The sequence below is a fragment of the Gavia stellata genome, chromosome 1 (assembly GCF_030936135.1).
Source record: "Gavia stellata isolate bGavSte3 chromosome 1, bGavSte3.hap2, whole genome shotgun sequence".
Classification (NCBI taxonomy): Eukaryota; Metazoa; Chordata; class Aves; order Gaviiformes; family Gaviidae; genus Gavia; species Gavia stellata.
In genome coordinates, this window is record NC_082594.1 from 96,559,209 (window position 1) to 96,631,297 (window position 72,089).

The window sequence follows — 72,089 nt, forward strand, 5'->3', positions numbered from 1 at the left end:
GCAGGGAGACACTCTTGGAATGGGCTGGCTAATGAACCGGAGCTGTTAGAATAGCAGCCTGGTTTCCAAGACTGAAGTGAAACACATTTAAAATATGGGTATGAAAAGATTCCTTCTGAACTAGGTACCTGGTAAAGGAAAAATCTTTAAAAAAAAAAAGCCCTGAAAGAATAAAACATGACAGATGTTTGATCCAGTGGCAGACTACTAACTTTGTCAAACCACGTATTTCTTTCTAGATACCAATTGTTTGGTCCCGTTTGGTTTCTGTCCATCAGAATGGAATCTCCGGTTAATTATTTTTCAGTGGGAGTACTGTAATCTATATTTTTCATTAGCTGTATCATTCCAGCTGTCTGGATGCAAGGAGAGGTCAGGTAGTTTGTGAGAAAGACGTGAAGACTGCTTTGACTAACCTTGGGAGTAGTCTTGACCAATACCCAGTGCTAGGACTAAGGGAATTCAAATATGAATTTTAACAGTACAGGTGCACTCTAGGCAGTGACATTTTGTTTTTTCCTTGTATCAAAAGGCACAATGTTCTTGTTATCATGCAACTGACATTTGCAGGTGACAATAGTGGGGACACTTTTTCCACATGCATTAACAATTTTTGATATTCAGGCATTGATTCCTGTTCAGGTGGGATCAGAGCTGATACAGACTGGGTGCTGTTTCATCTGGTGCAACCATAAACAGGTTCTTAAAAACTGGCCTGATCTAGAAGTGTATTAATTGGAAGGAAAAATGAATCAAGACATGAAATGTATTGATTTTCTTTGTATTTTTCATCTCTCTCTTAAAACCCTGGCTTCTCTTCTCTTCTGGTTATAAATCTGGTATTTTCATATTTTGGTAACTAGATGTGTGACCTAGGCCACCTCCCTTCTCTTTAGCCATTTTCTCCCACCAGCCTCTTCCTTGCATTTTATAAGCAAGAACAATCGAATGAAGGAGACTCCTCCAAAGCCCCCAGGTCTAAACAGCCTGTTACAATCTGGAAAACCTTTTCTACATATAAGCATTGGTGTCTGGGGTCCAACAGCATCAAGCAGTAGAGCATATACATAAATTATATTTGTTTCAGCTTGTGGAGGACTCAGGTACATGATTCAGTGCTTTATTACATGGGGGTTTACATGTCTGGATCCAGATTTTCTAGGATAGGCACCAAAATCCCTGTTAATGAAGCAGGGTAAGTAAGTGAATGAATTCCCTAAACGTGACTTAATTTTGGATCAGGTTCAGTCATGAACTCAAAGAAAACCTGAATAGCTCATGCTCCATGAGCTGTGGTCAATCCCAGCCTGTACAAACTCTGTAACACAGGCTGTAATGCTTTGGCTCCACATTAAATTGTGTATGTTACCAGGCACCTTTGAAGGCTTGTGACATGTGCTCCAGCACATTGCCAGATTAGGAGAGAAATAAAAAAGAAAAAGGTATGTTAAAATCTGAGTTTCAATGGGTTTATAGCCAAAATGGAGACCATACAAGGCTTCACAGGAGAAATACTCTAGAAAACTCCTAGAAAGCAATTAGCAAGGAGGTGCCATTTCTTCTCATCAAATTGCTTTGTTCCATTGCCAGTTTATTACTTCTGCCTTTAATCTCCACGGGGGGGCAATCGTGCATGTCAGCCTCCATTATATCACGCACTTCTTTTTCCTTCCCCTACTGCTTTTCCAACTCCCGTCTCTGCTTTCCCACTTGCCATTTTCCCTGTGAAACAGCCACATGACACAGCAGCCTTTATGCTAGCTGGGATGCCGTGGGGACTGGCACCGGTTGCAGAGCAGAGCCTTGTGGAGCCCCTTGCAGGCAGGATACCTCTGTGAGAGGCATGGCCAGGCAGCTCCAGGACTCCGTGCACTCCTCCATCCTGGTTACCTGTATGCAGGAGATCACAAACCTGTAGCAGAAAGGTGTCCTGTCAACGTGGGGACATAACCAGCTGCTCTTTCCCACTCTTCCTTAACTCTCCTGTACATTAGTTATTTTCTTGTGATTTTTTAGCATCCTTAAAGTAAATTGATGACTGCTTTGAAGAGCCATGTTAGAAAATGGAGTACACACACATAAACACACACACATGCATGCACAGATTCATGAAGGTATGGGGGCTGCTCTTCCTTGCATTTCCAGTGACTTTGTATCTGAGTTCTGGAATGAAACGAATTTGGAAGTGGAAAATCAAGAAAGGGTTAATTTAAAAAAAAGCAAACTTTGCCTTGTTTGCACTGATCTTACATCAGTTTCCATGGAAATGGAAGTAGAACAAGCCAAGAGCAGTGGTGTAGCCAACTTCAGCTGCCGGCTTCTAGTTCTTGCCTCTGTTTCCATGGAAATAGATGCCAAATCAGCAAAAAATAAGGTAACTTGTTTTAAAATACTAGCATTTTAAAGGCTTGTCCTTATTTAACCTCAGTCGGGAAGATAGCTGGTGAGAGGAGGCAGCCAGAAATGAAGTGAAAACTTTCAGAGGTTCTTTCAACTGCTGACTGCTTGTTGAACTCTGTAGAGAGTGAATTCATGGGGCAGCTACCAATCTTTAGAAACATTTTGTAAATTTCCTCCATGTTGTAAATAAAATACATTTTTTCTCTTGGCTTGGATAGTCACAGTAGTCGGTAGGAGGCCAAACTAACAGCTTCTTACAAGGCAACCATTCAGCTGCCTCCTTAGACTGTCTTTGCCTCCAAGAGTTTAGAAAGAGCTGTGCTTTTCTCAGTTACAATTTGCAAACTAACCCCATTCCAAAAGCAATACTTTGTGTCTCAAAGTTTCGAGAGAGAAGCAAGGGAGGATTATCTGGGGGAATTCCTGACAGTGTTTTACAACAAACATCCCACTTTCTTTTTTTCCTAATCCGGGAAGGCAAAACTTCACCGAGATAAAAGAAATTGACCATAACCTATTGCTTATAGCAAAATGTGGATGGGGAAGCAGGGAAATATGAACAGAATCCAACCAAAAAAATTCTGCTGTAATTTCAAGAACTGAAATTTCTTCCAAAGCTCATTTTATTAAAACCAACTTTAATAGAAAGTTATTTCAAGGGTGGAGGTTGGCTTTTGATCCTTAGCTGTTGCTGTGGTGGAACTGACTGTAGGGGAGAGTATTTCTTAGTGGGAAGTTGCATGAGGACAGAGATGAGAGTCCCATCCTCAGCCCCATTGTTCTTTGAGTTGCTCGTAAACTGGGATTGTTACCAGATATCCTCCACCACTCTCTTCTCCCACAACCGCTTGGCTTACATGGTGCTCAGGCATCTCATTAATAGGCTGCAAATACACCCTAAGACAACGGATCGTATCACAGGTCACTTGTGGGCCCTTTTTTAGTAGTAGCGTGTATCTGGAAGCCAGAAGTGTAGGTATATGTTTAAAAAAAAAAGATCTTGGCTGGCATTTGTGGGGAAGTAAATGCAATTCAATGAGACATTTCTTCCATTGCAGTATTACATTTTTCCTTTTAATGACATAAAATCTGCTCTTGCAAGGGCACGTGCTTCTCTTCACACACAAAGTATATTCCCTTGGGCTGCTGAGGGAGTAAATAAATGAAAAGTGCAGGCCAACCTCATTTTAAAGAAGTGGATCAGGCCTGGACTGGGGCCTTACAGTTGTTCATTTTAGGTATTACAAGGAATCCACTCATTTTCTGACTGGTTTCTGTTGATCTTCTTTGAAGAAAACCCAAGAAACATCAAGATCTTCAAGAAACTGCCAAAAAAGGTAGAATTTTTTGCATAAGGAACCTTTTAAAACATGGGAGATCTTTTTTTTTTTTTTTTTCTTTTTTTTTTCCCTACTGCACACATTGTCTTAAAATTCAAGGAACTTGCTCTGGTTGCTTTATCAGGCATTTATTGCTGCTGTTGCTGCTGTCATGTGATTGCTTCGAAGCTGGTTTTGAGCTGTTGGGGTCCTGCTTGAAGGGGGAAACCCAGTGGCATGTTACCTATAATCCTCCATGGCATTTCACTAATATTTCCTCTTGAAAAGCTTTAGTCTCTGCCAGAATGGAAAAAAATATCAGGGAAGCAATGGAAAGCCAATTCATACATTTTAAGGGGCGGGCAGGGGGGAGCTGAGAGCACCACTGCTCCCCATGTGTTTGTAATTAAACTTTCAATGTACCTTTTTGACTCTCCATTACACAATAGTTCATCATCCTTCAGGTTTGCACCAGTGCTTCCAGGCCTCCAGGTCACTAACCCGCATAAATGTCATGCCCCTCGGCTTGCAATGGTTAAATCACACAGGGAGTGAAATAGGAGCTATTTGCCAACTCTTCTGCAAACAGCTCATAGCACCATAGCATGACTCAAGGGATCATGAGAACAAACTACAAGAGCAGCAAGTTGTGGAGCCAAGACCAAGGAAAAAAGATTAAAAAAGAAGCAAGGTCTGACATGAGGTCCTTGCGGCAAAAATTACATGCCTGCACTTTTCTGTGAGTTTCATAATGTTGGCAGATCAACCTTGCTGCACCAGGCCCTCTGGAGCGTGCCGGCAGCCCTGTCCTGGGCGTCCTGCTCTGCCAGCCTGCCTGGCCGTGCTACTGCCCGCGCCCCGGTGCCATCCCCAGGATGCTGCGGCATGTAGGCACAGAGCCCGGTGTGGCAGGAGGGATGGAAATGTCCAAAGCAAATGCAGGCTATCCTCTGCTTTTCCTGTAAAGTGACTGTTCCCGGAGCAGAGATCGCTCCCATCAGGAGGGAGTATCTCATCAGTAAAGTGGAACAGCAGCAGCCGCAGCAGGTGCTTGTTGTGGGCACAGGGTGACACCACACTGGGAATCTCCCTCCCCAGGGCTCTGGCCAAGTAACTGTATGTGAAAACCTCTTCCCAGAGGCACCTGACGATGCTGGATGGTGATTGAATTATGTGTAAAAACACGACCACACGCATCCCTGCTGGTACCCCATGCCGGGCAGGGAGAAGCGAACAGGCAGAATGTGGGGCCACTGCTACCTGCTGGAGCTGGCACCCGAGGGTGCTCCTGGCCTGGTCCTTGCGGTTGGGAAGCCAGCCCTTCTTCCTGGCTCCGGTCCCAGGTTGTCACCCATCTCAGGTCAAGTTCACTCCCCTCCAGGATCCTCCTTGCTCTTCTGCTTCTCAGTGCAAGATTTTTTGGGGCCAGTCAGAGTGGACGTGCATGACACCTTGCCCCGTGACAGCCCCCTCTGCAACTGAGGCACGTATTAACAAAGAACAAATGTGACCAGAGAAGCAGCATGATTGCTTTGCTCCAGAGCTCAGCCTTGACTAGGATGTGACCTTCGTCCAGACATCTTGCCAATGGACTCTAACTGCTTGCAATTTTTTTCAGTGTCTGCAAAGTCTTTAGGTTAATTGAAAGTCCAATTTGTTCATGAGCTGAGATCATAGGGACAGTCACAAAACAAAAGGCATGTCACCCCTTTTTTCCCTCCTTCACTCATGACTGGATAAGGCTGCCTTGTGTACAGTTTGCATCATGCACCTGTGCAGCTTTTTAATCTTTTTATTGTTTGTACTAATGGTTTTAATTCTGGAGGCTTTTGCATTGGAAATGGAAGGCCTGTAGCTTTCATGGCACAGATGGGAGATAAAAGCACCGTAATCACAGAGCAGGGTCAATGAGACTTTTTCCAGGAAGATGCTAAAGGCATTATTTAGCATTAACAAAGAAAGTGATAATTAGAAAATATGCAAAGAAGGCTTTATTCCTGTAATTAATTTCAAAGTTGGAAGTTCCCTAGTGCTCTTCTGTTCAAAAGTGACAACGTAGGAGCCATCGCAGAGGAGATGTATCTTAATCATAAATCAGAAACTGGGGAGAAATTGAGAATTGTGTTTCCACTGACTTTAAGAAGAAAAAGCTATAGTCAGGAGTTAATGTGTATTCTGACTCTATGTGAAGAAAATACAATTGTAAATAAGTATTGACACATTACATGAAAGGCAAGAGGAGGATGTAGCCAAACTTGGTTTCCTGGGAGACTGGGCATTCCTCTTCAGAGAAAAATAATGCTCAGAAGTCACTTTGACAGCTTGAGGCTGTGCCTATGTTTGCACCTGCTTTTTTTTGCACTAATTTCCTACAATTACTATCAGCCCCACTGATGGTAGCAATGATGGAAGAAGAGTTCAGCAAACCTCCTTTACCTCCCATCATTTTAACACTGTCAAAACTGTTTCTGAACAAGTCTAAATGGTTCTGCTTTACAAATAGCTGCAGCCACAGATGTCTTGGTTACAGCCTTGCTCCCATCTGGGTCTTCAACTTTTTAACAGGTAACCTTAATATCTTGCCATGCAGTAAGATCAAAAGTAAACAAAGGAAAATCTCATGCACAGCTCTGTATATACAGTTTTATGCCTTCTGCCCCCTAGTCCATGGCCATCACCCCCATCACCATGTCAGCAGTTGCAGTATTATTTGGTGCAAAGCACCCTGCTTGTGAAGGCATTGGCCTTGCTACAAGACATGTGGTTGGATATCTTTAGCCCTGTTGTTTTTACTTAGAAACCCCGGATCCCCTCAAGGCAGCTGGTGTTGCACATAGAGCCACACATTTAATAAAAAATTGTGTAGGGTTTTTTTGTTTGTTTGTTTATATTGGCAGCTTTACAATTAGGCTTTTTAGTTTAATCTGGGTTGAACTGTTATTGTTGGCTTTGTATCGTGGGTAGTGCTGGCTTGGCTGATGACTGGTGTAGGTGAATTTATTGTGTCTCCTCACACCATGAGGAATTCACATCCTGCACACACTTGCAAGTTCACATTTGTGTATGTACTTTTAGGATTGACTCTAGAACAATCATCCCTTCAGCTGCAGTGTAGCATGAACATATTCATATGTACCACCGTTCACATGGCAAAATTTTGCACATGCACACACACTCACATGATCTCTTTGTAATAACTTCCGTACTCAGTTGCTCGTGAGGTTGGCTAGGTCTCCTCTCTTACATTCAACTCCAGCTTTCTCTAGCTCTAGACCTTCAGCTTGTTGGCAGGAGAACTTGGCATCTTGGATCAAAAAATGCATAAATGTAAGATTACATAGAGGTTCTATATGTCTTTATTTTTTCCAGTTAATTCAAAGACAATCCTTCTTTTACGTTTACTAGCTTGTTGTAGGTCCTACTCTAAGGTTTCTTTGCTTAATGCAAAGAAATATGTACATGAGCTTATCACTGAGTTATACACAGCAATTCAGAATATGCAGTTAGCATTTGCTGATGGCAGCACTGATAGTGTATTGAGTGTGTATTTGTCAATGCATGGATAGAATGTTTTTAAACAGCAGTTTCCTTTTCTATTACTTGCTAATTTCTAAACATGAGCTTCAACACTTTGCTCTTAAGCAAGTGATGCTATTTAAATTCTCCTGGAAATATTTTTTACACATGCAGGAATTAAAAAATTATTTGTGTGTCTCTTGCAGAAATATCTTGTGGAAGTGCTAATGGTTTTCTTACCTCACAGCTGTATCCATGGAACGCTCCTGTATTTGCCATTCCAAATCACTACAGTGATGACTTAACTCAAGACAGATGAGCCACTCTCCCTCTTTCCAATAAAATTATTTTCTCATTCTTGAATCTAAGCTGGGAAAGCCACCCCGCTCACTGTCATAAGTTAGTCTTTGGCCAGCAGTTGGTCCCTGCATACATTGCTTTTGGTACAGAGCAGATGCCATGAAGGACCCAAGTGCTGAGATGCTGCCTCTGTCCTGCAGCTGAGGAGAGCGCTCGCCCCAGCTGGGGAGCATCAAGCTGGAGAAGACCCTTCAGTGAGGAAGGGAACACCCCACAAGGCGCATGGGCAAGCAGGACACAAGGGCTTGTCAGCAAGAGAAGGACTCTTCTCTTAGGACTTACAGAGCTGCTTTCCCCTACCGCGGCGTTAAATCGCTAATTTTTTTCAAGTTCTGATCAGCAGCCTTGCTGTCTCGTTTTGGATTTCTCTCCAGTACACAGCTGCTGAAGCTCCCCTCTGAACTCCTCCCAGCGCCTTTTTTTGCTTTGCTTTTTGTCTGTGCCAGTTATTTTGTATTTTGTGAAGGAACTTATTCCTCAGTTTTCGTTATTTTGAAGACAGTTGTAATGCAAATATTTTTTCTCTTTTATTCATTTATCTTTTCACAAAATAAAGTTTATTAACTTTGGCAGAAAAGAAGTTTTAAGTTTTAAATGTATGATTTATTTTATAAGGTAGCAACAATTTTTTTTGAGTTATAATAATAAATCAAGTTCGCAGAAAGGCATAAATATGAATGTCAATTACATGGGGCATCTTATAAAAATACAGAATAAGACAAAGAAAGAAGAGGCCTGGTAGGAGAAACATCAATAGCAATTTTAAGATGCCAGAAATTAAAATTTTCCAGAATATTTAGATTTTATACTAACGTAGGCAAAAATCTTTGTTTAAAATACAATATAAAGACAGGACAGGACACAATGTCATTCTTTTACAGTCCATGTAAGATATGTTATGATACACTGCAGTAACTCTAAAACAAAAAACTTCAAAGACAACTTAGTAGTACAATGATCAATGTAAATTTTATGAAACATTCAAAAGAATATTAACAAATTAGGTCAAAGTATAGACTGTAATTTTTTTCAAAGATGTACACAAATTTTGTCCCTCTTTGGCAATTGTAAACGTAACATTTGGCTAAATAGTTTTTGAAACTTCCTCATTCAAAACCTTTCAGTAGTTGATCAGATTGTGGAATTAATTTTTGCACAAATCTTCTTGAACGGTTTGATCGGCTTCCCACTTGTCACTGGGAATTGATCATAAAAATTACAGTAGCAAGCTTAAAATTATTTGAACATCCCTAGAGCTAAGAGGCAACTAAATTTTAATTTCTTTTTAGTTATTGCACTGCTCCTGCTCTTTGCCTTTCCAGAAGACAGGGCAACATTTTGGCCTATCCTAGAAAGGAGTCTGGCTTAACTGCAGGCAATACCTGCCTATGGAGAGACCCAAAATAGACACCTGGCTCATACCCAAGCAATAGTTTCCAAGTGAACCAGCTGACCGCTCAGTATCAGTGATCTCCTACTCACACAGAGGTGGACTCTGCCACCTCGTTCATGCTCAGTAGCACATTACTCCTCAAGAAATAACACAGGCTACTTCCAGAATGAAGCATTATTCTCTGTGAATAGGCTCAACACAATCTAGATCTTCGAAACAGCCTTTCTTTGTGGAGACAGACCTCATTTGCTCCAAGCCCCGTGGCTGTGGCTGCCCTGTTCAGCCTCTGTTAGACCACTGCAAACATCTTCCTTTCAGCCCAAGTCATCCTGGCGCTGCCATGGTCCACAGGCAGGAGGCAGGTCTGTGCGGGAAGCGCAGTCCGTAGGCTGTGGTGGCCTGCTCCCATCCATTTCAGAAGATCTGACATACTCTTGCCATTTATTGGCAAGGTATTTTGGACTCCAAAGCAAGAAAAATAATTCAAATTCATGGCTTGCTTTGCTGTGAAAGGGAAATTAGTTTCTTACCCACTCCTCCTTCCAGACCAGGATATGACTCAGTCCCTGATAGTTTAAAGATGATCAGAGCCAGTATGATGATCAGAAATCCAGTATCGATTTCTTTTGTGAGATGTGTCATTGCTGTACTAAATGCTTTGGATAAAGCATATATCCTTCTGTTGCAGTCCGCTGCTGCGCTGGAAAACAAACAGGACTTCTTCCTTTAGATTGACTGCTAAGTAGCTGGAGGTTGATTGCTTTTCATCTAGCCTTCAGTCAAATTTATAGTTTTAGGACTTCCCATCTAATACAATCTAAAATTCTTGTAAAAAGAAGGAAACATACTTGTGCAATTTGGGTAGTGGTGATAACTGGGGAACATACATCATGGGCAATGGTTTCAGAAAGGTTTAGTTTTTTGCTCGGCTTCAAAATGAAAAGTATCACAAGGAAACACGGGTTATTTGTGGTGCTAACAATGCATATTTTTGAGGGTCTCCGGTTTCCTGTGGCGCCTCATCCTTAATGCACTTTATTGTGAACATGTTGGCACACATCCTTTTCCCAAGCCAAAAGCCACCTGGCAGTTGCAGCAGGAAGAATGAAAAGCAACATCCCCCTTTCAATGGTAAATTCTCAACCTATGCATGATTTGTTGTAACAATCTACTCATTCGCTCTCCTGCAGTGATAAATTACTAGTGCCTGGACAATGCTGTAGAAGTAAAATTACTTTATAATACCTCCTAAACTTATACCCCAAAGCAGGAAAGTATCTCCTGTATTTTAAAACATGGGAATATCTAAAGCAATACACTCCCTATGCAGATTCTAAATATTTTTGAAAACCATAGTTCTATTTTACCTCTGACATTACTTTGAACTGAAATTAAGAATACAAGCAAACAGGCATCTTATAGACACACACAAAAAAAAAAAAAAAAAATCAAAAATCATAATTAGTCATTTTGGGTGCCTGGCTTAAAATACTTCAAAAGTTCATTGATTTTCAGATGGCTGGAACTGAGCACAGCCTGAACACCAGCTATCTCCTAAGGCATTTCGAGTAGAATATCCCAAAGCAGAGCACTTGCTATTATTATTTGCTTTTGAAAATCTTGACTGGGAGTGACATTTCTGTTAGCTAGATCCCTTAACTCCAAGTAATACACAGCAGAGACGAACCGCCCCTCTGTACATATGTTCATGCCTTTTTAAAATGATACTTTAAATGCTAGGTGCTTGAGCTCACTAATAATTCCCTGAATACTAGTAGTTCAATCAACATGCTAGTCCTTATACGTAGGAAACCTCAAGATGGCACTCTTGAACTACAGAGGTTTTCAGGGAAGCTGATTATGAATTTCTTGCAAGGGAAAAAAATAAATAAAGGAATTTAATGGTGAGTGTGTACCTGTGCAGGAATAACCAAAGCAAATAACAAGTAGAACAGCAATATCAAACCAGGACATCAAAGCCTGCTGGAGTTCACATGGCAAAATTTACCTGAAAGCATTAATTGCAATAAAAATGATTGATGGTAAAACCCCCAAATTTTGTGAACAAATCCATGGTTTTTTGAAGCTTCTTCCTGTTTTTTCCTTGCTCACTGTCCCTTCTTCACCACTTGCTTTTCTCACACAGAGGATGTTTTCGTATTTCCTCATGAGTATCCTGAGGTTTACTTAGGTGTTGCTTTGGTTTGGTTCAGGCATGAGGTAGAACGCATTTGGGTTCAATACTTAAGCCAGTGGCAACAGTCTATAAAGGCTGTGCCTCTCAGTTCCTCCTTCCACAGGTGACTCATCATCTCCCTGCGTGCAATGGAGGTGCTGTGCTGGTGCCTGTAACAAAAGTCCCTGACGGCTTTGCCCTGGCTTTTCCTGCTTTCTCCTCACGCAGCATGAGGACAGAGGGATGAAGCCCTGACATCCCCAAGCACAGAGGGGGACGAAGGACACCTACCTGCCCCTCATTTGGGTGCTGTAGAGCTAACCTGCTCCTCGCCAGCCCCATGTGGGGCCTTGCTTTTTTCTTTTTACTTTTCACATGTTGTAGCACCATTCCCTGCATCTCCACCAGGCTCCTGGGTGGAAATCCTGCACGTGGCTGGAGAGAGGCTCTCTCAACACTGCCTGGAGGTTGGACACGGTTGCTGTGCTGTGGCTCCTGTGCAGCTATGGAGCAGCTGGCTCCAACCCAGGCACTGTGGTGGGTGGGGAAATGGTGGCACCAGCAGGCAGTCACCCCTGTTTCACGGGGTAAGGGGGGGCCCCTCCTCAATCCAGGCTTATGTGAAAGTGGAGCTGGGAAGGGGGGCAGCAGCTCCCAGATCTCCCAGAGCCGTTCTCCCTCTCTTCCTCCTCCTCAAGAGGAAGTTTTGTGGAAGTCAGAGAGATGTAATAAGGAGCAGTCATGGGAGGGAGGAGGGAGACCATGGGGGACCTACCCTGGCTTGCAAAGACTTTTTGGGGTCTTTCTCCCAAGGCTTTTGCTCCTTTCACAAGATCCTTCCCTCCCTCAGCAGTTTTCCTCAGCAGTTTCTCCTCTCCATGTTGACTTTGGAAGCTCACAGTCTTGGCTGCATCTTATGTGAGGTTAGGGTCAAGGCTGGCACCCACCCAGCCCACCAGCCAGCCTGCCTTGCTCGCCACCCTCGTAGCCACCGCGTTGGAGGCGGCTGCAGAGCACTCTTAAGAAATCATCTGCTGACTCACCCTTCCCTTGCTTGCTGAAGTGAAATCATGCCTGCCTTTAAAAATCACATTGCAGCATTCCATGACATATTTATCCACTTCTTTCACTGTCATGAACTGCTTCAGCTAAGCAGCTGTGAGGTTTCTGGAAAAGCTGGTGGGTTTTTTTTGCTCTAGGGCCATTGAAAAAGGCAGGGCTTTTGTTTCTGCTCTGTTTGTTGGTATAAATCTGAATCTGTTGAATCACTGAAGTCACTCCTGGAAATGCTGGGAACTGCCTTCTCCAGAGCTGGTACAGGTGGGTCCCAAGGCGGGCAGCTCTGTTTCTTTAATGGTGTTTGTGTCTCTGACATGCCGTTTCTCTCAGGTATGTTGTGTGAGCACCGTGGTGTGGCCACTTAGGGCAGCAGATTGATGCCTCTGAGGATGTCGCATCATGTCAGCGTCCTTTCCTAACAGCAGCTCCCGTTGCAACATGGACTCACGCAGACAAATCTCTCTGGGACAAGTTTGGTTTTGGTACCAGTACTGTGAGGTTTTTTCAGTTCCTATGCCTAGATTGGAGACCTTATTTACTGGCACCCTATTTTGCAGAGCTGCTGTGTCATGCATTGAATCTTTGTCCAAGCCAGGCTCTGGCACAACGGGGAGATTAGCTACCCAAGGCAAGAGCCTGATGAGTGATGGATTTTGGAGATGGACAGACAGGAAAAAAAAAGAGTGGGATTTTTCTTAGATTGAACCAAAACACAAAACTTAAATTTTTTTGACTACTGAATAAGCCATTACACTACATTTTGACCAATGCAAGTATTGATTTTGATTCTGATTTCATTACTTTTTGATTCAGTGTTGGTTTTGATTCTGATTCATCTGACACTTTTAAAATTTTTTTGCTTTGTAAAATAGTAAGTTAATTTTTAATTGGGAAAAACCTAAATGTTGAAAGTTCTGATGTTTCCAAAATTTAGGAAAAAGAAAGTTGCTTTTTCAGAAGTAAAGCATTTCAATCTGACTTTAAGACAAATACCTTCTTTTTTTTTTCTTCAGGAAAAACTATTTGCTAATTATGACAAATCTCATTTCTTTAATTTTTTGATGACTATTAAAACAGTAATGAAAGCATGCTTTGGTAAGTGATATACTACACCTTGTTTTTCCCATGCTACAGAGCTGAGTAGAGCAAAGAAGTGTACTTTTGGCACTTCACAGACTGATTGTCTCAAAGGTGCTGAGAAAACCTTTTAAGCAGGACAGTCAAGAGGATATTTTCAGTCCCAGAAGTCTATGTTCTACCATTAGAGAACTTACTAGGTAACTTGGGTGGTTTTATGATGTGGCTGGCAATCTAACAGCTAGCTGCTTCCAGAAAGACCTGTGCTGCCAGCCTCTACCCTCCCCAGGTCAACCCTATAGTCCCGCCATCATTTCCCCTGTGCCAGCACCAACACTTGGCCAAGCCTGCAATGAGGAGGTCTGGAGAGAGAAACTAGCAAAAAAAAAAATAGTTCTACCAGAAATAAAGAGTAGCTTTCCACCAGTTTAACCCCCAAAGTCTGCTTTTCATGGGACTCCTGCCAGGTACCAACATCAGTAAGGGAAAAAGACCATGAGCAGGACCATCCTGAGCAGCAGACTGGCTCCTCTGCAACAGAGCCCCATACCCCAGGAAGCAGCCATGCCGTAGAGCGAGAGGACAGTTTCAGACTTGGTGTTGCATCTCTCCTTTTCCTTTTGCAGTGCTGCATCTCCCATTTTCCTGTTGCTTTCTTCTGTCATCTGAATTGTTTCGTATGCTTGGTCCTGTGACATCTGTGTACTTCTATAATGTTTTCTAGAGCTTAAGTAGATCCTCAAAAGCATTAAAATGCTGTGGAATACCCATGCAAAGGTGCAATTCATCAGTTCAGGTTGTTGACTTTTGGGGGAGGCTGAAGATTTCTTCTTTACTTTTAGAAAGTTACAAATAAAGGCATTTAACAGTCTTCCAAGTGAAAAGAATAATTTTTCTACCACTCCTGTTATGCTGGTCATTTTCAGATCTCAAGTATTTACATACCCCCACATTTCTATCTGATGTGAATAAATTCTGTGTTTTTTTCCCATGTGTAACACCCCGAAAAAATTGCAAACACTCTTTGAGCTTTGACACTAGAAATTTTTACTTTCGCTAGCTGCAAGATGAAAACTAATGCTCCCCTCTACCTTAGCTTGGAATACTGATTTGTGGAATTTCTCACTGGAGGACATGGTAGGTATTTTTAAATTGTGCTTCTTCTTTAATGTGGAGAGTCATCTCTGGGAAAAGTTTGCAAGATCAGGCCCACGGTCATCGTTTAGTCAAACTGCGTAATTCTTAGGTCTTTTAATCTTTTCTCATAAATCAATCCTCCAATCCCCTTAATCGTATTTGTTGCTAGTCTCTGAATTCCTTCCAATTTTGCAATTTACATTATAATTAGGGCTTAGTGAAACTGATGAGAAAGTGATTTTGGGGGCCAATTTTTATGCTGCTTGTAAATATTCAAAATCTTGCTTTCCGCAGGTTTGTGAGGGCCCCCGAACTGCGTGACAATGGCAGGGACCTGAGGAACTCCCACTCCTGGAGCAAGGACAGATGTTTTCCCAGATTCTCCCACTGTGACTTGCCACTAATTAGTATTCATTATCCCATTGATTTCCCTGGGACTATAACTGCCTACGGCACAATTCAGAGTGAATAAGGACAGGAGGATCTGCCCCAGCCTGCACCTAGTATCACTAAATCACTGCCTGATTTTACTCAAGGTGAGTAGTGTTAGGCGGCAGGCAGGGCAATGGGTTGTAATTGGGCTGTTTGGGGGAACATAAGGCAGCGGGCAGAGATATTTGCTGAACGAACGGCTGTGCTGGTGGAAGATATTGCTGGGCAAAACACCTTCCCCGGGTGTTTTTGGCTGCAATTGCATGCTCTGCAGGCAGCTGGGACAAACGATGAAGTTAGAGTCTGCACCCTGCTATTGCTGCCCCACACCCCTCCTTGTTCTCAGATCTGCCGGGGTGCTGCTCACCTGCTCTCCATGTAACTACTGTCTGGAAGACCGTTTATGCAAATCCAGTGGGACCGAAGGTGGTTTGCAGATGGGAGGCCTGAAGAAGATGTACAACGGGCAGAGGAGCAGCCACTGCCACCATGACCACCTCCGCTGCTGCTGCTGGCTTGCTGTGGAGACATCTGCCCACGGCCAAAGCTTGCCTCCGCACTGCACATGGAGCAGATGAGAGAGCACGCGTGATTCTTCGTGCTGGGGAGAGAAGGTGGCCATCATAAAGACCTCATGGATTGAAACTTTCTCAGCCAGCACAGCTGACTGGGGTGTATGCTTGTCCATAGGTGAAGGAGGTGGCTCAGGGTAAGGCCATCTGTGAGCCTTTGTAGAAGAAGCCTGTGCAGAGAGTCTTTGCTGTACTTCTCAGATCAGCTGCCATCTATGCCTGTCAAGGACCCAGAATTGCTTTCTGATTCTGTTTTTCTACCTAAAGTTTTTCTTTTCTTATGTGATGGCTGCAAAGAATTGGAAATCTGCCCCACTGGCAACAGACTGAAGACTCCTGTGAGAGTCTTAGATCAAATGCAAGCTACAGAACAACCATTAGAAAATAAATTGCTGAATCCCTGCCTGCCTATTTTATGCCCATAGCCATACCAGCCATATTGTCATTTTGGTTCTGCTTCCTCTGAGGGCACATATGAGAAGCTACCAGCGTATGTTTCTAGTCTCAGTCACACAGGTCAATGAAAATGAAGATTTTCATGTACCCTCCTCTCACTATTCTTCAAATATTTTTAAGATTCTTATGGGGAAATATCTCATATTGCTCTTATAGTATTGCTTTATAATAATAATTATTCTGCTACTTTAAAATACCCTTTTCCTTACAGTATGGATGCTAGAACCAAACGCAGAATGAATGTTGCCATGTAAACAGAAAATGGAAGACAGTGCACTCTTCAATAAACAGGCAACACCGTTCGGGGAGAGCAGCATCACCATCTCCATTTTGCAAACAGGAACACAGAGAGGTGCAACTCACGCAGCTGATGTTGCACAGGAACTGGGCATGAGGAGTCTCTGGAACTGAGTCAGTCCCAGCTCCTTGACTGTAACCCAAACAAGCCATTTTATAGATACTTTCTCAGGCATCATGCGCAGTCCAGCCCTCTCAAACTTCTCAAGCAAAAGAGTCACCAAATTCTCTGAATGATTCCCTGAATAAGGACTGCATGGTTCTCTCTCTGTGCCATGCTGCTGGAAAGAGAGACCAACAAGTGTATTTGCTCTCCAAATGTATCACCATGGCAACTAAAAATTATAGTCAGGAATACTGTAGTTCCTTGTTTTTATCGTGGCCTTCAGGTTCTACTTAGTGATAAACATCATCAATTGTTTTAGTATTCAAGTATGGATAATAGACTAATGGTAAGAGCACTCTGAGTACGTGAAACCAAAGAGCTTTTCTCACTTATCTTTCTTAAGTCGGCCCCAGAAGATAAACAAGAAAAAGAAAAAAACCCACTCTTAATATAGTGGAAACCAAATGTTCTGCAACTCTAGAAGAAAGAGGACTTTGTCCAAGATTTTTAAATGCAACTATTAATTTTTTATGACTCAGTATTCCTATGTCCAAATTGAGACCTCTCAGCAATTTGTTTTCGGAAAACCAGGTTTCTTCAACCTGCCTCATGTTGGATTCCCAGGAATCCAGTGTTGGAAATCATTAATAGTTTTGAAAACTGAGGACACTTCATCTCTGTGCTGTGACTGCAGCACTTGAATGCGATTTAGGAAACTTGGGTTTAGTCCTAGCTCTGCCACAGACCTATGGTGTGGTCTGATGTTCAGTTTGCAGTCCAAGAAAAAACAAAGGAAAAATTTCATTTTTCCTCTCCATCACTGACACTCTAAGTGCTCAGTGTTGATGACTGTCTCTTTCTACAATGTCTATCACAGTAGCCTCTTCATTCTGCAAGATTAATCACAATTAGTAAACAATAATGCAGGTGTGCACCTAATTAAAACAGATAGAGAGTTACTTAGGTAGATAGAGAGTTACTTAGGTAGCTTTGGCAGACCTCACCAAGCTTTGCCCTGTGATGGCTGCAATGTTGTCCGTATGAAAGTTATCTAGATAGTGCTGGTTAAAGTATATGAACAACTGTTGCAGACCCATTTTAAGACTATGATATAGATGTCAGTAGGTACTCAAGCTGCCATCCAGAGGGACCTCAACAAGCTGGAGAAATGGGCTGACAGGAATCTCATGAAGTTCCAAGCAGGGAGAAGCCAAGTGCTGCACCTGGGGAGGAACAACCCCATGCACCAGTACGTGCTGAGGTCTGACCAGCTGGAAAGTAGTTTGGCAGAAAAGGGCCTGGAAGTCTTGTTGAAAGCCAACTTGGACATGAGCCAGAAAAGTGCCCTTGTGATAAGAAGACCAACAACGTCCTGGGCTGCATTAGGCAGAATGTCACCAGCAGGTCAATGGAGGTGGTCCTTTCCCCCTACTCAGGACTGGTGACACATCTGGAGTCCAGTATTGGGCTCCCCAGTACAGGAAAGACATGGACATACTGGAGCAAGTCCAGCAAAGGGGCATGAAGATGGTTAAAGGATTTTGAGCATCTTTACTGTGATGATGGGACTATTTAGCCTGGAGATGAGAAGACTTGGGGGATCCTACCATTGTCTAAAAATACCAGATGGGATGGTGCAAAGGAGGCAGAACCAGGCTCTTCTCAGTGGTGCCCAGTGACAGGATCAGAGGCATTGGGCACAAACTGAAATACAGGAAATTCCATTTAAACATAGGAGAAAAATTTTCTTACTGGAAGGGTGATTGAATACTGGAACAGCTCATCCAGGTAAGTTGTGGAGTCTCCACCCTTGGAGATATTCAAAACTTGACTAGAACAACCCTAAGCAACCTGCTGTAGTTGATCCCACTTTGAGCAGGGGTTTGGACTAAATGATCTTCAAAGGTTCCTTCTCCCTCAGCAGTCCTGTAATTCTGTGACAGGAGAGGAGAGTGGTCTTATGAAATTTGCCGTGCTCCTTCAACATAATTTCCTGTATCCAACAAGTCTACTGTTTTCACTGTGATATGTGTTTTCCTTTGCTAATTTGTTACTGTTATTAAATTAAATTATTATCACCATTTATTGGTGATAGCAGAAGTAGGCCTGGAAGACAAGACTTGGAAAGGATTTCCCAGGTATCAGTAGTTATTTGGATTCAGATCATGCTTTTAGTTCTCTGAGTATAAGGCCCATAATACTCCAAAAATGAAGCTCATATGTGAGCCTAGGCCCACCAGTTGCTGTTGGGATTGTGATGGGCCACTTTTTCGATCTCGTTCATCACTGTTCAGATGCATCTTGAAGCTGATGCCTTTTCTGCATGGTGCTAGAGTCAAACCTGATACAGGGTGAGCAAACAGCTTTGTTTGCATCAAGAAGTGACTCATCATGGGTCTCCTCCAGCTGACTTTCACTATCGTCTCTGCCAGGAGAGCTGTTTCTCTCACCTGCTTTGGGCAAAGCAAGCTGGAGTTGTAAAACCCAATGGTTTAAGCACTCCCAGGTTGCTATGACTGAGGAGGCTTAGAGAGGGCTCAGAAGACCAGCTCTGCTGGCAGGTCAAGGGGGTTGGAGCCTTCGCTTGGAAGTGGTGATAAGCAGCTAGGGAGTGGATGAGGAACAGTGGTCTCTTCCAGCACCCCTAAATGGAGGATATTCAGACCCTCAGGGCAAATTCTTCCTATATGCATCTTTGTAACCTCTTCCACCAAAACAGAGTTTAATCTCTTCTTCTCTACACAAGATGCAGAAGCTTACAAAGAGTGTCCCTCAATGGGGTACGCATATGGAAAACAGCAGTCAAAATAATGACTGCAAAGTTAAAATTTCAGTATTTTAAGTCCTGTATCAATTTCTTCTGACCTTCACTGGAAAGGCTTGAATGCACAAAGCTGCTTGCCAGTGCTCTGATGAATTTAAAGAGGTGATTTAGAATGAAGAAAATATGAGCTGGCAAATTGCTCATCTCTTTTGTTATTTTTTTCCAAGAACTAGCATTAGTACTGGTACTTCCTGAACTGAACCAAGATGCTGTGTTAACAGCTGCAAAATTACTGGAAGCAACTTTGGAAATAGGCTATATGTGCCAATTTGCTGTAGCTGTGCCTTTCTCCTGAGGTGCTATCTTAATCTCTGGAAACTCTGTTTTCATTTAACAACACAGACAGGGCTCCAGGTGCTGTGACTGGGAAGAAAAACCTGAAAAATTAGAAATGAAGGTAAGCAAAGCAGATATAAGTCTGCAGACAGCCTGGGACTGTAGCTCCATGACATGTGAAGTGACCCATTCACCTCACTGAGGTATTCATTCAGCGTGTTCCTGGAGCTGATACTGAAAACTCAGTGTTAATTATTGTGATGTTCCTGTGAGAGAGGAAGAGGATAATGCCAGATATCCCTATTTCAATACCTGGCATATTTTTTGGTGTCATGATTCAGTAACATTTAGGAAGAGCCATGATGTATTACCCTGCTCTGCCTCTTTCAGGGTCAGGAAGAGACTGAGCCCAGGAAACCTGAGGTGTGTCTTGACATTCAAGAAGAGCAGATCTATTGGTCAGAGCTGGGTGTTTCATAGGATGTTATGGCTGAATATGGCTGAATCTTACAACCCCTCTTTCTCCACCTCTCCAGGTAGAACTGCCCATCTCAGATCAGCTAGTCAATAGATCAGCTTAGCTATAACATCAAACCACAAAAGGGAGATCTGAGCAGCTCGAAACATGACATGACAATATTTTTATAAGATTAACTGTCTACTGCAAATGATGTGTCACACTGGCACCCCCAGCTGGAAGCCAGTGGTAGGAATGACATGCAATGTTTCAACACACCAAATACTGAAGCCCTTGAAATCCTGAGATGGTCTTGAGAAGTCCCTGGCCAGCAGCTCAAGCCACAGAATCACAGAATGGTTGAGGTTGGAAGGGACCTCTGGAGGTCATCTGGTCCAACCCCTCCTGTTCAAGCAGGGCCACCTGGAGCCGGTTGCCTAGAACCATATCCAGACAGCTTTTGAATATGTCCAAGGATGGAAACTCCACAACCTCCCTGGGCAACCTGTGCCAGTGCTCAGTCACCGCCACAGTGAAAAAGTGTTTTCTGATATTCAGGCAGGACCTACTGAGTTTCAGTTTGTGCCCATTGCCTCTGGTCCTGTCACTGGGCATCACTGAGAAGAGCCTGGCCCTGTCCTCTTTGCACCTTCCCTTCAGGTGTTGATATACATTGATGAGATCCTCCCTGAGCTTTCTCATCTCCAGTCCCATGAACAGTCCCATCTCTCTCACCCTTTCCTCACAGAAGAGATGCTCCCGCTCTGTTAAACATCTTTGTTACGGCCCTTCACTGAACTCTCTCCAATATGTCCAGTGCTGAGGAGAGGGGAAAGATCACCTGCCTCTGCCTGCTGGCAATACTTTGCCTAATGCATCCCAGGACACCATTAGCTGCCTTTGCTGCAAGGGCTCATTGCTGGCTCACGTTCAACTTAGTGTTCACTAAGACCCCTGGGCCTTTTCTGCCAAGCTGCTTTCCAGCTGGTCAACCCCCAGCATGTGGTGCATGGGGTTGTTCCCTGCCAGGTTGAACTGCATGATGTTCCTGTCAGCCCATTGCTCCAGCTTGTCAAAGCCCCTCTGGATGGCAACACGACCCTCTGGCTTATCAGCCACACCTCCCAATTTTGTGTCATTTGCCCAAACTAAAAGAATGGGAGAGAGCTTAAGAGGTACAAGGGGCATTTTAAAAAATTTCCTGACTGTGGACATAGGAAATATTGGAAGGGAAAATTCCCTGGGACAGACCACTGTTAAAGATTTGATGTCGCAAAGTCTTCCATACTCCATGCACCATCAGAGGTCTGTCCAGGGGATGCCCCGTTCTTATGTCAGCTTTGGTTTGGGGAATCAGCTACCACAGCTGGGACATTGCTGGCCTTTTTCTGACCAGCTTCTACAAGCTGAACTTGAGTGGTAACAGCATTAAGAGTGGAGGGCCCAATAGATCAAAAACTGCTTGCAAACTTTTGCATTCAAATATAAAAGTGGAAGAGAACCCTTGCCCTCTCAACCCTTCCCCCCCCAAACTGAGTTATTCCCAACTATTTCACCACTTCTTCTCACATTTTTTCTCTAACAGAGCTCTTTCTGATGGCAGATTGGTCTCTTCTGCCCTTCAGACAGTGCATTTATCACAGATGTGGTTGCCACATCTCCTGGAGTTTTTCCATCTGAGACGTCCTTGTTACAAACACCGTCACAGGTTAGAGAATTTAATCTGAAAGAAAGTTTGTCATTTTTTTAGACACCACTCTTTGTAGGCAGGTTCTTTCCTCCACATGCTGCTTAACTTTCTTATTAGGTCAGATCACCCATGTCTCAAGACTGGTGCTGGCTTCTGGCACCTGCCAGTCCCTTCCTTGTCAGAGGACCCTGGGAGCTTCTTCCCCCTGCCCCAGGCTATAGTGCAATTAGGCAGTTATGCAGTTCCAAGCAGACCAGGGCATCTGTGCCTGTGCTGAGCATGGTGCTGCTGATGGTGGAGAAGCAAGTGTTATTGAAATGGCAGATTAAAAGCAAGAGGAGGACTTTCTTCTCTCTCTCATGCTGTCTTGTTTTCTTTTAGTCCAAGCTCTGCTGTGCGGCTAATCAAGAGACGGAGTGGCAGAGAGATCATCTGAACAAACAGAGCCCAATATTTGATTTGGATGATGACAGTGAAAATGTCTTATCTTGCTTCAGTGGCCAAGTGACCAACCCCTGCTGCCCAGCCTTCTGTGCACTACAGACCGGCCACAACACTCTGGTGTGCTCAAAGTCACCGCAAAGGTCTCACCCTCGCAGCTGCCTTTGAGAAGAACTCCAGCAGGGGAGAGGATGAGCGTGTGCGTTTGCTCACAGGTGAGGGAACGAGCCTGGAAGGAGCACTCCCGCAGCGAATGGGGGAGTTTCTGTTTCTGGCAAAAAGTTTGAATTCTTCGCCAAAGCTTGTCACCACTTTCCAAAGCACTGGTCTGCTCTCTCTCTCCCGTGCTGGTATTTGGCTCCTGCCTTCTTTCCTCAGCTGCCGAGAAGCTTCCCCTGACTTTGGCGAAGGAGAGGAGGTCCTGGCCTGGGGCTCGGCACCCTCCTGAGCTGGAAGAGAAAATGCTCAGGTGTCCAGGGTGTGTTGGACCTGTCACCCCTGCTGCCACACGCCCTGCCTCAGGGCTCCTCTGCTCCTATGGGAATATGAACACTTCCTTGGGTGTTTAAATCCATTTCACGCACTACATGCTGTGCTGGCAAGGGCTGCCATCTGATCAGCTGCTCTCAGCAGCGCCTGGCCGAGAGGTGTGGGAGCTGCTCGGGGGGCAGCAGCAGAGTTTGGGAGAGCACAGATGCGCTCAGGGCAGCGAAGGCTGAAAGAGCTGCTCAGCCCTTGGAGGCAGGAGTCTGGCAGATGAGGGACCCAGTTCGAGCTCTGCAAAGAGGAAGGAACTACTTTCAATGTTTAAAAATGTACTTAGCCTAAGAAGTGGATGTAGACCATTCTGAACTAGCCTGAGATTTGGGTAGAGTTCTGGGTGATTTTATTTTTTTTGTTTACAGTAGGAGCTACCATAAGGTAGGGTAAGTAACAGGGTGTGTACACTCTCTTTATAAAGGACCATATATGGCCTTAGAAAATGAATATGTTTTGTGTTAGTGAATTGGGTGATATTCTTCCCTTTGATGTATGTTTTCTTAACCTCTAACCCCCTGTCACATTAAAGCATTGCATTTAGCTATTTCAAAATATACATATGCATATATATGCATGCATAGATATAGACATATGCTGTCTCCTTTTTTGCTTTTGTCATTTGGTGACATTATAGTTACTCTGAATGAAAACCCTTTAGGAGATGTTCCAGGAGAAATTAAGATGTTTCAATCAAACCAAAAAGCAAATGCAAATGACATATTGAGCAGAGCAGAGCTGTCCAGTAGAAACAATGATTTGTCTCCCTATATGTATCTTGGAAAAACTGATCTATGCTCTTCTCCACTTAGGGATGCAATGTCACTGTTTTGAAGTTACATATGGTTAGTCGGGTTTTTTTCCTTTGTTTTATGGAGAAGATGTATTCCTCACAGAAAGTTTTCAGAGGAGTAATCAATACACAGAATGAATTGTTGTTAGATCTGAACTGCATATCTGTAGACAATACATTTTTGTACTCTAGGGTGCTCTAACAAGCCTCATGGCTGAATCATAATAAACATTTGATTCCCCTATCAAAAACATATATACACACACAAACAAACACATTTCACTCTACCTTCAATGGCTTTGACAGCAGAAAATTTAAATACCTGAAGCCATTTATAAAGTAGTTGTAATACAAAATCCATAGCCAGACCACTAGAATTCAAATATCTAAGCCTTTAAGAAATGGAAAATAGCCAGACAGCATGTAGTTGCCTAAATGCTCCATTATCTTTGCTTTCCTTGCATTCAGAAAAAATTCATAAAAAAATCCCCCACCATCTGCTATATCCCCACCTATAAGGCATGCTTGCACATTCTTTCAATGTGCACATCATTACTGGGAATTAAATTTTCATATATGCATACCAAAGTCTTCCCTCCTCCCCGTACTGCTTCCTTGCTCCTGCTTAGGTAACAGGTCTGCCCAGTTGGTGGAGGACTACTCCTCTGATGCTCACTCTTGTGCGGATGGCTATGGAAGAATTGGGAGAGCACTGCCTCCATTCACACCCAGTCAAGGCTGGTGAAGATTATTACTCTCACCAAAAAGCTAGGCTGGAGCTCATCTGCCTGCCTAGAGCAAGTGGGGAGGATGGGGGACCCTGGCAGGTTCCTGCTGCTCCCTTAGCAAGAGCTTGCTGCACAGTTACACTCCTACTCCCTCTCTCTATAGAGACAATTAAATAAGTATACTAACTAGCTAATAGTTGGTGTTGAATCTTACTGAATCATTTTCCCAACATATACAAGCGAAAAGACTTCTGTCATGATGAAAAGCTCAGTTCTTTAAACCAGCCTCAATTAAATCAGCCTGCTGGCCAGGACTTACTTCTCTGCTGCAAAACCCACTCATCTTTACAGTTCTGTTTTGACATGGGAACCTCTTCATTTTGATCTTGTAAAAAAAGTTTTTACTTACTCAGTTTGGAGGTAGAGAATGGAAGGCTTGTGATCCGTAAGGGTACAAACACTTGCTGCTCGTTTCTAAATCTTACCTAGGCATAAGTTTTTTGCTTAAATGTATCATCTGAAATTTGACATTTCAAAGCAGTCTTCTGTAAACTAGAGGGAACTGAAACTGTTAGACTTGCAATCTGGAAGCTGTTAGATCTACGGGGAATGTATTTCTCTCGTTTGCATTCCCAGATTTACAGACAGTCCTCAAAAAGGGAACTGGATTGAACCACTGAGGATGATGGCAGCAGCACCTGGAGATCCCTGTGGTGAAAAGCTCTGTACCAACACATCGTAACTGAAAGTCCTTAGAGATAGAGTTTTAGCAGAAAAAGAGAGGAGAAAGAAAGACATAGACAAATGAAGTACTTTCCCCAATATGATACCAAGCCTTGGTGGCAGAGCCAGGCTTTAATCCCAGATTTCGTGATTTCTAGTCCAGTGTCCTACAATATGTCACACTGCCCCTAACACTTGTGGAATGCATTTCTTTCTATATTGCTGCCTATCTCCCTCTGTCTATACAGACACACCTATATAAAACATACAGAGTTCTCTATATAGATGGATAATTCTCTATGCATTTACTATTTTGTCATACATACCACATTCCAAACAATGTAAATATCTTAAATACTTCATTCAAAACACTATCTGTTTATTTTTCTCCTTTAGAAATATCCAGAATGTTGCACACTTTTCCTTCACATTTTAGAAAGGAATCCTTTCTTGCCTGCAGAGAAAGAGACAGCAATACTGAAATTTCCACAAAGAGGGTTTGTCCCTTGAGTGTTCTTGCAGGCATTTGTGCTGAAGAGATGTTAACACAAGCAGCATTTTACATGAAATATATTCCCGTTGCTCAGGGCTCTGCTGCTTGATGCTTGCAGTGCTGCAACTCCCCACGTTTCCCAGCCCTCCAAGGAACCCTACAGCAGAAATAAGGAAGCCAGGACTTAATATTTGGATATTGATTTTTTATAAAAGCAGAAGAAATAACACTTCAAGGTTTTCCTTTTATATGCAACACAGGAGGGGGGGAAATGGTAAAGATTTGCTTTGGGACCACTTCAAATCAACTTTTTTACTCCTGTGCGGCTAGAGCAGGCTTTGCTTCTGGTGAGGACTCAGGCAGGTGAATGCTGACCCCCACCACTGTGTTATTCTCAGCGCAAACCCCCCCAGCCCCTCACCGGGGGGTAAGACATCATCCCAAAAGGGGCAGGGGGCCTTTCTCATCACGCCCTGGCAGTGAGGAGCTCCCCTTCCAGGGACCGGAATGTCCCCTGACCTGAGGCCGGGACGGGCTTCGTTCACGCAGGCGGAGTGCTTCCAAGGTGAACCACCCGTGTTATGTAAATGCCGATTTTTATTGCTGCGTGTACAGGTAGTGATTAGCCACCCCAGCTGGCAAAGGAACTGAAATGAAGCCTCCTTACTCACCTCTGATCTCAGATCAAAAGCTTCAGCCCTGCCTGCCGCACCCTGCTCCCGCAAGGAGTTGTGCCGGGAGAGGGATGCCGGGGGGGGCCCAGATGGCATGGCCACCCCAGTGGCTCTGGCTCTGACGGGGCAGCCCGGCACTGCCGGCTCTTGCTAACACCTGCTATGGGTCTCGGTGCTGCGGGAGGGCAGAGAGGAGGAGGACATCCCGGAGAGGAGGTGGGAAAGGGAGGGAAGAAGGACAGAAAATGCCATACCAGGACATGCTTTGCACAGATGTTAAAAACCGGGAGCATCTCTACTAATTGCAGCAAACTTGGCAGAAATTAAGCCTAATAGGCCTCCTTCATACGATTGTGTGACTAAACACCAGATGCCCTAAAGGCACAAGCTGACAAGGCTGTGTAAATCTTCAATAAAGTGTCTGCGATCCTTCTGACAGAGAGGATGTTGCAGGGCAGCCCCAGGAGCAGCCATCCTCCTGGGGGGCAGAAGCTGATGGGGTAGGGGTGGAGGTGTTGGGGCTGTGTGTTAAAAAACCCAATGCCAAAATAAAATTTTGTGACAAAGATGCTCTTGAGAGTGCATTTTTCATGAAAACATCATTTTTCTGGAAAAGTGGCAAAACTCCAAATACTTTCTTCCTATTTTGCTCCCCTAGCACAGACCCCATGTCCCCTGTCATGAAGAGAAACGGATACTTTACGAATGGTCTTGGTGCGTCATGGGAGGAGAGGGTTACTTTGAATTTATCCAAGAGTGCTGTAAACCACGTGGCCCTTCTGTCTCCAGCCTTATCTTTGAAATGTCTCAAGAGACATCTTATTTTTATGACTGCTCAAGGACTGTAAGCCCAAGGAGCTGCTTTGGGGAATGCATATGATCCCTGTCACATCAAATGATGTGGAACAGAAAGTAGCTGCTGGGTCCCAGCTCTCCATCTGCAGTTCCCCAAAACCCAGGATTTTGAAACTGAAATTTCTATTTCAGTATTTTCAATAATTTGAAACTGTTTTTTAAAAGGGCTAATGCATGACCTTTTGCCTCCATGTGTTCTGTGGTCAGGAAAACATATAGAGATTGCTCTTGAGAAATTTTTATCTGCGTTTGTGGTTGATGTGCATGATTGCCTTAGGGAACATCATGGTACGGTGCCAATGATTCTTCTTGTTCCAAAGCACAGTAAAACTTTACAATTTTAAATCATTGGCACAATATCTTTTTAGGTTATGTCAGAATTACCAGGTATCAGTTCAATAAAGTTGCAGCATTTTGTTTTGATGTTTAAATTTATTGCTAGCATGAGAACAGTAATCTACAATATACCTGCAGGTCAAAATGAATTAAACTTTTAGGGGTTTTCTCCCTGCTTTAAAATGCCACGAAATAGAGGTTTGAGTTTTTAAAGGTACGATTTTCTGATGGACAAATTCCATGGAAAGATGTGTGACTAACATTAATTATCAGGACAAATCTGGGGAATTTGAGCATGGTCAGAATAAGAAATCAAGCAAGTGTGTACTGGCAATACTTTGACATGAGTTACTGCACATGTGAGTGAAAGTTTGAGGGCTTGTGACAACAACTCTGTCTTTTGGAAGATAAAATCAGAGGGTGTTCCTCCAGACTGGTTTTGTGAATCTGACATCTGATTCAGCCTCCTTGACCCCCTAGTAGACTTGGATCTGATGGAGCACATCACTAAGCATCAGAGGAGGAAATAAGTACTGTTAGGAAAGGCATATTCCTCTTTGGTGATGGTCACTGTCAGGTTTTTGAATTTGTTCTGGCTCTCCTCGATAAAGAAATAGCTCACAAAAATGATACTGCAATGTCAAAAGACAACTGGTTGATCTCATCTTCCAAACTATCATCTCACCTATTTCTCACTGTGAGCTTGGTTACTCATTTTAGACATTCATTTATTTCTGTTTCACACAGACCTACATTATGCCATATGTCACTGGTAACCTTGATGTCAGGAATGACTGCTCTTGTACCTATGTGTCTTAAATGTTAGAGGTTAATTAAATTTCACTAATGATTGCTTTTCCCATGCTGCTATCCAGAGTTTTGGTCCCAAGTTGAAAGGGATATAATCTAGGAAAAGAGAGCAGCCTGGGAGGGATGACTTCACAGGAATACTTATTTTATGGAATATGAAAACAGTTTGGTAATGTAGGAAAAGCAGTAGGCTGGATGACTGGGTTTTGTGTATTAATGACTAAGTGTGTATCACACCAAAGGTCATTCATTTCACGTACCCCACAAATATGCAAGCTTAAGTCTGCCTGATGGTGACCAGTGGCAACATTTCTTGTTTTGTCCCCATCATCTGGGCTTGTGACTGTGGTGTGGAGGCCTCAGTTCTATGATTTTGTTCCTGCTGATGTAATTATTGCACAGCTAATAGTCATGATTCCCCAGAGGCTGAAGGAATTGCAGTAGATGGGAGAAATGGCTTCTACAACAGCTAGCTCTGTAACCCAGCTACTCTGCCTTTCTCACCAACAGGCAACAGAGTTTGGGTGGGCACACCTCTTTGGTAAATGAGCAGGAGGAAGTTTTATCTGGGTTCACGCAGAGGCTTAAAACTTTAAGGTAAGACAGCAAAAGGTGAGTCCATTAACTGAAACTGTAATTTCAAAAATGAATCCCATAGACACTGAGTACCTCCAGCCAGATCATAGCCTGGAAATTACTTACAAACCCAATGTATATGTCTGAGAAACCTGAGTGAGGACTTTCTTTATAAGCAAGTATTAACAAGTTAGGTTTCCTTCTAATTGGCAAACCAGCAGACGTCTATTTGAATCTATCATCTGTAGTGTAAGGAAAAAACTTAGCATAGAAGTGACTATTTCATCTTGTGACATAAGAAGCCTCTGGCAAGTGTTCTGCATCTACCCACAGATGATGTGTGAGCAGGTCATCACAACACGAGTTCATGTTACTGTGAGATAGTGGGTGTCATGTGCATAGCAAATGGCAGCATTACTGCCTTTGATCAGTTACAGACATAGACGCAGTAAGGCAAGTGCCCATTCGCTTCACACAAAAGCAATGACACGTTGCAGATCACAGTTACTGTATCACCATGTACCCAACCATGTCATAACCCAACCTCTGAAGCTAGAATGAAACCAACCATGACTAAAGAAACTTGAATGGGGAAGTCTTATTATAAAGTTTCGCCTGCTACAGTCAGAAGGAAGGAAGACTTATATTACCCAAATCTAAAGAGGCATCCTCTCCTTCCTTCCTTCGAAGCACTGTTTCTTTGCTACTAATGCTAACTCAGCTGAACACCAGCTAACTGTGTGCTTTGCTTTACAGGGAAGGGTGACTCTCTTAACAGATACACTGTAGTCTCTACCCCAGAAAATTGAGGGTTTTTTTAGAGAAAGTGTCGTCTTCCTAGACTGGTGTTTCAGACCCTTTCTGACACATAAGAAGTAAAATTTCTTACAGTCACATCTGTGTTAGGCTGAGTATGGCCTGAGCCTGACCCTGAGCACCAATGAGTTAAAGGAGTGCTGAGTGAAAGGAAACACTTTTCCCTCATCTCCCTTCTCTGACCAGATATTTCTATATCTTATTGTGGAGATATCGCAATACAAGTTTAAAGATGCAACTTATTTCCTTAAGTCTGGGAAGAGAAGTTATCCTGGAGTTAGGCACTTCCCCTGAAATAACTGTATGGACAAATGGGATCTGAGTGAACAATCCAGGATTTAAAAATAAATAATACTCTTTACAAAAATATCCATACTGCATCAATAATTGAATAAAAACAGGCTTTAATCAAAGTGTAAATTCTTTTCCTCAGTTTTTCAGAAAAGGTTTGCTTTCCATTTGAATCCTATGCTGCTATATATTTAATTTCTTTTTTTATTAAAAATATTCTTATTGAAAGCATTTCTATAAGGCTCAGGAGACTTGGCAATCATTTTTAGTGGATTGATCAGTTCCACTTGCATACAAATTGCTCTGTTTGATTTGACTGCTGCAACACATCTTTTTTATATAAACTGTTCTATTGATTCTGACATAAATAACATACAGAGTGCTTCAAATCATAAAAACATCAGTTTTGGGGATTTGTACCAGAATCTACTATGTACCAGACAACAACAAGCAAACAAACAAAATGCAACTGTAAGGATCTAAGAAACCATTAGCTTTTAGAAATTTTTCTTCTTCTGCTTTGGCAGCTGCAATTTTTCTGTCTATTATGTCCTTAATTTGCACATTTTGCACATGTTTTTGCATTCATGAAACATCAATAAAAAATAAAAAAAATCCTTCTAACAGATCTAATGTGGCTAGTGAGAGAAAAAGGAAGAAGAAAATCGGGAAAAAATACATTCAGCTATTCTATTTTTGTTTTGAGCTTTTATTCTGGGAGGGGGTTTTGTTGCATTATTGGTATGACTGCCTTTCTGCTCGTGTGGAGTGATAGCTACGTGCTCCCAGGAAACATCTGTTCTACTGCAAACATACCTGCTGCTCTTACGACAGCTCGACTAAACTGCAGCTTATTTGGAAATTAGGTGTCTCAGTCATGGTGCTTGAATACAGCGGTGCAGTTTGCTCTTCCAGAGAACGTTTCAGGAACCCACAACTCCTCGAGCTGCGCTCCTGTTCCTTCATTTCTGAGTCATCATCAGCAATGGATTTAAGGTTGGTTTCTATTTCTCTCTTTCCACTGAGACATCCCTCACATGTAGGACAAGCCTCACATTTGCATACTAACCACTGTCTGGTGTTTGGGGTTACTTTTGGTTCTCCAAGACCCTGCAGTTGGGCAACACACTCTAATTTCCTCAGCTGTCAGTGAGGGCTCACTAACAGGAGCCTAGAAGCAAGGCTGAGCTTGACGAAACAAGGGTGAATTGATACAACGGGCTCCAGTTTGTAATAGAAGCTATTGAAAGTGAGGTATAAAGATGAAAGTGTCTTCCAAGGGAGCATGCATCCAGTCCATCTGTGTTGGAAGAGATACAGCTGTCATGTGTCTGGGTTTTGTTGATCTTGTCTCATTTTCTGACTGGAAATATCACTCCTTCTGGACTGCTGAACATCTAGAAATTCAGACCAAATGGACACGTATTTCTCAGATCCTATCTGGATAGAGTTTCTGGGTGGAGAAAGAAGATGCAGTTGGGAAATCTGAATCCTAGGCAGATGTTCTGCCCAAGCATAGTGAGTCCAACACACTGAAGATGAGTAAAGGCCTCTGAACATGCAGTACCCTGCATGGGCACATGCATTTCTACCTGGGACATCTCTGGCAGACTTGCGGAAGTCCTAGGAAGAAAAGTCATTGTGATTGTGGACACTAAAAAATGAGAGAAATAAAGATGGAGAAGCATTCACTGCTGAGCTCTCCAGCTAAATTATATCTTTGATCATGTATTGGCCTTGGTTTCCTACCTAGATTTTACAATAAAACCTGAGGCACATTGATTATTTGTCCTTGCCCTATGACTGTGGTGGTCTCTTGTTTGCTGTTGGTCAGCAGCAGCTATGTAGCACAGATTTGATGTGCTGTTATAGACTGTTATATGACTGCATTTCTTGCACAAATTGGAAGAAAGCCTAATACCGTGTTGTTGCATTTCACATAACAGGACACAGTAGGTTGGTTATTTTTTTTTTAATTTAAAAAAGGCTATTTAAATCAACACAGGGTTGCCCATATTTCCTTAGTCTGCAGAGGAATGGATGAATGAATGGCATTTGTTTCTTCCCAAGGTTGGGTGGGTTTTTTTTGTTTTGGGGTTTTTTTTTGGGGGGGGGGGGGGGGGTTTGGTTGTTTTTTTTTTTTTTTTGAAATAAAGAAAAGAGAAGGAGAAAAATAAAACAAATGTTCTCACCCGTCTCTCAGCAGCCCATTAGCAAACAGGTCCTCGACAGTAGGGAAAGGAAAAACATTTACCATGCTTTAAGGTGGACGGCAGGGCAGAAGCAATACCAGTTGGCTTGTGGCAGCAGCAGTATGTCATGTCATGTTGGAACTATTCCTTCGGCAACAGCGAGCTTGATGCTTCTTTTCCCTCCTTCCCCTCTGCTGACTGAAATTTCCCTTTGCATATGATGTAGTGTCATTGGGTGGATGAGAGTCCACATTTCCTGCCAATGATGGGTTTATCAGGTTATCTCTCAAAGAGAAAGTTACTTTCCAAGAAAACCTCCCCACATGAGCTTGAAATGCTTTGCAGAAGTTGCCTCAATGATACTTTCCTTGCCTCACCAGGATCCTGTAATTATCTGCTTGTTTCCTCATGCTTTGAGCAGACTCAGGAAAAGACAGACAACAGTGGGGCTGCCCTCTCCAAGCAGCTCTGGCCAGCTTACCTCCATTTCCTCAGTTAGCAGGTTTTAATAACAGTTTAGATGCCCCTATCCACAATGTGGAAAAGTTCTGTGAAAAATGGAAAAGTATGATCAGCTTAAATTATGGACTACAGTGACAGGATGGGGAAAATTAAGCAGTTTTTCTATTTGCATTGTGCTCCGTAGAGACAGAAAGCTTTACTAGGGCTTGGTTGAATAATGAGCCACCAAACAGAGAACCCTGCATATCACTTTACAAACAGTTCCTCGCAGAGTTTGTATTAATTATGCCATTCCTTCTGATTAGATTCAGCTGATTTCTCACTCACTCTCACATGACTTTGTGCAAGGCTCTATGATGCCTTGTGAGAACAGCAATGACACATCTGTGCTGATATAGTCATTAGATAGCCTGAGCACTCACATTTCCCGGTGTGGTCATTTGCTTGCAAAGAGATACTGCTATGATGCAGTGAAGTTCCTGTTCGTGTAAAAATTGCTGCAAACCTGCAGTGCAGATTGTAGGGGGGAATGGCCAGAGGATCAAGTCTGCTTTTCAAAGATGTGCATAATCCTTCAATGCTGGGGTATGGTTATAAAGATTTATCCTCATTACAGATTTAGTAATGCAAACATTGGTAGTTATAACTTTCTCAGCTTTTACTTTTCATTCGCTGTCTGGTGTTGCCCTGTCTTATGTTGCAGCTGGGCAGGTGACGGATTCCATGTGGCTGAATGGCCATAAACCTGCAGCAAGAAGGAAGGAAAGAGGAGGAAATAGCTTTCCAAGAGATGATAATGAGGGAGCCGATGCTGATTCAGGCCACAGAATATAAAAAGAGCTTGAATAAGAAGAAAATAGAAAAAGAAATCTTCAAACGCAGGGTGTTGGATTTATACCTTCTCTACCTGTTTGCCCAGTAGCTCCAGGGTTTGTGTGGCTTATGTTTATCATTTTCTTCCTAAGCACTTATGAAATGGCCAGACTTAAAGAAAAGGGAAGGGAATGGAGGGGAAGGGAAGGGAAAGATCTCTGCTCCCCATGTCATAGCATGTCGTTGACCTGCGTTCCTGGGGTGTGCGGAATACCCTTGCTACCCAGAGACCATGAGCACACCAGAGGCACTCACTGCTTGGAGCTCACAGCAGAGGTGCTGGCAGTCCTGCTGTCTCTGGATGGGAAGTGGCATAGATGCATCATTGCAGTCCTGCTGGTGAAAATCTAATAGCTTGAGTTTGGTGCCTTGCCCATGTGGGGCTAAGCTGTTATCCCCATTGAGGAGGGTGCTGGGCTGTCTGACTGACACCAGTGCTAGCTCAGGGCCCACCAAATCACACTGCGTTGCAAAGTAAAGACATTTCCAAGGTTTTTGTTTCCCTTAACAATGAAGGTTTCACTGGTTACCTCTTCTGAACCTTTCCCGGTGGGCTTCCAACTCATTGCTCTTGCAGAGGAACAGGAGAGCAGAACTAGGCTGTGAGCTCAAGGAGGAGGAGCCTTCCCTGCCAGGGCTCTTCAACTTCCCTGCTCTCCGAGGGAGTGCTGGTGCTTCATTCAGAGATCTTCCAGGCTTGGGGATGAGTACCACACTGTGTTGTCTGTACTTCTGTTTTCAAATAGCTTAGTTTGACATAGCTGAGGAAAAAAAAGAAGTGGTATTATTTCTTTTTGGTAGCTTTTAATAACAGTTCTTTTATGCTAGCAAACAAATACTGGTTTCATCCTCTGCCTATGTATCAACATTTGTCTCTGAAACACTAGCTACAGCACAAGAAATGGAGTTTCTGCATTAACCAAGGCCAACAAGTGCAGTAAGTTGTGAACCTCTGGTTCACAACACTGCTGAAAACACAAACATTTGTGGTGCATACATACTTTGTTTATAATCTCACCATCAATTTGGAAATTGGGTGTCTCAGTCATGGTGCTGAAATATGGATTTTATTGCAAACTGTGTGAGATATCATTCCGTCTCTTACAGTGTAGAAATAGTGTATAAAAATCAGATTGAGTCCTTTATTTATAGTTGTCAAGCACCAGATGACAGAAAACATCTTCTGCTTGAAGAATGATTACTGCTAGTGTTCCCTGGGAACCCCTTTTATCAAACAGTGGGAATGTTTTTTGTCTTTAGCGTCACATCTGCAACGTTAGAGCCAAGAAAATGTCAATAACTCCATTATTATGAATCCCTGCTTTCAAGGATTAATAATTTCACACATAGACACACACAGGCACATAGGCAAAAGCATTCGAAACTGAAATTTGGCATAAACATTCGTAATCCAAGAGCAAAGCTTATTTCTGCAAAACAATCTCTGCAGTTTTGAATCTGAGAGGACTCTCAAGGTGCCTGCATTTTCTTTTTTTTTTGAGTCAGTTTTTTTGGAAATGATACAATCTTACTTGCTATCTGGCAAGAACTCATTTATATGTCTGAAACTCTCAGTAGGGAAAAAATGTTTGTTCACTTTGTCATGCATTCTTGCTTTTCTAATGGAGTTTTCTCTAGATACCAAGGAAAGGGAGATGGTGAAGTCCAGTTGGTACAGCAGAATCCCTCCCTCCCTTCTAAATTTATCCATTAAATATTCCAGCCTCCCATTGTTTAAAGCCCCTTTATATGTAGCTGAGCAGTATGTGTAAGGAATACTACGCTGGAAAATGTCATTGCATAAAGAAACCAAAACCCCAAGTAACTCCCCAAGCACTTGACTAAAGGAAGCCTAGTTTACTGTCGTTTTTGTTTTGAGTTTGATCAACTTCATTTTTGCAAAGATATTAACTGTAACAACTTTTCCCCATAGCTAGGCATTTATAGTCTCTCTTTCATTCTTTCTCTCCCTCTTGCCCTTTCTTTTCTCCCATGTAGATTTTAATTGGCTCTTTCTCTGCCTGTTTTAATGAATTTGGCTGAAATTTGTACCTTTGACATCTCTTCCCCTCCTCCTGTTAGATTTTTTTCTTTTAAATTGCTGAACAGGTTTGGAAAGTGTTGCCGGTACTCATATTTGCACGTAATTAAAAATACACATACAGTGGAAATACACAAACCTCATTAGCTGAGAAAAGCATGTTTAAAAAAGACCTCTGGCTCTCTCAGCTTTCATGTGACATTATGTCAGTTGTCCAAGAATGCCTAATAATCTAAGAATCTGCAATAATAGTGTGAATTTCTCATCAATCATTGCCCAATGATCTTTGGGCACCTATGCAAAATGTAAATAAACCCCAGTGCCAAACGTAAGGCAACATGCCCAGTTTCATTTTAGTATGCAACTGGCAAGTTGCTAAATTACAGGAGTGTTGGTGAAGATGAATTTGAACAGATTTTTTTTTGTAGTGGCCTAAAATTTTGTGTCAAAATCCAGGACTTTGTAGCATTCAGAACACTCCCACTGTTGTTGTTGATGATGAAGGAGTACAGTCCAGTTCAGCTTCTTCCAGAAACCTGATATCCTTCCTTTGTATTTCTGGACTGTTGGCTTAAGTAATTCACTCATTCTGTACCCATGCACTTGCTTCCTCCCCCATTCACCTATCCAAAGTATGAACAAACTTCCTGAAGTTATCACTTTGCATTTCAGCTTGTAAAACATGGCATTTCAGGACTTTTGCACAAGCTGCCTTGGCTGCTGCTCCCTCTGTTAAACAGTGGCATGACGGGTGCCCGGAATCCGAAACGCAAGTGGGGGAAGCAGCAGGCATTTGATACACCCTTCCATGCACGTAGCGCTGCAATAATCATCAGTCAAGTTGAATGTTAAACATCACAGACTAGACAGCTTGAGTAGGAAGTGTACGCTTTCATGAGGAGTACTCTATTCTCTCGTTAAACTGATACAATTGGGTCAGAAACAATCAAAGTGAGTTCATGGTTGATGTGTTAAGGGCAACCTACTCTAACTCTGACATAACAGTCACCCTTTTCCAGTTGAGGGAAGGGGTTAAATGAACTCTTGGGCAATCTGTGCATAGAACATATCTCTTCTTCGAGTTGAAATTATGCTGGCTTGGAATTACAAATGTTTCTAAGAAGACCATCATTTGTATTTGGATTGACCTTTGTACTTCACAACATGCTGCAAGAGCATGTGCAATAAGAAATGTGAGCCAGCCAAGCCCAAAGGTCCCCCTCTGCCTGAGGACTGGTGACACCACACAACAAAGCCACAAGCCTGCAATGAGAAGCTGAATGCATGGAGAGGAATGTCAACCTAGATAAGACTTGCCTAGCATAGACCTGCATGCAATGCCCAGACAGTTTTTTAATAATATGGAGAAACCGGAAAGCCACTTCACAGGTGATTTTCAGATAACCTCAGTGGGAAGAGCCTGGAACAGAAAAACTGACTGAACAAAGTTCCTGAGTACTTTGGCTTCAGTTAGAGTACTCACATACTTAAACAAGCTGGAGTCTCCTGCTAAGTGGTGACCTCAAAAGGGAAAGACAGCATATGATGCTGCATAGGGTTCAAAACCTACAGTAAGTGCCCTGTGTGGCCTTCTACCTTCCCAGAGAGTGCTTTAGGGATTAACCTGATGTTAACTGAAACTCTTCGTAGGACTCATACTTTTTATGATGAAGATTCCCTGTTATTATCAGATTGGGGAAATTTGCCCTGTAAAAATAATTTCTGTTGCAAGACTGACAAGACGCCCTTAATATAATCAAGGCAGATAACTCCAGTCCTGGAGAACTGGGAGAAAGTAGAAAAGTCAAGGCAGTTGTTTAATGGGTGATAGGTAAGTTGTGTTTATATCAATAGCAGATAACAGTGCTCATCTTCTCCAGGAGTTTTGCAGCATGATGTGTTGTCTGTTCTTGTCTGTAGAAATCACCCCAAAACCTGCATGAGATATTCTGCTTGTACATTTTTTTCTGCTTGAATTATGCTGGTGTAAAACTGGTGGAATAGAGAGGAGCATCAGGGCGTCTGTCATCAATGTCCATACCAATATGACAAGCAATAAAAAGCGCCAGTTCCTCAGTAGTGAACGAGCGCTGCAGTGGATTGTATTTCTGGTACTATTATTACAGAGAGACTTGTAAGAAGCATACATGCTGTGGATGAAATGGGTATGGAATCACAGAGGCTAATGATAGAAAAAGGCCACTTATGTCAACTGCTACATTTCCCTGCTGGTATAGGATTGTTCCCAATGAGATATGGTGTATTTTTAGTGCTTTGTCCAGTCTGGTTTTATATGTAAATAATAAAGATTGTCAGTCATAAAGGAGCCTGAAATAATTTTGTTCTAGTTCTCTCTTCCTCTTCCCTCCCTCCTCCCCTCCCTAATTTCTTATTCAGGCTAAATGAGAACAGGAAAGACATCCATCCTTTTTTTTAATTTTTTTTTTCTGTTCTCTCCTCTTCTTTCTACTGTTTGACCCTCTTCATAGACAGGATTCCTCTGACCTGATTTTTTAAAAACTGTATTTGGACAGTTCAGTTTTGTATGCTACTCTTTCAGAGGTCTGATTTAGGAGGCTCTTCGAAATACGGAGGCTCAGTTTGACAGGAAACAACCTACTTGCAAGCCAACCTGGAAAACAAGTAATAAACAAAGCAATGATTTCTGCTCAGATAGGAACTGAACTGAAGCTTTTGCATATGCTCTCTTGTGTACCGTGTCTCACATCATCCTACGAGTTGCTGAGGGTCTACTCGCTGTCTGCCTCTCCATTATGCATAGCCTTCCAGAACGGTGAGCTAGGATGTGGTTTAGCTTGAAATCAAGTATAAGCCATACCACACAAGAACAAGCAATTTAACAACTAAGTAAAGCAGTCTTTTTGGTATAGAAAGAGAACTGCATAAATACTTCAGCATTTTCATATAAATACCCTTTCATGTTTGGGAGAAATATTTCCCTTTTTTGACTTTGCACCCTTAGAAAGTTGCATCTAAAGTGGACATAAACTGGTATGACACAGCTTTCAGAAAATGAAGTTTCTGTCTTGGAACTCATCTGTATTAGGAAACAAATTTGTCCTCAGTGGTTTGTCATTGCACGTGCCAGCAAGTCAAATGGAGAGGCTGAGGAAGTTACAGCTGAGGTGCCATTATCTTGATGAGTGAACGGCCCTCAGCATATCTTTGATCCATATGCAGTCACATCTCTGCTTTGCATCTGGTGAGCATAATACCTTCTAGTCAGTGAAACAGTGGACAAGTTAATGCCCTCTTTATTCCTGATGGGAGAAGCCCATCTAAATGGTAGCCTGAATGAGAAGGCAGAGAACAAAAAGACCTAGGGACTGAATTAATACCAGCGAGGCATGCATGTACTGTCTGCAGCAAAAGAAATAGAGACAGAGGTGGAAAATGAGGACACACCAAAAAATTACTTGTCATCTGCTATTAAGAAAAAGCTATGGAAAGAGAAAGAGAGAGAGAGAGACCAAGGGAAAAAAGAACTTGTGTTATGGATTGTGTTGGCTGAAAAGAGTCTTGAAATAGAAACTGCATCCTATTGTCTGTCCATGCTGAGTTCAGGGAAATAGGGCTCCTGACATCCTCTTTCAATAATCAGCCTTGCACAAAGCACCCAGATCCAGCACCAGCTTCTTTTCCCAACAGAAACAACTCTCATGGTACCGAGTATTGGCTAACTGCTGTGGTTGCTTTGAGAAAAAAAAAAAGGTGCTTTTTCTCAGAAGAAAAAAAAAAGGCAAAGCAGAAGGTACTTACCTAATCCCCTTCACCCCTCAGTGACAGGCTGCAGTGTCCCGTGACTTTGGGAAGCCCTCCCAGAAGCTGCTGAGAGCAAAAGGGGCCTTGGCCCTTACTTACTCCAACTTATTCCTGATTTACTCCAGGGAGAGAAGAAACAGTATCCAAGAGGATGAAGGTAACCCGTGCAAAAAGGAAAAATATTCAATGAGGGAGAGAAAAAATGTACTGGAAATTGAGGACTATTGGAGACAAGCTGCCATCAGCTTCCTTTGGAAGTTTGGAGTTGCTGGAGAGATATGAGACTGTAAAACATCATAATTTATAGGTCAAAATACTTCAGGCATATAGGGTAATGAATGGGTAGTGTTCCGTCTCTTTCTGAGAACTGCTAGTTCTAGCTTCCTTCTTCTCGTGGTGTCAGCAGCACCCTGCTTCACCAGGTTACAGCTCAGTAACATTCCCAGAGTTGTTAGTGGACTTATCCTAGTGATATTTCAGCGAGATATAGAAATGCTGCTGTCTGTCTAAGGAATTGAAGCATAGAGGCTAAACACAGGATTCATCCTGCATGACTTTATATGTCTCATCTAGATGCTAGGGTTAGCAGAGCCACTGAGACACTTCTTGGGCACAACTTTTCTGACCCCTTTCAGGCATGTAAATAAGCTGAGACATGCCACAGTGCCTGTCTCCCCATCAATGGTAAAGGAAATCCAAATAATTTTCTGTATGTAGATGCTTGCACTGTAAAGGGCTGAATTCACATAGGTCTCCCAACCAAAACATCAGCTTAAGGGTGCTTGGGAACAGGGGTTGGAGCAGGAGCTAGGACCCTGGTCTCCCAGAAACCAAAACAGTAGCTCTGAATTTATAGCTGTTCTTCTCTGTATGTGGTTCCTCATGTTTGTGACATTGATTTCTGTATCCACAGTGAAAGTTGGTTTACGCATTTGTTTCTAATAGAATACTCACGGATAACTAAGTTCAGGCAATCAGGAAAATCACATCTGTGTCTTAGCAACAGAAAACATTGCTAAACTGAAAAATGGTCACCAGCAAACTCACACTGTTGTCCTTCCACTGTCACAGGAGAAGTGAATGTTTTTAAAATCAGTTCAGATTTGTGAAATGGCATAAATTTTTTAATCTAATAACTGCTGACCCAACTTTTTGGATAGCTTGATTTTTATCTTTCATCATCTTCCATCTTGCCATGCTACCTTACAACCTTCTTCCTTGACTTGCTGTTGCATGCCTGGCTTTCTGAGTGTGGTCTTTGTGGTTTACCAGTATCTTTCCCAAGAAATGTGTCTTTTGCTGCCTTCCTCCCATTGCAATTACAGGATGCATTTTACAAACTGAGGCCTTGGGTCTTTATACGTTCTGCCTGTAACAAAGTCACCCAGACTTCCTCAACTCCTTCTTTTTTTTTTTTTTTTTCATTTTAACAACTTACTTCACTGCACTCATGTCCCATTTTGTCTTCTATCACACAACAACCAACATTTTGATTTCTTCAGTGCATTTGTGTTTCCATGGTGAAGAGAATATTATCATCTTTTCTTGTGGCTTACCAGCTTTGAATGGTATAAACTACAGATTGACTTTTTAATCTTTTAGCGTATTTTTCTTCCTTGAATCCTTTACATTCAAGTTAAATACATTTTAAAACCAGGTGATTAGTAGATATCTGCACATCAAGGCCAAATAAACTAGTAGTGTGACTTCCAGAAAATTTCACCCAGCTACCCTTAACCTGGGTTCAACATCTTGTATTTGCCTAAAGCATGTCTTCCAGAAAGGCACCTGGGCTTGAGATAAAGGATTCACCTCTTCATGTGGTAGTTTGTGCAAATAATTAATCATTATCTTAAAACATTGTGCCTTATTTCTCATTCGAATTTTTCCAGATTTAACTCCCAGATATTGATTCATGTTTGGCTTCTGCTCGATTAAAGTACATAAGGTACTTATAATAAAACAGTATTCAATCTTCTCTTTGACAGGCTAAACATATGGAGCTGTTCAAGTCTCTCGCTTGATGCTCTTCCTGAACCGAATCAGGGAAACGAATTATGTTGCACTCAGTGTGCTACAGAGGAAAGAACAGGAGCATGTTTTGCCCAGAAGCATTGTGCTTCATCAGGGCTTGGGACAGAAAGAAAAAGAGGAGGGGAGGGGAGAATAGGCAGGGCAGGAGACAGATGGTTCCTTAGGTAAGCTCCAAAGAAAATCAGCTGGGGACGAAACCAGGACTGTACGTGTGCCACAGCTCTGTAGTTACTTACCTGCTGTTCTAGAAAAGTGGCATGGGGCAGCGACTGCCTACAACATAACTAGTCTCTAGCTCTCTGCATCAACTGGGGGTTTGACCCTAGCAGATCCAGGAACTCACCTGGCAGGGACAGGATCCAGATTTCTCTACAAACTTGGCCAAATAATCAGACAAAAGCATTTACTCTTCATTGTACTGTGCTTTAGCTAGAATAAAGAGACTGTGCTAGGGAGAAAAAGAAAATAATTTTTCTTTCATTTTCTTGAAAGGAACGTTTTGTCAGTCATGTATCAAAAAGCATAAAACGTATCTGGAAGAGTATTAAACCTCTACCTGCACTCTCATACCAAAACAGTTTCATTTAAAAGAATAGTAAGCTGAAAACTTTATCTCATTTCTATATATTTTGGCATTTTTCATCTGCTTGGGTATTTTACTGCAGGTTTTTTTTAAATATATATTTGGGTTCTATATTGTGCTTAAACAGGTAAAATCATTGCTTATTTTTAGCTTTTTAAAAATTGTGTAGAAAACACAAGATTAAGGACAAGATTCATGCACAGCATGTATGCAGTTCCCAAAGATGATTATAAAAGATCACTCCAAGGAAAGTATATTAGGGTGAGCAGGCCCAAGTTACAGGTTTAAGATTACAATATTAAACTTTTAAATACCACATTGCCTCGTCTGAAATAGCTGGTGTGTGGTTAGTTCTGTGTCCTTGTAGAATTTTAAAGCAAAACCAAAAATGAGCTTGGTGAGCCTAGACAAATACCTTGAAGCATATGAGATTTTTCCAAGCTGGGCCAACTTGTTTTTTCTGGGTTGTATAGTAAGTCAGATGCACCACATGTAATGTATAAATGCATGGAAAATTATAAATACTGCCAAGACTGTTTGATGTGATAATCTATCCCTCTTGACTGTTGTGAACAATTCCTATGTCTTGCATTTTCTTAAAGTGGAGTTTGATATATTTATCGTAAGCCCAGTGATTCGGAGCTTGAGAGGTAAAGAGCTCTTTACTCCCATCCGTAGGTAAAAAGGGAAAGAACAAGCATAGTACTGCTTTTTATCTAACTGTAAGCAAAAAGATGCTTCAGAGAGGAGACATCTCTTGCTATTACACAGTGGTAAACAGGGGAGGATGTGCACCTCCCATTTCCATAAAGCTGCTAGCCAGGGTTTCTCCTGCTGCACTGCACAGTGTGCGCTCAACGTCTGCTCACATTCAGCAGGTGAACCAATATTGCGGTTTGCCACGACCAAGAACACCACCTTGCATCCTTCTCCTTTGTCCTCTACAGATGCCGTACCCCAACCCCACTCCTGCCTGCATGGTCCTGACCCTTCCTTTGTGCTCTTCAGCCGCTGCCATGAATTAACTTGACTCCTTCAGTCAGGAAACAACTACACTTTTCTTTTTTTTTCATAAGTTATTTTTCTGCCTGGCCAGGGAACTGCACAGTAAGTCCAATGAGCCCTGGAGTTGATGCGTGCCTTGTTATGAGGATGGGCTTCTGGCTCCACTTCCCTAGGGAGCAGCCATCCCTCGCTGCCCCTTAGCACTGCAGCCCAAAAATTCACCAAGTAACAGGGCAATGCCTGCTGGGCCTGCAGTCTTGCCATAGGATGTGGCAACAGTTGCTCAAGGATTTTAGAAAAGCACTAGTACTTTCTCGTGAGGAGGCTGCTCCACCAAGGGCTCTCCATCTTGGGTATCAAGGAAAACGCATCACAGCAGGCTTGGCCTTGGGGACTCAGATGACAGCACAGTACCTAAGGTGTCAGAGGACCTGGCATCCAAATGAGGAAAAAATCGCAGACAGATCCCAGACCGTTTGTAAGTCTTGCAGTGAGGAGCTCCAAGGGGAAAATTGTCCTTTGCTCCCCTTGCTGGTGAATGAAGGGAAAGGCCGAATGCAGAGACTTCACACAAGCAAACTGCAGCAAACTGCAGGCCAATTGGGAAATTGTCACAGCTAGAAGTGAGATCCCAATGGACTACAGGCAGGTCCTGCTTGACCAACCTGATCTCCTTCTATGACCAGGTGACCCACCTAGTGGATGAGGGAAAGGCTGTGGATGTTGTCTACCTGGACTTTAGTAAAGCCTTTGACACTGTTCCCCACAGTATTCTCCGGGAGAAGCTGGTGATTCGTGGCTTAAACAGGTGCACTCTTCGCTGGGTAAAAAACTGGCTGGACGGCCGAGCCCAGAGAGTTGTGGTGAATGGAGTGAAATCCAGTTGGTGGTCGGTCACATGCGTAGTCCCCCAGGGCTCAGTTTTGGGGCCGGTCTTGTTTAATATATTTAGTGATGATCTGGATGAGGGGATTGAGTGCTCCCTCAGCAAGTTTGCAGATGACACCAAGTTGGGAGGGAGTGTTGATCTGCTTGAGGGCAGGAATGCAGAGGGATCTGGACAGGCTGGATCGATGGGCCGAGGGCAATTGTATGAGGTTCAACAAGGCCAAGTGCCGGGTCCTACACTTGGGTCACAACAACCCCATGCAACGCTACAGGCTTGGGGATGAGTGGCTGGAAAGCTGCCCCGCAGAAAAGGACCTGGGGGTGTTGATTGACAGCCGGCTGAATATGAGCCAGCAGTGTGCCCAGGTGGCCAAGAAGGCCAACGGCATCCTGGCCTGTATCAGAAATAGTGTGGCCAGCAGGAGTAGGGAGGTGATCATGCCCCTGTACTCTGCTCTGGTGAGGCCGCACCTCAAATACTGTGTTCAGTTTTGGGCCCCTCACTACAAGAAGGACATTGAGGTGCTGGAGCGTGTCCAGAGAAGGGCGACAAAGCTGGTGAGGGGTCTGGAGCACAAGTCTTATGAGGAGCGGCTGAGGGAACTGGGGTTGTTCAGTCTGGAGAAGAGGAGGCTGAGGGGAGACCTTATCGCTCTCTACAGTTACCTGAAAGGAGGTTGCAGAGAGGTGGGTGTTGGTCTCTTCTCCCAAGTGACTAGCAACAGGACAGGAGGAAATGGCCTCAAGTTGCAGCAGGGGAGGTTCAGGCTGGATATTAGGAAAAATTTCTTTACTGAGAGAGTGGTCAAGCATTGGAACAGGCTGCCCAGGGAGGTGGTGGAGTCACCATCTCTGGAGGTGTTCAAGGAATGTGTGGATGTGGCATTGCAGGACATGGTTTAGTGGGCATGGTGGTGTTGGTTGATGGTTGGACTTGATGATCTTACAGGTCTTTTCCAACCTTAATGATTCTGTGATTCTGTGATACAGTGGGGTCCAAAAACCTTCTGGGATGGAAGAGTTTCTTTCTAAGCAATGGGGAGCCCATGCAAGCTTCTTACACACTCTGAGCACTGGGACAACTGACCACTGGGAAGGTAGACATAAGTGGCAAAGGGCCTGCTGGGCATTGACGTGTGGAAGATGGGAAGATGCACATGGATGATGTGTAGAATTTGCATTCACCTTTTGGGCACCCGCACATAGGAAGAGTGAAATTAAGTTAACAGGCTGCTGCTAAGGGTGGCCCAGGAAAGCCTGTTATTCATTCATACAGACAGTGGCTATGTTTTCCCAAGCTGACATTGTGTTTCCTTTTCTCCCCCTCTTAGAAGCTTCTTTCTTGCTTCATGCTCAGGCTTGTGAGAGGGCAAGTGCTGCCTGTTCAGGACACAGTAGGAGGAGTATCTTCTGTCTGCAAGGCTCAGCTGCAAGTATGAAATGCTCTTAGGAAGGACCCTCATGTCTTACACGTTCAGGTGCTGCCTCTCACAATTTGCTGCACGGTTGTGTGCTCCTAGGCGTGTGGGACCCTACAGATGCTCTTCACATTTATGAACTTATTTTGCATTACCGTGTGCTGAGTTTAACAAGAGCTTAATAGATTCTTTATTGCTGGGGATTTTTGATACCAGATCGGACAGATGTCTGTTGGGTGTAGAGAGTCATGCCCTCAGGAAAATAATAGATCAATGATTCCTGAGGAACCGTACAGCCTTCTTTTGTGCTTTTCTTTGCTGACTTCTTCAGAGAGCAAAATCTAGAGGAAGATGATCGTAATATTAAATTCTGCCCAGTAAATTTTTGACACAGTGTTTTATAAACATGGCACAGCATTTCAGGACTGCTAGATATTCTACTACTGCTATTTGATGAAATTTAGGATTACTTTATTATTTCAGGCTACTTCTATGTAATACCTCAAGTATTACATTGGAATAGAACTGAATGCTTATATACCAAAGGCCAGAAATCAGACTGTTGGCACTGACTTGGGCAGTTCTCAGTACCAACTGACTCTTAAGATGAAAGCTTATAATGTCATGCTTTGGTCTTTTCATTGCCCCAGATGACATGGGGTTCAGTCTCTCTCCTGGTTCTTTAAGAAACATGCAAAATCCCTTCTACTTAATTTTCATTTTGTCCCTTTTCTCTCCCCTTACTACTGTGGCCCCTTAAAAAGTGCTGAAATCTAGAAAGCAGAAAAAACATAATATCAAATTTTAAACTGTTCATACCAATCCCTTTACAAATGTTTTGCATATCCAAAGGCACCCATAATTTGCAGCCTTCTGACTAGTGTTCATTAGCAATTTCAAAGGCTGGCCCTGCTTCCTTTGGCCTGGACTTGAAAAGATGTGGTCTGGGCACATGCATGAACTATGATACTGGAACTAAACAGGACATCTCGAGTCCCTTACATCTCTTATTGTTGAAGTCAGCGGATAGCACAAGGGTTTTGTTTTCCTTTGCAGTCAGGATGACAGATAGCTTCCTTCCACGTAAGGCAATTAAAGAAGTCATCTTCAAAATACCTGTTTTCGGGTGTCAAAAGACCAGGTGATAAATTCATACCCACCAACATGACTATTAAAGCAAAATGTGTAACGCTCCTTTGGATGTGACATATGCGTAGTCACTAAATTCAACAGCTCAAACACCTTCTCCCAGTGCTAGCTCTGCTCTGTTCCAGTTGGCTCCTTCAGTACAGTTTTGCAATACACCAGATATTTCATTTACAGCACAGAGGTGTATGCCGGAACATATTCACAGGCCAGGAGGGGATTTTGGCTGGAGAGATTTTTTTTTTGGAACAGGGAGTTAGAAAAATCCTGTGTGGAGTTGGCAGCGGTGGCTTGGTACAGGTTAAGATGCCAATTCAACCGTTCTTGGCCTCTGACGGGTGGCAGGCAAGTGCTTTGCTGAGAAGGTTCCTGGGTCATCTCTGAAGTTAGCCCTGATTGCAAAGAGACTATGTATCCATGTATCCCCCGTGCAGCTTGGGCATATGCATGCAGGCTGGTAAATGTATAAAAGAAAGCATCTGATTGAAGTGAAAGTGCCAGCATAAGAAAGGACTACGTTTGTCAGAAACAATATTTCTAGCTGTCCTGGATATTCCTCTTTTTTTTTTCTTTCCTTTTTTCCTTAAACAGTATAGGAAGTGAGAGAAGAGAAGAGAACGTCTTTTTTACCAATGTTAAGTTCAGCCTGTGGATGAAAATCTGGCCCAGGTTTCAGCTTTCACAGCAGGTTTGAGAAGTCTGTATCCCATGCTATTAAAAGTGACTGAATCTTGGAAGTTTATCTCAATTTCACATAAATTTGAATAACCCAGAAATTTAACTCAAGTTACAACAAAAATTTAAAGAGATTTTGGATTCACGGGTAGTTCTGTTTATAGAGTCTCTTCCAGGCAGATTCCACATGCATTCAAGAAACAGCTTAAGTTGTTCAACTGTCATTTTTAAGTATTTTTAAAGAGATTGTCCTCCCCTTCTTCCCTGGATAATTTTCCAGTGGAGAGAAGACCCAGCTGAGGATATGTGGACCCACAAGTAAAGCAGTAGTATCTGAGGGCATTCAGATCTAGATTTTTGTCCTGGCTCATATACAGAACTGAGACCTGAATTAAAATCTCAAGCAATCCAGAGTTCCTGAGGTACCCATATTTATGGTTTGGATTTGGGCTGAAGTTCAGTTTTACAGGAGCAATAAGTGAACTAGAGCATGGAAATGAATCACTACCAAAATCAACTTATGGTAAGCCATTATTAACTTCTTCAGTGAACAGAGTAAAAAAAAAAGATATAATTTAAACTACCACTACTTTCCCCCTACTTTTCTCCATCACATTCCAATATTATTCTCTTATAATCTCTCTAAACTTACAGATGACTCAAAAAATAATGTTTGGTAAGCACAGTCATATGCTTTTCATCAATACTTTATTTTGAAACATGGTGAAGAGTTGTGTTGCACGATGAAAAATGTCTCTAAACATCATTTTCTAATGGACTTTTTTATGTCCCATAAAATGTGCTAATTTTTACTTGTCCTCTGCTGTCAATGTAACAAACTATTATTTCTTTCCACAGAACCAAACTCCCAACAAGAACGTCTGGAATATCAAGAGTAATGACGTACAAAGTCCCTTCTGGCCCCAGCTTCTATTGAAAAATAATTGGATGAATTGGTGATGCTTACATTTCATCTAGCCTGCCACTGTGAGTAATTCCATGGTGCCTTCTTGGCCAAAGCTCAAGCATTTAAGCACTTGGTGAAAATCTATTTGGATGGACTTGCTGTAAGAATATGTCAGATAGCAGCAGAGTAAGAATGAAAGCTCTTTGGAATAGCATTGCATGTGTTGTCACAGCATCTAACACTCAGCAAACGGCATCCTGATTGTGACTTCAAGTTTCTGCCACAGTGTAAATAATAAACGATGAGGATGCTAACCATAAAAGTAAAGCTGGCCTGGATACAAACTGTAATGGGATGGGCAAAGGAATTCAGATGGTGAAATAGGACCTTGAGTGGTGTAAATTATTATGGTACCATGTTATGTCAGTGGAGCTACGATTTACCCAAAGAACTGTGTCTTTGTCTTGCCAAAAAATCACAATATGGGCTGTCACCTCTCAGAATGGATTAATGAACCGGAACAAAACAGATGCTAGTTTGCCAATGCTCTTATTGGGGTCACAATTTGCTACAAATTTTTAATAAGAAACAATTCACAGAAATATGATTTTTTTTTTCTTCCAAATCCTTCAAATAGTAATTCTAAAACATGTATGTGCTTTTTTTTGTCTTTTGGTTTATTTGTTTTCCAGTGACTTTTCCTTCTGTTCCTTTTTTCTGCCTTATCATTGATGGGTTTTGAAAAGGTTTTTCAGATGTTCACAGACTTTTAGATCATTAAAGGAGAAAGAGATTTGGGAGAGGACTGCGAGACAGATGCGCCGTAGAGGGAGCCAGGGTGAGATGAGACCAGGGAGTGGGGCCAGTTGGTGCTGTGAGGTGGGGACGCTGGTGGGGTCCCTGGTGGGGTTGCTGCCTTGAGCCACTTTGCACAGCCAGCTCTTGTGCTGATTTTTCCCTAGTCTTGGGAGCGCAGGCTGCAACATGGGAGGGAGAGGGGGAATCATAAAGAAGGAGAGAGAAAAGGTGGAGATTTTATCAAAGCCAGCACTCGAGCAGCAGTTCCTCAGACCTCCCCTCTGCATAATGAAGTGAGAGGGTGAAGTTTACAAGGAGGAGATGGCCTCTTCCTCCTGCTGTTTTGGAGGTGAAAGTGAAGAACAACGTCTTAAGCAGAACCAGCTCATTGCTTTCTCTTGTCTTCTTGAGTAGGCACTTATTTCCATGTGAACAGTTGCATTTGAACAAAACTTCTTTTTTGGTAGCTCGAAGTTTGTTTATTTTTTAACAAACCCTCCTGTAATGAAGTATCACATGGTGACACGTACATCTGTCAGCCAGCGAACTCGTCCATTAAGGGGTGTGAGGCCTGTTCATGCCTAAGGTGTGCATGCATAGGCTGACAGACACAGGCTGTGGTATGTGCTATTGCTTATTCAGGACAGTCTGGAAAGGTGGTGTCTTGATTTCACTCTGGCAGCAGGGTAACTGCTGAGATGGAAGTGGGAGACTCAGAAAGGTTAAGTGTTGTCTAGAATGAAGCATTCTCAGACAGTCCCATGACTTCATATGAACTTGTCACACTCCGAGTCATTATTTTGGACAGAAACACAGCCGAGGCGAAGTTGCGGTCTGAGCTCTAGACACTACTCCAACACACGCAAATAGATATAGGAACTTTTCTCTCTACCCAAATAAATGAATACATAAAACCAACACACACACACAAATTGTAAACCCCAATGATTCAGATTGGTTAATGAAGGAACTAGAAGGATCTTGGGTCAGTTTGTGGTGCTCCTCATCGTACACGTGAATTCAAACAATCTTCCTGTTCTATAATGAGGAACTTCTAACATAGAAGAGTCCCATATATCCATGTGACTTCAAGTGCAACTACAGTACCTCATGGGTGCTGTCTTTCAGTAATATACTGAATGCTGACTGCCTGAGGCTGTGCCCCCTCTTCATAAAGGGCCTCCTATTTCCTTCGTTTAGTTGTAAAAACATTTACTGGAAAAGGCTCTTTCCCCGCAAGTGGTCTGTGGACACCTTCCAGATATTAATCTGGGAAGTAGCATGGGAGCAGCATGGGATGTCCCCGAGATCTCATGAGTCTATGGGTTTCTGCAAGGGTTTGAGGATCCGGGGATGGTCTTTTCATCAAGAAGGGACAAGACCTTTATCAAAACCAGACAGCTGCCACGGGCTGACTACTTGGTGCTGAGGAGGTGTCCTCCCAGAGGAGGAGACAGTCCCACTGTTAGAAGACAGGGTGTAGAAGGATGTGTAAAAGTAGCAGCCAGGTGGCTGAAGTTGTTGTTTACTCTTCGTGTGAGCTGTAAAGAAATGGGGTAGCATCTCTTGGCATGGAATGAATAAAGAAGCTGAAAATGTGATTTTGAAGTGGGGAAAGAGCTCACAACAATGACATTGTAAAAATAACCCCCCTAAAATGTATCATGGTGAAGTTCAGTGCTGCTTTTTGTGAAATTGGAGAGAGCTGATCTTACAAAAACAAGTGCTTGTTGAGATTGCTGTTGTATGGAACTGGTGTGTGATGTTTTTCTAGCAGCCTCTCTTCACTGTCATCAGAGTGCAATTTCTTTGGAGTCGCTGTGGGATGCAACAGATTTCTTGGAAAAGAAGGCTGTGTTGACACCCACAGGCTAGTAATGTTTTCACAAGAAGGAACATGACTTTACATTTGACTCTTTTGAAAAGAGATTAGCAACACTGTGATTTATAAGAATTGCCAGGGTTTGAGGTTGTTTTTTTCCCCCTCTTTCTGAATCCAAGCTCCAGCAGGTAGGTGTTAAGTGAGTGAAGCTTTTCTGGCAAGATTTATGTGCCCGTACAGTAGAATGGGAGTGAAATCTGACAGTCTAAAGGAGAGGGAGCAACTGACAAATAGAGGGGGTGGAAAAGGCAGATTGGTTTGGATTTCTTCTTTCCTGTTCCTTTGCAGTCAAAACCCTTTGAGACTCCTCACTCTTGGGTTGAAAGTTTCGTTTGCACAGACATTTCCCCTCCCTGTCCTTTTGTTATAGCAGCAAACATGGGTCCACAGCATGTATGTGGAAAGCAGACATGGCCAAGGCTAAACTTTCTTGAAAGAATGTCTTTTCTAGAAACAGATGACAAGCATTTTCCCTAGAAATGAGACCTCTTCAGTGATGAAGTTCTCTTAGAAGAAAGAAGTCCTTTCTCACTAGGGAGTCTCACAGTTAAGTAAACAGTACTAGAAGAAAGTATGTCTTCATACAGTAGGGTATTCCTGCCTAAATAGCAACCAAAGCCTTTGCTTTACAGAAAGATGTATACTATCCTGTTTCGTTGTTTTGATCAAATGGGTGCATGCAGCCATGCTGGACAGCACAAGATTGCTCTTGTAGGACTGTGGTTGTTAGCAGTTTCAGGACTTCTTGGCTGTTAGATGGGAAGCAACCTATAGTTTGTAAGATGCCTAGCATAAGCTGAGGAATAGAAGCTCAACACTTGATGAATAACAGATTACAAAACCAAAATGAATGGGAATGTTTCCATTAGCCCCATGGTTCCTGCTGAGCAATACTATAGGAATACAAAATAGGCATATAGTTCAGATGATAATGGCACTCCTCTTACTGCACAAAGGCACATTTACAAAGAGACAGAACTATAGATGCAGAGTAAACTACTGAATATATATCTAAATATCAGAGTTTGATCCTAAGTAAATATCTCAAGCCACTTCTGAAAGACATTCATCCTGAGCCATGGGTGGAAAATAAAGAAAAAAAAGCCACAATTGCCAATCGAGTCTTGCTTCTTTAGCCCATGAAAAAAACATAGACAGATGGGTAATGAACCAGATTTTATCTGTAGCAAAATCCAAATGTGCAATTGTGCCTATGTTCTAGCAAATATGGAATGTCCATCAGGCACAGAAACCCATCACCTCGCTCATCAGAAACTGAATAAATATGAGGCACTTCAGAGCAAACACTTCGACTGATGTGGTCTCTTTTCTGTTGGAGGTACATCACAAAGAAATTTCCCACCAGTCCTAAGCACATTGGCTACAGCTTGTGTGTTTGTAAGGCAAATGGAGTGACCTGCTGCTTGGGACTACTGTTGGTAAACAGTAAGTACAACTGATCTGGAATTCTTTCTAATTCTCCTGTTCGGTGAAAACTTTCAAGATTTTAAAAACATCCCGCTCCTCAGTGGGAACAACCTGAGACCTTTTGAAGTTTCTCAGGAAAATGAGAAACAGAAAAAAAAACGGTGGGTTTCCTGAACTGAGCTTAGGGATTAAGCACTAACGTGAAATGGGGAAGCTATCAGGACCAAGTCCTTGTGCCACTGATTGGCACTTAATAGAACAGCATCAGTGAGAGGCCATGAACTTGCTCCGTCCTAGGAGACGATGGTTGTTATGGCACTCTGTAGGATAGGGGAACCAGATTCAGGTCCTTATTTTTCCAAAAGCTTGGTTTTGCTATATCAGTAACCTAACTGCTAGTGTCTTGGCTAAGCTGAGCTGTTCTCTTTCTTTGGATGCAAGCAATTTTTCTGATGAAAGCCTAAGCAAAACTGATGTGTTTCTAAAAAAGATTTATGTTTTAACAAATCAACATCTTCCAATAAAAAAAGTGTGTATCACTGGAAAATTCCCAGCTAGCTCTACTGATGAGTAAAGTTTTGCTTTACAGATGGAGTTAATAATAGTTTATAAGCTAAAGTGAAAAGGATTTTGGGTGAGCTTCCTAAAGAGGAAGTGAGTCAGTGTCTCGGCAGGAAAGTGTTCCAGATAGGCAGGGTTGGAAAAGTTACAAAACAACCCCCAACTGTGTGGAGTCACAGGGAGTGGACAAGGGATTATTGCATCCCAGATTGCAGAAAGCCGGTAATTAGTAGGGGGTCTTGTATACCCCTCAGCCCATGTGTCTTAAGGCATGGTCTTCTCCCATCTCACAAGCTCCGAGCAGCTAAACTGAGTCATCCCAGGGAAGGCGTAATAGCTAAGGAAGAAGCAGGTGTTGCAGATGGGTGGGTGATTCAGTGGATGGTGTTATTCCTACTGAGTCAACGCTGAGGCAGTTTGTAAGCAGGAAGTTGGGGACACTGTGTGGCTAGAAGATCTGCTTTCTAAATCCAGTGACATTCAAGGAGTCTGCGGTTCCCTCAGTATGCTTTCCACAGGGTGGCTTGCCTTCAGTTATTCTTGGGCACCGCATTTTCAAAAGCAAATGCTCTAGAGGCATTTTTAAGGCGACTTGCAGTGGGATTTACAATCCTGAGAGTCCAGGTAATTTTTGATCATGGACTGGTATTTCCACATTAGGAAGGCATTTTTGGAAAACAGAAGTCCTGTATTCTTGTGACTGACTTCACAGACCTCCCACTGGTTCCCAGGGACTCTGGGTTGGGCCTTTACATGAAATTCTTTCTAGTGAAAGATTTTTGTATTCTGCAGGGCACCAGGAATGGTGCTGGTACTCATCAGGTGCAAGTTCTCCATGGCCATCATGTCCTTTGAGGTGTCAATGTTGTCTTATAGAAGAAAGGTGGAGCTTCTGCATCTCCTCTGACTCGCTGAATTCATTGCAAAAATAGGAGCAAATTTTAGAGAACATGTCCCGTAATATCCATTACTAATTATGTGATTACAAGGCCCATATTACTTGCTTTCTGCTGTTCTAAAGCTCTCTGGTAATTTAACTTTTCAGAGCAGAGATGATCTTTGTCAAGATCATCAATGATCAATGTCAAAAATGCATACATTGTACAGCACAGAGGAAGAGGTTTAGACCTTAGAAGACATTGCTGTTTCCCCTGTGCTTTTTGCATTTGGGTGGCTCTTTCCTCTTGCTGGAAGCATTGCGGGTTTGGGAGGTGGGTTATTTTCCCTTCCATTCTTCAGTAACTCAGCACTCAGAGCCTCTTCCTTTTCCTTTTATTCCGTTGCTGTTCGACTTGGTCCTTTGAAATTTCATAGCATCTTTCCCTCCGGTAAACAAGAGGAAAAATGACAATATCATTTCTGAATCCTGTGAGAAGAGCCACAAGCTCTGGTCCATATGGTGCCTGGGAGGATAGTTGATACTTCCATGCATCTCTGCAACGTGATGAAATGGTCCTAAGATTTGGGTTGGCAGAGGTGGCCTTCCAGTTTCTGGTGCAGAGAGCAATTTCTGGGGACACTTTCTGGGGACTCACACTTAACTTTGAATGGGTAACCAACCATTCCGTCCAGGCTGAGGAAAATGAACTGGGTGGCTTTCCTTAACTCATACTTGACATTTGCACTTACTGTTTTTCACCCATTTTATTGAGCATTGCTCATGGGTTTTATTGGCTGAGCTTTTCATCCATTTCTCTTCTGCCACCTCTTCTTCCCCCTTCACTGAGGGTCTGTGAGCCCACCCTAGCTCAGTGGAGTAAGATTCAGAGAGCAGATCGCAGATGGGCTTTATTTCTGAAGTGCAGTAATGACATACACTTATTGTTGTTGGGTTTTTTTTTTTTTCTAAATGGCTGGTTTTGCTCTTAAAGGATTTAATTTTGTTTTTATTAAGAACAAAATCATCCAAATCGTTATTTGGGGAAAACTCTCATCGCAAGATAAGAGGGGAAATCTTGATGTTATGATTCTTTTAAAAATTACATAGTTTTTAAAAACGATACAATTTCTGAAGTTGAAATGCTATAATCTCCACTGTTTAAGCACTGGCCTGAATTAGTTTGCCTTACTACCTTTCTGCTTTCTCTTTGTATAGGTGATCTGCTGAACATTACGAAGAAAGTCCGTGTCAAAGCCTGAAACAGAACCGATTCCTCCTGAATGCTGAGCTGGTGCTTTGGCCAAAGCACCATCCATATGCTAAATCACAAACAGCAGCCACATCCAAGGTCAGCTGAGTCCCCACAGGATAAAAACGAGAGCTATGAGAGCAGCTAGAGAAGAGAGGCCATCAGGATCCAGAGTCTTCCCACTATGAGCTCTACCTCTTCCTTCATCATTTTTATCACAGCCTTTCTTTCTTAAATAAGGATCAACAACATTTTTATTTCTAGAGAGGAACTGAAACAAAATCCACCATATTAAATAGGAATTAAGTTCAGTGACATCTTCCCCATCTCTTTATGAGATGCAACTCAAACCCCAGATGGGATGCCATCTTTTTCACTTCTTGACCTCTTTCTAAACAAATTCAAAGTTGAATGACACAGCTTGAATTCATCTCAGTTACTATTCAGAGAATAAAGTGAAGAGTAGCAGCATGTATCAATTAATTTTTCCTCATCCACATCCCAACACTGTTTTTCCACAGTGAAACCAATGAATACAAACTCTGTTTTCACAAAGCTGCTCTATCGTAAAAGTATTCCACAACTGCTTCCTATTGAGTTTAGCCCCAGTTTCTTTACTGAACACCTTTACTAGCCAGGCATGGCTAACAGAGTTGTGCCTGAGAATTAGACAGGAAAGTAAACTTTAATGAAGTGTTAAATCATTATTTATAATATCTGTAGAAAGCTCCTGATCCTCTCTGTTTTGCTTATAGTATCAATATTTGTATACATCTTTTTAATATAGGTCACGAATGAAAAGATTCAGGAAAAAAAGAAGTTTTTACTGGTATTTTTTACTACATACAAGTCTGCTAGACTTCACAATCTGCTCTCTGATGTCCTAGCTTACAAGCCCTTTGAACCACTGGAAACACTCCTGGAGGGTTAGAAGAAGGCAAATAAGGCACTGATTAAAAAAATACAGAAGAACTAGGTTGATCATTACTACAGTTTTTATTTTGAACCACAGCAAGACAAATGGTAAACAAAAGCCCTATGAGCACTTTGAGTCTGTAGCAAAAAAATGATAGAAATGGTTGTTTGCAGGGCAGGGAGCAGCTTTAGGTTTTGGATCTGTAATGTCCAGCACAGCAGGGCTCTGACCCTGATTTGCAGCTCCTTAATGCAGTGACAATGTACATATAAATACCCATCTCCTAAACAGGTAACTGTGTCAGGACTGGTGAGAAAAAAATGACCTCAAAAGCAGGCTCTCTCCCTTGTTCCTGTCCCCAGAGCTTTGGTCTGTAACCTTCGCCTTTTACCTGGATTCCTCATGGAGGTTCAAAGAAACATTTTGCGTTTCCCAGGCCCTAAAGCAGCTCCTCATGGGCAGCACAGGGCAGTTGTGCCACAGACTTCCAGAGAAGAGGATTGGTCCTTGGGATAGCCTTAGCAATAGACGCCTGTATTCTGGATATCTAGACCGAGCCAGACTCCAAGACCTTTTCTGGAGTGCTGTGTCTGCTCTGGCATCCTCTTCAAAATGAATGTGACCAACCGGAGAGAGTTCAAAGAGGGTGTGCAAAAAGCCTTGGATATGTGGAAAAATACAAAAGCAGAGTTGAAGCTCCATTTGTTTAGCTTACTGATGAAGTCAGCAGATGGCTTGCTCATAGTTTATTAGCTCTTATGTAAAGAGAAGGTATTTGATATTTAAAGGTGATGTAAGCAAGGCTGGACTTATTTTTTTTCTCGAGGAATATTTTTACTTTAAACAGAAGTTACTTGGCTCAGGAGAGTTCTTTCACATAAGAGGGAACAGTAATTCCCTTAGGGGTATTAAGGGATTGAGTGGATGAAATACTGCAGATGTTATGCAGGAGGTTAGAGTAGATGATCATGATGGTAACTCCTGGCCTTGAAACTCAACTGTTTCATAAAACTTCCAAGTGGAGGGATCATAAGAGAATGTAGCACGGGATTTCAGAGATGCTTATAAAATCCTACTTCAGCATCCACTGAACGTGTCTGGAACGAGTACTATGCTGTCCCACGCATTCAGATTTGTCTCAAGAATGTTAAACTGGGCATAAAACTAAATGACAATATAGCGGAGAATGGGAGGCATGGCTGGCAATGTGGCACGGGTATTTAAGATCTTTATAAACAATTGCGAACAGAAGATAAACAACACACTTCTTAATCACAGTGTGCCATACTCAGAGAGAAGGCAAATGTCATTGCAGAATAATATGTCATCTGATGGCAGAAAATAACCCTCTTGTACTACTTTCAAAGGTTACTTCAAAGCTTGCAGTCAGAACGTTATCAGGACCTCAGGTTTCAATATTTGTGTTAAGCCATGTTCAAAAAACATTTTTAAGGTGGAGTTTGAGCAGGTTTTTGAAGGTCCTCATAGGATGTAGTCACCTGTGGTAGCAGGGGGATAGGAACGGTGATTCAAGAGATCTTTTCCCATTCCACACCTCTAAATGTAATAATTGGATAAAAAGAAGGATTGTTATGCAAGGGGGCAGCGAGCAGATACAAAGATGTGCCAAAATCCAAGCTTTTACAGGAGTTGTAGCTGATCTGTGTTCCTATGCCTTCTTCGTGTCTGTGCAAATTTGAGTTACAACTTGCACAATGAGCAGCGCTGTGATTTCACAGTGCCCCCTAGTTGAAAGGAGCTCAGAAGGACGAACCCGTCAGCAGTGCAATGCCGTCACCCGGTTGTGCCTGCTGGCTACCTATCGAACATCATACTGATCCTTCTCACTATCCCGAATCACTCCAACATACTTGCACTGAAATATCATAGAATAACAGAAAAGTTTGGGTTGGAAGGGACCCTGTTTCAGAGGGACTGCTAGTGGTCCATGGTCATGTCACTGACTAGTACTACTACTGCCAGGCCTTTAATCAATCGAAAAATGAAAACCCATGCATTAAGATATAACAGCATTTTTAATGAAGTCTCAGAATACTGCACTAAGCATTTTCCACAACGGCCAGACTTACGAAATTTTGGCTTTGTAGGAAATATGAAAGTCTTTTTGTTTGAAATGTAAACAGTTTTAAATGGTAAAATTGCCTTCGGTTTTCAGCCGGCTCAACAGGGCAACAGCACTGGCTCACCTTAGGAGGTGAGACTGACCTTATGCTACTCTCTCTTTCTCACTGGCATTTTCTTATCCAGACCTGAGGATTTTTGCAAATGAAGGAGAGACAGGTCTTCATTGCAATGTCCCAGTTCCCCAGTTATGTATTTATAAGTCCACGTGCTGTCCAGTGGCTGCATGCAGTATTTCCCTCATCCCAGCAGAAGAGACAACATTCAGGATCTTACCAGTTTGTTTCCAGGAGGATGCCGGTTTGACGCTGATACTCAGAGACAAATATTTATTTAGGGCATTCCTGTTTATTTATCCTGTGTTGTTTTTCTTCCTGGACCAGTGGGAACAAACAACAAGTTCATTTCCTTGTTGGGAAATGATGGTTGGACTTTTCAGTAAGTTCTCTGTCCAAAAGAAGTTTTGGGTCCTGGTTTCTGCCCAGGGCCACACTCTTCTTTGCTGTATGATTGCTTTCTCCTTACTTTCACTCTCTGACTGATTTTTAATAGAGCTGCAGCCAAGCAGCACTCCAATGTCTTGATCTGCAACTTATCTCCAAGGAAATCCCTAGGGGCACATGTCAAGACATGTGGTCGGTGGCTTGGGGATGGTTTTGACTGTGTCAGCTATCATTAAATGCGAGGGACGCTGAGGGGTGCAAAGAAAGAAAATTGTTTCTTTATTGAATGTAGGGTGCTTAGTCCACCATCGGTTTTTACCAAGTCTGTGATTTATTGCAGTTATTACCAGCCTCTCTTGGTGCATAATGTTTACGTATTGCCTAACCTTTGCCTAACTTCTGTGTACTTTTCAGTTACAAAGGCTATTGGTCAAAATGATCAAATGTACTATTACCATAAAACATCAGATCACAGAATCACAGAATCACTACGGTTGGAAAAGACCTGTAAGATCATCAAGTCCAACCTGAAAGAAAAAAAAAAAAAAACAAAAAAAAACCACCACACAACAACAACAAGCCACAACACACCAAAAACCACCCAACACCACACAGCACCATGTCCATCAAGCTACATCCCACAATGCCACATCCACACGCTCCTTGAATACCTCCAGGGAGGGTGACTCTACCACCTCCCTGGGCAGCCTATTCCAATGTTTCACTACTCTCTCAGTAAAGAACTTTTTCCTAATATCCAACCTGAACCTCCCCTGGCGCAACTTGAGGCCATTTCCTCTAGTCCTGTCACTAGTCACTTGGGAGAAGAGACGAACACCCACCTCTCTGCAACCCCCTTTCAGGTAGTTGTAGAGAGCGATAAGGTCTCCCCTCAGCCTCCTCTTCTCCAGGCTAAACAACCCCAGCTCCCTCAGCCGCTCCTCATAAGACTTGTGTTCCAGACCCTCACCAGCTTCGTCGCCCTTCTCTGGGGCTCTTTATCCTAGAAAGTTGTGATGCTCTTCAGTGTAGACAGAAGCACACATGTCTGCACAGGCAAAAGAAAGGGCTAATTTTTTTTTAATGTAAAGCCTGTATTATTCAAGAACTGAAGAGAAGAAAGTCCAGCAAAGTAAAAGTTACTGTGTAAACAGAGTTGGGAGTTTAAAAAAAAGCCATCTTGAAAAAAGCATGATGTTTACACGGCACATTTTGGAACAGTTCTGTGACATTTCCAGGCAGTTTTAGTTGCAACAGGGCACCTGGTTGTTAAACCGTATGGCTGGAAGATGCTTGCAAGGTAGAAAGATCACAGATTATTGCTTTGGCTACCATTCAGCACATGAAATCAAGGAAAGGAGGAATTTAACAAGTGTGAGAGTGTTGTAAAAGCTATCACCGAGCAGTGATGCACTAGTGTTGGGACAACTAGTTGCACTGCTGCAGCTATACCACCTGGTTTTGCTATGTGCACAGTCCCTGTAGCGATCCCTTGATGAAAGCAGAAGTGACTGTTTGTGCTTGGCCTGTCCAGAGCCCATCAGCACAGTGGCAGTGGGAACGGCCACTGGAAGAAGCGACATGTCTGTGGGTGAGTAGGGTATTACAAACAGTCAAAGGATTTTTGAGTTAAGGGCTGCAGTGCCTCAGTGCTTTAGGGAGTGGGTTTGGCTGTAGATAGAGAGACAAAGTAGCAAAAGAAGAGCTGAGAAAGTGCAAAACAGAATTTTTCAAAAACACTGTTTTACTCTGCCTTTGTTAAAAATTCAAACAAATACCCACCAGCTGAAAAAGTATATTGAATAATTGGACTTCAGATACTGTGCCAACAAAACACACATGGGCCGTGGTGATAAAAGGTTTTCTCCCAGTGGAACAAATCACTTATCAAGCTATGATACAAAGTAAGGAAACATTTCAGTACAAGTGAACTTTAGCTTCACAATAGCTGCAATAAGGGAACGCTGACTTTCAGCTGCCTTTTTTGGAGGAGAACTATCCAGACCTACCCACAGCCTTTACTTATCTGCTATTGTGTAATTTTTAATGTCATATTTGCTTATACGTGCCCCAAATGACTATTTTCCACTAGAGACATGTACAGCTACTATTCTGCAGCCTCACACGTTTCCTTCAAAATTTATTCTCCCTCTTTTCTCAGGCACTTTGTCTCGCACTTTCTTTTCATATCTTGGCCATTTCCTCTCTTTCATTCATTTTCACATTATTTCTTCCCTTTCTTTTGTCTCTTTCTTTCCTTTCTCATCTTTCATATTCCGAGTCTGACACAAAGCCCATACACTGTCATTCTCTCTTTCAGTCCCTATTTCCTCCTCGATAATGTTTTCAACAAGCACTTGAGAAGAGAGAGAAAAATTTGGAAAAGCTTTTCCATTTATCCTGAGATATTTATTCTTCTTGATGTCTTTTCTCACCATCGCTGGTGCAGGGGTGTCGGAGCCGCGCTGCCCATGCTCAAGCCAAGCCTGCCTTGAAGGCACCTCGCTGCAGGTGCCATCTGACCTGCCCCATCGCTTATGCTCCTTTCTGTCTCGCTGTGAGGTTGAGGCATTTATTCGCAGTGCATTATTCCAAGAACTGTTTCTAGCAGCTGTTTCTGCCTATTGCTAATGACGCATTTTTTTCTCCAGCATAGATAGTCTTAAAATATGGGTATTTAAGTCTCATGAAAGTCAAAAAGATGAAAAGAAAAACTAAACAGCCCTCCAAGCCCAGGAGGTGATACCACACTGGCATTATTTAGAGCCTTTCCTCACTTTTAATCTGGTTTTGTTTGGTTGGTTTTTTGTCTCTTTGTTTTCACAAATACTGGAGAAATTAAGGTAATCTCCAAATTCCACCTGAGGAGGACATACTTTTGATGTTCAACACATGTTTGGAAGACATCCACGACTTAACAGGAGGTAAAGCTATCCCAAATGCACCATCCTGTGCTTCTATTAAAGAGACTAGGGGACACTACCTAGCCTAAGCCAAGACTGCTCCAGTTTTCTTCTTTTCTTTCCTTAGCAAAGAAACGGGGTAATAAGGTACCAGGCTACTCCTCCTTGTTGGAGGCAGCAAGTACTGCCACGTATGACCTTTTGTTACTTTGACATGCTACCTTATAAGCTGGTAGCTTTAAGAAATGCAAGGCAGAAAAGTTTAATCTCCTGGAACATGATGTAAAGTCATTTAATTATTTTTAAGACATTCTTTGAGAATGACTGGATTGCTGCTTAAGGTGGGGCGTGTGCGTGTGAGTAAAGGTTTGCACTTAACCAAAAAAGGCCTCCCGGGTGTCCCAGAGCTGTTAAAGCAGGCTGTTTCCTGGGCTGGCCTGTAAACTCTGGGCACTTGGAGATCCTGGATGCTTTCCAGCCAGGCTGCCAATTTTCAGATGAGCATGGGTAATTCTCAGGCTCACCCACTCCTACCCACGAGCTGAAGTTTCTATTCCCCTGACAGCATAGTGCTTTTCTTTGGCTATGCTCCCACCAAGCACCCACAGCACAACTCCAGCCCTGCCATTGCAAAAGATACAGGTTCCTGAGTATTAGGGATGGGTGAGAGCTGGATTTTTTTGGTCTACAGGGAAAGAAATGGGTTTGAGAAATTCTTCTTTCTCAGAATGGAATAAAAGCACTCCATTTTTCTCCCAAATTTCCTATGAGACCAAACTAAACCCCCAAAAAACAACCATAAAAATCCTTTTTTTGAACTGCTCTCAATGTTTCATTTTGATAAAAGCACAATGTCTCATTCTTACTCCACCTTGAAAAATATTTTTTTTTCATGTACTATAAAATAAAAGCCAAACCCTGGTAAATTGTCTTTTCAAACTGAAAATCTGAAACATTAGCTTCCAGAAAGTTCAGGTGAGACCTTCTTGGAAGACTTTCTCTAAAAATCTGTTTTTCAAAATGAGTTCTTTTTGAATTTGCCCCACTTAGATAAAACCCTTTGGTTTTAACAAATTAGCATTTTTTTCTGGTGGGAAAGAATTTACCATGGAAGATTTCCATGCAGCTCTGTTATGGGCTGGCCTGGGGAGGTACTATGGATGATTTACCAATCAGTGGTAGAGAAGAGAATTGTTTGGACCAAAACTTGAACTAGGGTCTCCCTCGGTCTTCTCTTCTCCCGATGATGTACCTGCTTCTGCTCCCCATCTCCTAGCACAAGCCTGCCCTACCACTCCCCTAACCTGTAATATAGGCACAACTGGAGATCAGAGAATAAGGGCTTCGACCATTGAAAAAAGCTGAAAAGCTATTCTAATCGAGTATATAGACCTCCACAGGACTGTAGTAAGATCTAATTCTACTCTGCAGTGGCTATGAGAGTCAGTGTTCTTCTTCCTTGTTATTGCATTTTGTTCTTGAAGTAATATTGTCTCCAAGGACTGGATCCAAAGATCGTTGAAGCCATCTGAGAAAACCCCTCACACTGAATTTTCCCGTAATTTTGAAAATCCTGACATTTATATTTTTTTTTAATTGTGAAGGAGGAAAAACTACTAGTTTATTTATCCTCTTTTCTTTACTAGTGCCAGCTGTGGTAGTACTGGGTTTTGAACTGAGCTCTAAACCTAAATTACAGCAGTAGAGCTGTAAAAAAGCTGTTCTAATTCTGGGAATACAAACATTCAGTTGTCTCTTAAAGTCTCAGCTAGCATAAAATGCCTAACCTGCACACTTTTAAAACCAACTCCTCTGCTCTTCTTATTACCATCTCCTCCAACCTCTGATCCTAAGAGGATCCTTATACGCTTTACGCTTATACGTTTTCCTCCTTATACAAAACCTGACCTAAAAGAGAAACAAACCAGGGTTGCGGGAATAGAGATGTTTCTCCTCCTGTGCTGGGTGGAGGAGTACATAGTGCTGCTTTGTTAGTGAGAGAAAGGTTTTCCATCCATTCTCAGCCAAGGAACTGCGTTCACTTTCAGTTGACCAGACAGGGCTATATGGCTTTCAAAGAGTTTCTGTGGCAATGGATGAAAATATTTGTATCTGGATTTGTCTTCTGCTGTATTTGTCAACACCAGTAAAGGTCGATATTTTTCCTTGGTCAGGGAAAGATGTTGTCTAGCTTTACAGCAGCATGAAAGCTGAAAGAATAAAAGCAAGCAGAAGTTTTGGCAAGAGGTAGATCCTTCAGGATCCAGGAACCATTAACCTATTAAAATGAAATTGTTTCTTTTTCTGTCCCCGGGACACTTCAGTCATTCCCATAAGCACAGATCCTTCCAAGCAACTCGGAGAAAGCCGAGTCTTGCTGTCAAAGGAGTGCGTTAGCAAAGCTCCCTAAAACATCCCTGTTCATCATCTCTTCAAGCAGACACTGCAGAGGGAAAGCAATATCCTAATCAAGGCATAACATGGAGAAAGAAAAGAGATGTACTACAATAATTCTCTTTTCCTCTTGCTAGCTCCAGAATTTAATTTCTGGCTTTTAGACTCCACTAAATTCTAAACATAGCAACATGGCATTGAAAGAGATCCTTTCTAAATTTTAGGGAATCTCTATGTTTGCATTTAAAGTCTAAAGGAAATATAATGCCTATTCTGCATATCTTCAAAATAAATCAACAACCAAGCACGATTCATATCCTAGAGTTTTTGGAATGAGAAGCTAGATTCATAAAATATTACACTATGGAAATCTAGAGTAAGAGTGCATTAAATCTGAGTCTTGCCCAGTACATGGATATTTTCCTGTCAGATCCCAGTCTCCACAACCTCTTTTTTACAGTATTTTGTTCAAATGTAGCTCCCCTACATCTTTTGACTAGAAAATGAATACATGCAAGACCCGGACTGCTTGATTCTGGCAGTAATTTAAAATCAGCAGCAGACATTTAAAAATGCATTTATCATTTCAAGGAAGCCATTCCAGGTTGCTTTTTTGAGTGTGATTGAAAGTAATTTTGAAAATGTAGAACATTAAAATAAGAGGAAGATGGAGATATGACTATCTGTAGGCTCTCAGATTTGTTCAAGGAGATCAGGATACTCGACAGTATATAAGAGTAATTTCTACTAAGAGTAGTTTCAAATAAAAATTCTTGGGTTTCCTCAACTAATGGAGAAAAAAGTTGTCAAGTGGCACATTTTAGGGTTAACAAAGCAATGGCTGTTACTCCTGCCCGCTATTGCATATAAGTGAGTGCAGAAATAACTCGGCAATGGTTTGAATTGGCATTGGATTTTTAAATCTGGTGGTTCTGATTTTAATTTAACATATCCTGTGGTGCAGTGTGTGAAATATGTACTTAACCCAGATTGTTGTGAGATGAAAGCACACTCGTGTTTATTTTACATTATTTGCTGTAGTTTGTTGAAAGCCAACATTCCTGGGCAGTGAATGCAGTGGGGATGAATCATTTGAACTAGGTGAGGGGTTAGCAGCTGGAAGAAAATGAAAGTTAAATAACTACATTAAATTTCAGCAAAATGAGTTAAAAAATGTAACACTAGATAAACCGATACCTTCATTCTGAGACAAGGAATTATGGCACTTATTTCTATGGGTTATCTACCAGTACTTTTAATGCCAGCAATGATCAGAGGTAACTAACATCACACATTTCCTACCTTCAGAACTGAGGTGCTGAAGCAAAGTTAAATACAAATGACTACCAGGAGCTGTAGCGAATGCCTAAAGTGACAGTATAGCACCAGGGAATTGATCCTAATGATTTACTATTCATATCAACATAGTTCATAGGAATCTTAATCAATGGCCAGGACATCACCAGATTGAGTATTGAATGGTTAAGGAAAAAAGATGGGTCCTGTGCTGGAGAGCTTAGCACCAAGCAGAGGCAATGGGAAATGACAAAGTAGGCGAAGAGAAGGGAAAGCAGAGGGAAATGATGGAACAGCAGCGTTCGGCAGATCAGAAATGAGCTCAGCACAGGGGCAGTCCACAGTAAAGATTTTCTGAGAGCATCCTGGCAGCTTTTAATGATGGTTTTGACAGAAGACAAGGGAGCGGCTGCGCGGGTGTTTCCGGTGTGCCCGTCTCACGCCTGAGGAGTGGTGGGAGTGAATGGGCAAAGGTGCTTGTCTGAAAATCTATCAAGTAGGCAAGCGAGGCTCATATTAAGGGCTAGCTGAGGACATAAATTATATCTTGTTAGTGAGTGATGCACTGGGGAGCCTTGAGAGTAGAGGGAAGGGGCTTCTGCTGCATGTAGGAGAGCAGGGGAAGGGGGGCAGAGAAGGCAGCAGAGCCAAAGCCAGGAAAGGATGCTCACAGCAGTGTAAAAGCTGCATACAAGTTGGATGAGACAGTGTTTGTCGAGGCCAGAAAGAAAAAGAGGTGGGAGTAGCTGAAATTCGAAATGCCAGAAGCCTGCACAAGAATTTTAGCTGAAAGGAGATGAAAGGTCACAGCATAAAGATGGTCTCCAGAAAAAAATAAAATCACTGAGGATATGAGAAGAAGCCTGAGCCAAAGATGTCTCTTAGGGGTGCCTGTGGGACAGGCAGCATGCTCCTGAGGCCATGCGGTAACTCCCAGGGCTGTCAGCTGAGCAGCTCTGTTCCCACCATCCTGGGCTTCAGCTGGGGGGAAGGTGTCTTTTGGGTGGCGTCAGAGCGACAGGCCTCTACCAGGATAGATGGAGCAGGGAAGCAGATCTGTAAATCACCAGGGACAGGGAAAGGTAATTTGAATTTGTGCTTGTAGGTGAGGTTGCACAGAGATAGCATGAAGACACAGAGAGGAGCAGGAGAGAGAAGCAGATGCAGAAGTCCTGGGAAAGTAAGGTGGATGAAGAGGAGCATCCGCAGAAGGAAGCCTCGAGCAAGGAGGAGAAGCCAGTGGGCCACCAAGTGAGGATGATGGCTTCATGGGTGCCTGGCCAGTGAAAGACTGAGGTGCTTTCCCCAGGGCTGTGCACTGCTTCTTGCGATTTCACAAGCTGGTCTGCAGAGGTCTCTTGCTGGTCTCTGACTTTCTTCCTCTATCTTTAGCTGCTCTACTCTCCTCACTCAGGTGTGAACAAACACTAAGGAGACTGAGGACAGGCTGGAACGTCTTGTATCCTCTTCCAGCAGTTGGAAGCAGAAGAAGCAGAGGTGCTGAAAGCTGCCAAAGTCAGGAAATCAGTCAGGCAGATGCACTGTGGACTACAAAGAGCTGGGACAGAGGAGGCAGAATAGCAACAGAGGGTTTCTTTGGGCTAGCTAATATGTGAATTGCACAGCCACAGGGTTCATCATCATCCTACTCCCCTGATTTCAATTTTCAGAGACAGCACGGTTAGCCCTTCATCATCCTGTCGGTCTGGTCCAGATGGCAGAGACTCAGAGCAAAGCAGTTATTCACCATGAGATCAATTGGAAAAGGACAGACCCTCTCTAAAAGCAATAAAGTTACATTCAATGGAGAGTGTAACATGTCCAAGAGCAGTCTGGGCTGGACTCATGTAAAATGAGGATGGTCCTATGATTTTGGGTCTTCTTATGTCTGCGTTTAGTGCACAGCTACCACAGATGAAATTAATGCAATTTTTTTGTTTACCATAGGCTCTTGTCTTTCAAAAAGCGTGGGCATACTTCATCCAGACGATGCCCTTGCTAGGCCAAATAAAAGTGTTGCCTGGTCACTCTTTGCATTATTTCTCTCAGTCTGTGGGCTGAGAGACAGCGAGATACAGATGCTTAAATTCCTTAGACTCCTTTGGATACGCAAGCTGAAATTCAATGCACGGGTACCAACTTGAGTTTCGCCCTGACCTATTTGAGCCACGGAAGTTGCGGATGCAGGTGCCGGTGCCGGTGCCGAAACCCTTGCCTCCGTGCTGCCTAGCTTCCTCGCCCCGACACTGCAGGAGGCCGTAACTCGCACCTCAAATTGCATTAGGACCCGCTGGTGAATGGGCTTGGCTGTGAAAGACCAGCACGGCTTGGGCGGAGGGACTGCCCACCCCAAACAAACGCCGCGGGGCAGCTGCAGGGGCTCAGCCCGGGGCGGGGCGATCAGAGATTCCCCATTTCTAGGAGAGGTGTGCGGGGCCCGGGGCCGCGGGCCTTGGGGTGCAGCGCCGCTGGAGGGCTGGATGCTGGTGGGGGGAGCGAGGGGCAGCCGGGAGCCGCCGGAGGCCGGGGCTGCACCGCGGGGCGGCGGCCGCCCGGGGGAGCGCAGGCACCGCCACCGGCGGCGGCGCGGCGGCCGCAGCACGCCCGAGCGGGCCGCGCCTCGCCGCGCCTCGCTGCCGCGGTGGCCCAGCGAAAGCAAGCGCCTCGCTTCGCTGGCAGGAGTTTGCAAGAGCTGGCACCAAGTTGGAGCGGGTGCTTGCGAACCCCATTCAGAATAAAACATTTCCCCCTTCCCCCCCGTGCGTTACATAAATTTAAACTTTTCCATTATCGAAGCTCTCTCAAATATTCTGAGAGAGGTTACAAAATGTGTTTACTTACAAATTTGGAAGTAGCGACAAGACGCAATGCAGTGAATTTGTCATCTGCTCATGACTAGCAGATGGTCCTCCTTCTTTGCGAGCAAACTGCGTGAGTCACATCTTGCCTGGTTCGTAGAATCGAACCGAGAAGCTCTCTGGCACCAGGGTGGACAGCGTCGCCCATTGCTAATCACACCGCCTGCCCACACGGCGAATGGGCTCTCTTGCACTGGGTAGTTTCACTGTGCCTTTTGCAAAGGTTTGTTATTCCTCCTTCTTCCACGTTAGATTAATTTGGGCGCCGCTCCTGCGGAGACTGCTTCACATGGCTCTTGCAGTGCAAAGGGATCTTTAAATGGGAACACATTACATTAACATTTTACAGACGATCTGAAAGAGATAACTGTGAGTTATGCCTAAACAGACACATTTTTTAGCACTGGATGAAGCCGAAGTGGGAAATGGAAAAAAGCCTTTTGAGACCCTTTTGCCTGGAATCGGTGCTGCTGCAGACAGTGCCGTGAAAACCCCGTTCCCTGCACCAAGACATAGCACGTTGAAGGTGGCTCTAAACTGTGCTGTTAGTCAGTAACAACAACAACAACAAAAAAAAAAATTAAAATAGTGCAACTCTGCATCTCTTCAGGGGTCTGTGCACAGCTTGCAGCATCAGAGTTGCTTGTCCTGGTAAACAGATGAGGCTCAGTTTTATTGCAGGTAAGTTAGAGAGTTGTTTTACAAGGATAAAGCCATCTAGCACCCTCTCCTGCTTTCCCTCTCTGGGTCTTGAAACAATTATTTGACCGGCTATAGTCACGTTTATTTCTCTTGTTAGTTTTTTCCTCAGTCATGACACATTCCTTGTTTTGTCTTATTGTGTAAATCTGCATTGATGATTGGTTTTCCTCTGTAGCTTTTTTGTGTGTGTGTGGATTCTTCACAACGGAACAAGAGGGAGCAAGTTTAAGTGATACAAAAATGAGATGCTAAGAGTGATGGGGAAAATTCAAGGAAGATATCAACCTGAAAATGTTTTGAAATGCTTTTTTGCAAAGTGGCTAGGTTTCAAGTTGACAGGTTCTTTTAAAATTAATTCCTTTCCAAAGCTGTCACTTATTTATATGGCATAATACTTGTTGCTCTTTGCTGGATTCAAGAGTTCCACTCACTCATACCAGCGACGTGCAAGTTATGCGCTTCTGCTGATGCTCACATGTTTGCATAATGTGAGACATTTGAATCGAGCTCGACTGTCTTTAGGTAGCAGAGTGCATGTGAATAATGTAAGGAAACAGTTCTGGGTTTGCTTTTCCTTTTCTTCTGAAACATCTTCTTGCCTGGCTTTCATAGAAGAGCACTCCAGATCAAGGCACTTTTTCTTTTCATGGGTACAAACAGACAAACAATCCTCTTGTTTCTGACAGAAATGCTAAATTCCATGGAGGACAGTGAGGAAACTCTCATTTATTTCATAATAAATAATCATAGCCTGGCATCAGTAGCTGTGATTTGGAAAGCCGGGAGCTGGAACCAACCTGTGAGCACCATTGTTACCTGCTGGCTTCCCATGGTGCTTTAGACTCCTGCCACAGAGAAAGAAGGTGCTACGGCTGAATGCTAAGATTTATTTCTATGCTGCAGGAGGGGAGGGCTTGGAGGTGTGGAGGTGTGTCTCCAAAGTCCACAGAGCCACAGACTCACCCTGGGTCTGCTGTCGTGCTCCAGCAAAATCACCCCGTACTTTTCAACTGGCTACAGAGAAAAACACTGGCAACTCCAGCTCATGGTTTTGCAGTCTCTACTACTACTTTGTATGGGAAAATGATGGTTTATGGGGACCAGAGGATCCTAGAAATGAAGTCGGTGTCTTTGGAGGCCCTTATTTGGGCTTCCCACCTCTGGCAGGTGGGACTTGCTGGCCCTCCGTGTATCTCAGCCCCAGGCAGAGCACAGCCATAACCCATTACTGCCATTTCTCCCTAAGTCTTCCTTTTCTGCTTCAGAGGTCAGATGCTGCCCTCGGAAATTGCCTCCATGCAAGGAGACAGAGTTTGGGCTGATTGCTCTGCCTGAGTTCCTCATCAGTGGCCATGAAGGTGCTGCTGCTGAATTACCATTCAGTATGTGAGTATGAGAAGGGGAGAAAAACTGAGGGCAGTGGGTTTTACTCAAAACATGAGGGGGTTGCTTGCAGAGGTGGATCATCTTCAGGTTTGGGAAGGGTCACATTCATGGGAACCTGTGGGGACTCCAGGGCATCTAACCACCATCAGGAGAGTCCTCTGAAGTGCCGAGAATAGACTTGTCCTCTTGGTCCCTGACGAGAGCCTCCTCTCTCCTCCCATTGCTGCCAATAAATCCAGGATTAGGAAGCTGACAGCCGCCTACACAATCTGGAAGAGTACAGTGACCACATGCAAAATTTATAGCCTACAATATTGCTGTAGGTGGGGATATAAAATACTTTCGTGGGGTTTTTAGGCTTGGGATTCCCCATGGATCCTGGCAGTGACATACCTATCCTGATACATTATCCGCCCGTAGACAGGCATGCTGATGGGGAGGGCTGGCAGGCCACCGTGCTCCATGTCACTGCAGAGTCCCAGGGATGGACGCTGCCCTGCACTGAGTCCCAGGTGCTCTGGCAAAGCACAGGTTACTTATGCATGACACATCTTGAGCTTGTCTTTTGCTCCACAGTCAGACCCACTTGCCTCCGGTCAGTGCTGTGCTTCTTTTGCTCTGTCAAAACCCTAAAGCCCTGGCTGGTTGCCCTTTTGAGCTCATTCACCATCTAGGACCTTTCCCTTAGGGCCTCAGACGCTTACTATGTAGATGGTCCTGCACAGATAGGCTCAGCCCTGAGCTAAGCTTTCTCCACAGAGCCCTGTTTGCCTGCTGGACCCTACACAATGCCTGTGAGACCAAGAGGAACAAGATGCCAACAATGAGAGACTGGGGTCACCCTGTGGCTGCAGTTGCACCTCTACCCCTGCTGCAGCATCCTCACTTGCCCACAAAACTTCGGAGTCTGGGGGAGAGCCCTACAAGCCCATATGCAGGTGCCACCAGGGACTCCACTTGTAGGCATGCACAAGGGTTGAAAACAAACACTGTTTTCCTCCTGTGCTTCCATGCACTGACACAACACCATGTTTGCAGCTTTTGGGACCTCTACCCTGTGCATAAATCCATGGGCCATACAGCCCCTCTCCTCCCTGCTTCACATGTTGTGCTGAAAAGTGAAGGACTCGGAGAAACCGAAGTTCAACAGGAGTGAAATGGCAGCCATCTGTAAAGAGAGTGCAGATGGGGACATGGACTTTCTAAAACATGGACACCACAGCTGCCTGCCAGCTGCTGTCAGCGTTAGCGTGGTGGCTTGTCCCCTGCTGACAACATGCGCTGCTTGCCACTGGTCACTGTTGCTTCACCAGGTTTGGTGACCCCATGCTCACCGAGGGGAAGGAGGCAAGAAGGGTCTCCGGAAAGGTCCATGGGAGGCCCAGGAAAGGTAGTGTGAAGTCTGTAGGGGGAAAATAAATTCAACAGAAGTTGTGGATAGAAAGAAGTGGCATAGTGAGCTCACATAGACTTGGTAATTTTTGGTTTCTACGGTGTCTGAGATCCAGGTGTCAAAATCTTAAGTAAAATCATAACTTGGGAGGATGAAGTGGTAAAGGCATGCCAATCTCACCTGTGTTTTCATTGTTGCTGTTGGAAATAGAGAATTACAGCTGTGAAATTTAGATGCTGTAAAGGACTGCTAGCTAGCCAGCTGTGGGGTTTCACCTCCAAGCTGAAACTCTCTTGTAGTGGGAAAGTTTTGCTTTGCTTTGAGTTCCCTTTTGAGTCTACTGGGATGAATACAGAATGTGATTAATTCCTGAAAAAAGAACTGCTGCATCTCCACTGGAGATGCTATGGGTAAATGGGAAGCTCTGAGTTATGTAGTCTGCAACTCACAGTGAGACTTTAAATAAGATACCTGGGAAACTGCAAAATCAGCAACCACTGGAAAACCCATCATGTCAGTGTTGGATATTTGAGAAAGGGGAGAAATCCTGCTTCAAAACCAACACAGCTACCTTGCTTCTAAGCTATTTAGTTTAAAGCTAGTTCAGTGAGAGCCACACAAGCTGCTCACTGAAACCACATAAGCCTAGGGAAGAAATATTAAAGAACAATTTGACATCAGATAACTATAATGAAAAATACAGATATCCTGATTCTACTAATATATGATGGTAGTCAGTCCATTTAGCTTCCCCATGCCCCAGCTTCCAGCATAAAAATATGAGTGGTATTCATTTATCTCAAAAAGACTTTGCCAAGATCAGCTATTCCATGTTTAATGAGTGCTTTGTACATCTCAGGTGAAAAAAACGTAATAGAAGGGCAAATCTTGTCAGAAACAGAATTGTATTTCTTGATTTCCAGACCCGTCTTAGCCTCAAGCAAGGGAGAAGTTTGTAGAGCATAGTTAATATGATTAACCATGACTGAAGCCACATGTTTCCTAGACTGGAAGAACTGCTAAATCTCCAAATTTTGCCCAGTCATGTCAACTGAAAGTGATACCATACACCTGAAGAAGATTGCTACACCAAAATGTTTATTTTTCCGATGATACTAGTTGGCCTACTTTTGCCTACTAAGGAAGGTGCAAGCTGTTCCTACCCAAATGTCCCGAGACCATCTCAGCTGCATGAGCTCTCCTTCTTTCAAACCTGTTTGAAGTAAAGTTA